The sequence below is a fragment of the Molothrus aeneus genome, chromosome 13, assembly GCF_037042795.1.
Source record: "Molothrus aeneus isolate 106 chromosome 13, BPBGC_Maene_1.0, whole genome shotgun sequence".
Classification (NCBI taxonomy): Eukaryota; Metazoa; Chordata; class Aves; order Passeriformes; family Icteridae; genus Molothrus; species Molothrus aeneus.
The window spans coordinates 19,549,995-19,619,088 of record NC_089658.1 but is presented as its reverse complement, the minus strand read 5'-3'; the positions used below and the strand labels follow the sequence as shown (position 1 = coordinate 19,619,088).

Sequence of the window (69,094 nt, the reverse complement as noted above, 5' to 3'; positions counted from 1 at the left end):
GCGCACTGTGATTTCCAGCAACTCCCAGTACTGGCATCCCAGTAACTCCCAGCAACTCCCAGTACTGGGGCCCCAGTAACTCCCAGCAACTCCCAGTAAGCACTGCTGCCTCTGCAGGGATGGAGGAGGCTGAGCCCTGGGAAGCAACCGGAGATGCCCCGTGCCCTGACCCCATAGTGACACCCCTTTCCCGTCCCTTTCCCGTCCCTTTCCCGTCCCTTTCCCGTCCCTTTCCCAGCCACAGAGCAGGGCAGGAGCATCCATGAGCATCCCTCAGGAACTCAGGGATAGCGTGGCTGAGTCCCAGCTCATGAGCAGAGGCTGTTCCTGGGATTCTCTGAATCAGGGAGTGGCTGAGCAGGTCTGGGTAGAGCCCAGGCCAAAATCCCTCTGGATTTGGGCACGGGCTCAGCACCATCCCAGCTCCCTCCCCCTCCATTCCCACTCCCCCAGCAGTCAGGCCCCAGTGAACCACTGTAATTTCTATATTTTTATCTTTCCTTTCCCAGCAAAGCCCAGAAATTGCCATGGATAGATCGGGGGCCGGCAATTTGGACAGGTCCCATTTGCTGAGCTCCTCCTGCCTGGTGTCCCTGGCTGGAGCTTCCATCATCCCATTACACGGCTGCCAGAGGAAGGGAGGAACAAATTACCCCATAAATCAGCTCCTGCCAGGGCAGGGACAGAGCCATTAGGGAGAGGGATGGCACAGAGGGGGATGGAGGCGGAATGGGAAGGCTGGAGAGGGCTGGGATGCACCCAGAGTGCAGGGATTGGGCTGGGAGGGTGCAGGGATTGGGCCAGGATAGGGCATGGATTGGGCCAGGATAGCCCAGGGATTGGGCTGGTTTAGCCCAGGGATTGGGCTGGTTTAGCCCAGGGATTGGGCTGGGATAGCCTGTAAACTGTGCTTGGACATTCCTTGGGCTGGGCCTGGACACTCCACAGATTGAGCCGGGACAGGGCATGGATTGGCCTGGGATAGTGCATGGATTTGGCCTTGATGTTCCTTGGATTGTGCCTGGACGTTCCATGGGCTGGGCCTGGATCCATGGCTTTGCCTGACACTCTGTGAGCTGTGCTGGGGTTTTCCATGGGCTTTGCCCGGGCACTCCATGGATGGTGCCTGGATGTTCCTTGGATTGGGCCTGGGCACTCCATGGGCTCTCCCTGGACGTTCCATGGGCCAAGTCTGCCTGGACGTTCCATGGATGGTGCCTGGGCATTCCATGGATGGTGCCTGGATGTTCCTTGGATTGTGCCTGGACACTCCATGGGCCATGCCTGGATGTTCCATGGGCCAAGTTTGCCTGGACGTTCCTTGGGTTGTGCCTGGACGCTCCATGGGCTGTACCTGCACATTCCATGTGTTCCGCACCATCTCCATGGCACTGATCCCACCAGAGGCTCCGTGGAGCAATCCCTGGGCACTGGGGCTGGGAGGAGGGTGACGGGGTTGGGGTTCATCCTCCTCTCCCTTTCCCTGAACCCTCCCCTGGAGCTCTCCTGGCTTCCCCGAGGAATTCCGAGGGCTCAGGGCTGATCCTGCTCCAAACCCTCAGCTCCTTGCGGCCGTCCCTGCCCGGCCCTGATCTCATTGTGGGATCCTAATTAGCGACTACAATGCCATAATTACGCACCACTTAACTCCTTGGCTTTAATATCTGCGGGAGGGAGGCAGCAGGAGAGGCAGGAGCAGCTCCCGGTGCTGGGTGAGGGGGATTGGAGAGGGAGGAAGGCTTTCCCAAGGGGCGTCATCCTCACATGTGGCTTCTCCTGCCCTCGCCATTGTTCCAGCCCCGGCCCGGGGCGATGGGCAGGGGAACAAAGGAGGGCTGCAGGAAGGAAACGCTTCCCAGCCTTCCGAAGGCTCCTCTCAGCTGCAGAAAGGCTTTTGATTTTTATCACTTTTGTCCTTTGAAATAACCTCCCCTTCACCTCCTCGCTGTTTCCCTTGCTGGGACGGGGAGATAGGGCTGGGAGTGCTGGGAATCCTGGGCTCCAGGGGGCTGCTGGAAAAGCCTTGGGTCTCTTTTTGGCATCCCCAGCCTTGTGGCCCATCTGTGTCCTCACCTACAGCAGCAGCAGCCAAACATCCTGAGGACCTGCAGGGCTGGGGCCATTCCAAGAGAGCCCCCTGCCCTTCCCAGGCTCTGGAACAACCCAGATTGGGGGGTTCCCAATCTGAGTCCGCCCCAGGCCTCACCCCCTGTGTCACTTCACTCACGGAGAGCCGCCCTGCCACTCGTTATTCTGGATGAATTAAATTGTTTGTAATTGATAAATTATGCACGAGCGCCTGCCAATTCCGAGCTGCAGAGCTGATATCAACCCACCCAGGGGGACTGGCTCTCATTTTATCTGAGCCCTGCATTGTGCTGGGCCTGCCTGATGTGTGTTGTATTGATTTAACAAGGCTCCTGGGAATTGGGCTGATTTGCTAATTTTATCCCTGGGTGAGATGAATCAGATTTCCACACAATGGGGGCATTGTGTGCCGGGGGCAGCGGTGACCCTGGCCTGGGAGGGGGCTGTGGTCACCAAGGGGACCTGAGGGGTCATCCCAGCCCCTTTCCCAAGGCTCAGCCCCTCCCTGGTGTCCCCCGAGCTGCTGTCCCCGCTCTGGACTCGTGGCACTGCCTGGAGATGCTCCCAGGGCTTTTCCTGCCCACGTCCCCCAGCCCACCCCCAGCAGGAAATGGGAGGTTTGGCCTCAAAATAGAATCAGAGAATCCTGGAATGGTTCCTGCCATGGCAGGGACGCCTCCCACTGCCCCAGGGTGCTCCAGCCTGGCCTTGGATGCTCCCAGGGGCAGCCACAGCTGCTCTGGGCAGCCTCAGGGCCTCACCTCCCTCACAGGGAGGAATTTCTTGCCCAAATCCCACCAAAATCCACCTTCCTGTGGTTTGAACAGGCCTGGTTTGTACCAGGGAGCCCTGCTGGAGCTGCCAGGAGCAGCAATGTCAGGATGGGAAGGAAGCTCAGGAGAGCATTTAAAAAGCTGTGTTCTTTCCATGCTTGTTCAATCCCACATGGAAACAGTCCAGAGAGGGGACAATGGAACCACCTGAGCTGTGGGTCTGGTTCATCTTTGCAATCTGTCCCAGAAATTCTCATTTTGGTGAATCCAGGGGTGTTCCCGGGTCTCATCTCCCACTGGGGAGAATTTCCAAAAGCAGCAGCTGGTGCTGGGCACAGCTGTGCCCTGCCAGAAACTCCCTGCCCCGCCCTTTCCCCCCTCACTTATCAGATAACCGGGACAATTAGGAGCTCATGACCGTAAATAATGCAGATTATGCAAGGAAAAGCAGCGGTTGGGATCACACATCCCCATGTGCTGCATCCAAGAGGCTGGGAGAGACCTTTGGCTCCTGGAAGAGGCTCAAACCCATGGCTCTGGGGGCTGGAGCACCAGCTGGGGCTTTGCTTTATCCCTGGTTTCCTGCCGTGGTTGTGGCTGGATCTCTCCAGGGCGGGATTTTTGTGGAGATTTACCAGAACCGGTGGAAAACCCCGGGATTTCTGGGTGTGGGGTTTCCATCTGTGCTGGGCCTGGCATCCCCCTGGGTGTGGGACCATTCCCAACCATCCCCCTGGGTGTGGGGACATTCCCAGCCATCCCTCTGGGTGTGGGATCATCCCCCTGGATGTGGGATCATCCCCCTGGATGTGGGACTATTCCCAAACATCCCCCTGGATGTGGGACCGTTCCCAAACATCCTCCTGAATATGGGACCATTCTCCTGGGTGTGGGATCATCCCCCTGGGTGTGGGATCATCCCCCTGGGTGTGGGACCATTCCCAACCATCCCCCTGGGTGTGGGATCATCCCCCTGGATGTGGGACTATTCCCAAACATCCTCCTGGATATGGGACCATTCCCCTGGGTGTGGGACCATTCCCAGCCATTCCCCTGGATGTGGGATCATTCCCCTGAGAGTGAGACCATTCCCAAACATCCCCCTGGATGTGAGACCATTCCCTTGGATGTGGGACCATTCCCAAACATCCCCCTGGATATGGGACCATTCCCCTGGGTGTGGGATCATCCCCCTGGGTGTGGGACCATTCCCAGACACCCTCTGGATGCAGCCTGGAAGCTCTCAGGAATTCCTGGGTGGGAGCTGCCATCCCAGAGGAGCTCTGGGAATCGCAGAGCCCTGCACTGCTCTGGGTTGGAGGGGACATTTTGGGGGCACAGGCAGGGACACCTTCCACTCGCCCAGGTTGCTCCAGGCTCTGTCCAGCCTGGCCTGGAGCATTTCCAGGCATGTGGCACCTGCCAGTGGAGGAGTGCCCAGAATTCCCAGTCGGGAGCACCAGGAGGGAAGAGCCTGGCGTGGGGAGCAGGAGGCAGCTGACCCAAGGGCCAGCAGGGCTCTGCTCCCTCCCACTGCCACCTCTGGGAGTGGTGGCACTGCAGGACAGCCCTGCAGGGAGGGGAGAGCCCGGCAGATTTTTCTGGATGAGATGCTAAACGCAGAGGAGCCAGCCAGCCCATTGCCATGCAGGAATTCTGCATAACTTGTCTGTGCATATGTTCCAGCGGCCCCCAGGCAGCCAAAAGAAAATTAAAATTAATATATATATATTTTTTTTTCTTCTAGCTCCTGTTTGAAATGAATGCGCCTGCTTTGCTTACAGCCCTTCCCCCTCCTGCCCTGCAGACCTTCAGGGCTTGGAGCTGGCCCGGTGCTCACTGTGGATTTCCAGAATATGGGAATATGCTAAGGCCAAATGCATATTTGGGAGCTGATTTGGCTGCTGGGAAAGGGGTTGGCAGTGGGAGGAAAACGGGTTTGATGCCTGGGTGGGGAAGTCTCTGCTGGAGCTCCGGTTGGAGCCTCGGGAGGGTTCAATTCACACGGAATTCTGGCTCCCCTTCCCCATGGGAATGTCTGCTGAGGGTCTGGTCCCAGGGATCTGGAGAGGGCACAGAGCGCCCTGTGCCCTGGGACCCCCAGAATTGTGCTGGGATCCCTTTCTCCCCCAGTTCTGGGCCCCTCTCACCCAGTTCTGGATCCCTTCTCCCCCAGTTTTGGGTCCCTTCTTCCCCAGTTCTGGGGCCCCTCTCTCCCAGTTCTAGATCTCCTCTCCCCCATTCCTGGGGCCCTTCTGCCCCCAATTTTGGATCCCTTCTCCCTCCAGTTCTGAATCCCTTCTCCCTCCAGTTCCAGATCCCTTCTCCCCCAGTTCTGGATCCCCTCTCCCCAAGTTTTGGGTCCCATCTCCCCCAGTTCTGGATCCCCTCTCCCCCCAGTTTTGGATCCCTTTTCCCCCCTAATTCTGGATCTCTCCCCCAGTTTTGGGTCCCTTCTCCCCCAGTTTTGGGTCCCTTCTCCCCCAGTTTTGGGTCCCTTCTCCCCCAGTTCTGGGCCCCTCTCCCCCAGTTTTGGGTCCCTTCTCCCCATCCCTCCTGGACCAGGGATGCACCAGGGAATCTCTTCCCTCTCCCCAGTCCATCCCTGCAATTCCTGCCACGGAGCTCACTGGGAAAACAAAAGTGCTTTTCCCACTCGCTGGCTGCCCTTTTATTTTTGGAAGCCACACATGCAATCAGAGGCACATGGCCTCAGCAATTAGGGAGAAAAGCACTTTACTTCTGCAGGCCCAATTACCCATCCTCTAATTGACATAATTATTATCTTGCGCTTTTCTAATAATATTTATTGAACGCCACAAATCCTCGTTGGCAGCGGAGCTCGGCAATTTTCCCTGCTCGCAGGGGCCGTGCTGGAAGGAGGGATCAATAGGGTAAGAAACAGGGAAGGAATTCCTCAGGCCCTGGCACGGGTTTTCCATGGAATTGGCCGCCCCTGGATCCCAGGGATGCCCAAGGGGGGTTGGACGGGGCTGAAGGACCCCGGCACGGGGAAGGTGTCCCTGCCACGGCAGGGGTGGGACTGGACGGGCTTTGGGCTCCTTTCCGACCCAGCCATTCCCTGATTCCTTGGATGCTCCCGCTGATTCCCAGCAGGGCCAGCCAGGGTGGCCGCCACTGCCACCGTCACCCGCGGTCCCCTGGCGCTCCCCTGGGGCTTTTGCTTTGGCTCGGCGGTGAATGAAAGAACAGAAGTGGCTGTGATCCCGCCGGGAGGAAGCTCGGGGGGAAGGGAGCGCTGATTTATTCGCTCCTTGCCGGGTGCCGCTGGGGCTGTTTGGGTGCATCTGTCTGCTCCGAGCCCTCCGGAGCCGCCTGACGGGCCCTGGAGCTCAGCACCGGCTCCACGGAGCTCGGGCTGGATCCTGCTGGGAGCCCGGAGCGGGGAACAGTGCCAGGGATGGGTTTGGGGGGGCTCTGCTGACCCCCGGGCCCCGCTCTGGTTTTCCTCACGGGATGGAGGAGCTGGGAGTGCTCAGCCTGCGGCTCGGGCTGTGGGACAATGCCAGGGCTGGGGACCCTGCCCTTGGGCTGCCAGCTCCCCCGGGCAGGGGGCGATGGAGGTGCCATGGATCCGGGGTGTCCCGGATCTCCAGAACATGGATCTGGGATGTCCCAGACCTCCGGGATATGGATCCAGGGTGTCCAGGACCTCCGGGATGTGGATCTGGGGTGTCCCAGACCTCCAGGACGTGGATCTGGGGTGTTCCAGACCTCCAGGACGTGGATCTGGGGTGTCCAAGACCTCCAGGGTGTGGATCCGGGGTGTCCAGGACCTCTGGGATGTGGATCCGGGGTGTCCCAGATCTCCAGGACTTGGATCCAGGGTGTCCCAGACCTCCAGGACACTCCGATATCCTCCCTGGGAGCTCCAGGGCACCCTGATCCCCCTCAGGCTGCCTGGCTGAGCTGCCCCGGGGCTCAGGGTGCCCTGGATCTTGGGGACACCTCCCAAAACCCCTCCAGGAGCTCCCTATCCTGGCTGCCTTCCCGCATCCCAGGGGCACGGCAAGGTTGGCGACCTGAGCTGGGGGCGAGGCCCAGCCCGTCCCGGAGGCTGCAGGGGTGGCACTGAGGGCACGGCGTGCCCGGGGGTGCCCAACCCTGCACCGCCCTCCCTGCCCGCAGCCATCCCTGGGAGCGGCCCCTGGGATGTGCCCGGCCCCTGGGATGTGCTCGGTTCCCGGGATGTGCCCAGATCCTGGAACGTGCCCGGCCCCTGGGACGTGCCCGGATCCTGGGATGTGCCTGGATCATGGGAAGTGCCTGGATCCTGGGATGTGCCTGGATCCTGGGATGTGCCTGGATCCTGGGATGTGCCCGGCTCCCTGGCTGTGCCCGGCTCCCTGGATGTGCCCGGCTGGGATATGCCCGGTTCCCAGGATGTGCCCAGCCCCTGGGATGTGCCCGGCTCCCATCCCCTCCCCGCTCCTCTCCCTGAACCCGTCTGCCGCCGAGCCCATCTGTTTGCCTGGAGAAGGCGAGGTTTATTTTCTTCCCCCTGAACTATAAATAGACATTTCAGCACCGCTCCTGCTGCCAGCTCTCCGTCTGCACATCCCCATTTCCATAATTACCGCCGCGAATCCCTAATCCCGGCAGGAGCTCGCGCAGGTTCGAGCAGCGGAGCCGGCTCCTAAACGGGTGTAATTTGGGTCTTTAGTGAAGTGACAAATCTGCAGGCGAATCGCAGCGGCGAGCCGGGAACCTCCCGGAATTCTCACCGCTGATTGCTCCGGAGCGCGGCGGTGACAAGCGAGGTGGGAACGATGAATTATCCGAGCCACGAATCCCAGGGGAGGGGCTGGATCTGCTGCCGGGAGAGCCGGGCATCAATCTTTCATCTTGCCTGGTTTGTTTGCAAATGGCCCTGAAGGACGGCGCTGGAGCCGCGCCAGGACTGGCACTGGGGTTTTTCCGGCGCCTTTCCCAGCTGCCGGCTCTGACAACTTCCCGGGGAGCTGCTTTGGAGCGTGGCGCATCCTGGAGGTGATGCCCGACCCTCTCGTGTCCCCAGGATGCGCCGCGGCGGGCTTGGCACGGCTCGGCCCTGTCCCCGTGTCACCTTCCCTGGGCTGGAGCCGCCAGCGCAGCAGCGAAGGTACAGAGAGCCACACCTGCCATGGGATCCATGGAATGGCACAGAGAGCCACACCTGCCCCATATGGGATCCATGGAATAGCACAGAGAGCCACACCTGCCATGGGATCCATGGAATGGCACAGAGAGCCACACCTGCCCCATATGGGATCCATGGAATGGCACAGAGAGCCACACCTGCCATGGGATCCATGGAATGGGCACAGAGAGCCACACCTGCCATGGGATCCATGGAATGGGCACAGAGAGCCACACCTGCCCCATATGGGATCCATGGAATGGCACAGAGAGCCACACCTGCCATGGGATCCATGGAATGGCACAGAGAGCCACACCTGCCCCATATGGGATCCATGGGATGGCACAGAGAGCCACACCTGCCATGGGATCCATGGAATGGGCACAGAGAGCCACACCTGCCATGGGATCCATGGAATGGGCACAGAGAGCCACACCTGCCATGGGATCCATGGAATGGCACAGAGAGCCACACCTGCCATGGGATCCATGGAATCAGCCCTGGATCCATGGGATGGCACAGAGAGCCACACCTGCCATGGGATCCATGGAATCAGCCCTGGATCCATGGGATGGCACAGAGAGCCACACCTGCCGTGGGATCCATGGGATGGCACAGAGAGCCACACCTGCCATGGGATCCATGGAATCAGCCCTGGATCCATGGGATGGCACAGAGAGCCACACCTGCCGTGGGATCCATGGGATGGCACAGAGAGCCACACCTGCCATGGGATCCATGGAATCAGCCCTGGATCCATGGGATGGCACAGAGAGCCACACCTGTGCTGTGCCAGCTATGGGATCCATGGAATCAGCCCTGGATCCATGGGATGGCACAGAGAGCCACACCTGCCATGGGATCCATGGAATGGCACAGAGAGCCACACCTGCCATGGGATCCATGGAATCAGCCCTGGATCCATGGAATGGCACAGAGAGCCACACCTGTGCCATGCCAGCCCTGGATCCATGGAATCAGCCCTGGATCCATGGAATCAGCCCTGGATCCATGGAATCAGCTCTGGATCCATGGGATGGCACAGAGAGCCACACCTGTGCCATGCCAGCCATGGGATCCATGGAATTGCCAGGGCTGGAAAAGCCTTCTGAACGTCCCTGAGCTCTGCACCACCGTGGTCACCCTAAACCGTGTCCCTCAGTGCCACATCCCCACGCTCATTCCAAGAGAGCCACATCCCCTTTTCCCAGGGATGGGATGCATTGGTGGCTGGCAGGGTGGAATGGCCCCCGTGATGCCCCCAGGGCAGGAGTCCCTGAGCGCTCCTGTGACACCCTCCATGGGGACAAACAGGGACAGGAGCCCTGAGTGCTCCTGTGACACCCTCCATGGGGACAAACAGGGACAGGAACCCCTGAGTGCTCCTGTGACACCCTCCATGGGGACAAACAGGGACAGGAGCCCTGAGTGTTCCTGTGACACCCTCCATGGGGACAAACAGGGACAGGAGCTCCTGAGTGCTCCTTGGAGCCACACAGGCCCTCAGCTCCAGCATTTCCAGGCCTCACAGCCTCATCCCACTGAACTGCAGCTGCACCCCGGTGGATCCACGCCTGGTGATGGGGATGGGGCAGAGGGAGTGCAGAGCGTGTGAGGGGGCTGGGCTGGGCTTGCTTTGTTTTCCTGGGGAGGAAAGACAGGAGGGAGCCCTCAAAACCCCGCTGGGGATGCTCCCTGGGGATGCTCCCGCTCCCAGCATCCCTCCCATCCCTCCCCTGTGCCAGCTGTGCTGCCTGTGATCCCCCTGCCATGCAGGAGCAGCAGGAGCCTTATCTCCTGTCCCCAGCACCCCAAATCCCGAGGGGATGGAGCTGGAGCCGTGTTTGCCGCACGTTTGGTTGGGATGCCTGGGAGAAACCTGCTCAAATCTTCATCACTTTGATTCCCAACAAAGGGAAGGAGCTGGCTGAGCTAAATGCCTTCCCTCTGATGTGCTGTTTAGTTATTTTGCTTTCAAGAAAAATAAATCCCCCCTCGGCGTGTTTGCAGAGCTGATTTGGTGCCGCAAACGCCGCGATCGATCGGAGGGCAAGGCACGGGCAGGAAAACGGGGATGGCAGCCTTGGAGGGGCTGGAATGGCCCTGCCTGGGGCAGGGGGGGCTGGAATGGCCCTGCCTGGGGCAGGAGGGGCTGGAATGGCCCTGCCTGGGGCAGGGGGGGCAGGAATGGCCCTGCCTGGGGCAGGGGGGGCTGGAATGGCCCTGCCTGGGGCAGGAATGGCCCTGGGGCCGCCCTTGGGGAGGGAAACCCCAGCTGGGCTTGGAGACCCCTCCCAGCCCCTCTCCCTGCCCTGCTGGGGGATTCCTGAACCGTGACCCCGGGCGATTCCCCATTTCCACCCTGCACCAGCTCCTGTCCCACTGCTCGGGGTGTGGGGCTGGGCTGGGGGACCCCTGTGCCCCCCTGTGCCCCCCGGTGTCCCCCAGTGTCCCCTGGTGTCCCCAGTGTCCCCCAGGCCCCCCTGCAGCCCTCTGCCTGCCCGAGGTTCCCCATTTGCATTGGTTTGCATCCGCCCTTGGCTGCATTTGGGTTTTGTTTGCATCCGTCCCCAGCTCCCCCCGGGTGTGGCTGCCCCTGCCCGTGCAGATGTGCCAGATGTGCCAGGTGTGCCAGATGTTGGTCCCCAGCGTGGCACGGGGGCTGTGACAGCCACAGCGAGGGCCAGGGTGTGCAGAGCCAGGGGGAAGGGTCAGGAAGCTCCAGTGGGGAGGAGGAGGAGGAGGGAAACGAGGCTGCTGCTCACTCCTCCCTGGCAGGGATGGACACTCCTGGCCCCAGCCAGGGAATTCCAGGGAATTGCTTCTCCTTGCCCCAAATCCCCAAACTTCTACAGAGCTGGGGGTGTTCACCAGGATCCAGGGAGAGCTCAGAGCCCTCGCAGGGCCTGAGGGGGCTCCAGGAGAGCTGGAGAGGGACTGGGGACAAGGGATGGAGGGACAGGAGCCAGGGAATGGCCTCAGACGGACACAGGGAATGTTGGAAAGGAATTCCTGGCTGGGAGGGTGGGCAGGCCTGGCACAGGTGCCCAGAGCAGCTGGGGCTGCCCCTGGATCCCTGGCAGTGCCCAAGGCCGGGCTGGACACTGGGGCTGGGAGCAGGGATGGAGCTGGGATGGAGCAGGGATGGAGCTGGGATGGAGCTGGGATGGGGCAGGGATGGAGCAGGGATGGAGCTGGGATGGGGCAGGGATGGAGCAGAGATGGAGCAGGGATGGAGCTGGGATGGGGCAGGGATGGAGCAGAGATGGAGCAGGGATGGAGCAGAGATGGAGCAGGGATGGAGCTGGGATGGGGCAGGGATGGGGCAGGGATGGAGTAAGGATGGAGCAGAGATGGAGTAAGGATGGGGCAGGGATGGAGCAGGGATGGAGCAGAGATGGAGTAAGGATGGAGCAGGGATGGGGCAGGGATGGAGTAAGGATGGAGCAGACATGGAGCAGAGATGGGGCAGGGATGGAGAAGGGATGAAGCAGAGACAGAACAGGGATGACAATCACAGAGCTCTCCAGGGTTTGAGGGTTGTTTTTCTTCCCCAGGGCTCCCGTGGCTGCGCCGGCGGCTCTGACAGCGAAATCTCCTGCCTGGTGTCATCATCATGGAAAGAAGCTGTAAATCTTCCCTCGGCGCTCTGCAGCTCCGGGACGCCTCGGGAGCAGCTGGGGTTGGGAAATGGGGTGGGGAGCACCGGGATCGACACCGGGAACACCGCAAGGGTTCATTTAGGGAAGGAGCTGCCTGGGCCGGGGCTGCCGACCCCACAGCGTCACCTTTTGTGTTTTTGTGTTTTTCTCCCTCGGTTCCCGAGGCGGAGCCGCGGGAGGAAGGCGATGCTGTTGCCCAGGAAAAGTCGCTGTTTGGGTATTTTCAGCACGGCTCTGCTGACCCGCAGACACCTTTGTTGGCCGCAGCTCCCAGACCTGTCATCTTCCCACCTGCTCCCGTTTAATCCTGCTCGGGGCGGGCGGGGGGGAGCGTTCCGAGCCACCCCTGGCTCTCCTCCGCCAGCCCTTTAATCTCGGCGGGGAGGGGAATGTTCCTCTGCCTCTGACATCCCTGCCTCTCCTGTGAAATGCAAATTAATTAGATTCTAATTACTGGAGCTGTTTCCCTCTCGTGTTAGGTTTAGTGGAACATCTTTGTTGGCAGCTGCGCCTCGAAGGTGCCGGGCCCGCTAAAGCCGAGCCCCGTTCGGCGGGAGGCAGAGGCGGAGCAGGAGCGCTGCCCCCGCCGGCCTGGTCAGCGCTCCCAGGCAGCACGGCGGGAAAACTGCCCGCGTGTATCGCTCCCTTTCCCTCCTGGGCGTGGGGAAACATTGAGGAAACATTGGGGAAACACTGAGGAAACACTGGGGAAACACTGAGGAAACACTGGGGAAACACTGAGGAAACATTGGGGAAACACTGGGGAAACACTGGGGAAACACTGGGGAAACACTGGGGAAACATTGAGGAAACACTGGGGAAACATTGAGGAAACACTGGGGAAACATTGAGGAAACATTGAGGAAACACTGAGGAAACATTGAGGAAGCACTGAGGAAGCACTGAGGAAGCATTGAGGAAGCATTGAGGAAACACTGGGGAAACACTGAGGAAACACTGGGGAAACATGAGGAAACATTGAGGAAACATTGAGGAAGCACTGAGGAAACATTGAGGAAGCACTGAGGAAACATTGAGGAAACATTGAGGAAACACTGAGGAAACATTGAGGAAACACTGAGGAAGCACTGAGGAAACACTGAGGAAGCACTGAGGAAGCATTGAGGAAGCACTGAGGAAACATTGAGGAAGCATTGAGGAAGCACTGAGGAAACATTGAGGAAACATTGAGGAAACACTGGGGAAACATTGAGGAAACACTGGGGAAACACTGAGGAAGCACTGAGGAAACATTGAGGAAACATTGAGGAAGCACTGAGGAAACATTGAGGAAGCACTGAGGAAACATTGAGGAAACATTGGGGAAACACTGGGGAAACATTGAGGAAGCACTGAGGAAACATTGAGGAAACACTGAGGAAGCACTGAGGAAACATTGAGGAAACACTGAGGAAGCACTGAGGAAGCATTGAGGAAGCACTGAGGAAGCACTGAGAAAGCATTGAGGAGGCCCCGGCGGCGCTGCTGGGCTTTGCTCCACGCAGGGTCTGGGGGCCCGTGGGGTCCTGGGCATGGGGAAAGCCTCTGGGACCCTAAAGTGAGACAGGGGACTCCTGACAGGGACCTGGGACCCCAGTCCAGGACCTGGAATCTCTGACAGGGACCCCTATTCAGGACCTGGGACCCTGCCTTGGATCTGGGATTCCTGTCCAGGACATGGAATCTCCACCTGGGATCCTGTTCAGGACCTGGCACCTCTCCATGTCCCCCCATCCCGTGCCCGGCCCCCTCCCATCTCCCTCACACCTCTGCCCGGGGTGTTTGGGGTGATGCTGACATTTGGGAATGATCTCAGTGTTTGGGGGTCTCGCTGGTATTTAGGGATGGTGCTGATATTTCAGGGTGTTGGTGGTTTTGGAGGATGATGCAGATATTTTGGGAGGATGACAGTGTTTGGGAGGGATGATATTTGGGGATGACACTGATGTTTAGAGATGATGCAGATATTTAGGATTGATGCTGATATTTAGGGATGATGGTGGTGTTTGGGGGTGATGCAGATGTTTGGGGATTATGCAAACGTTTGGGAATGATGCTGATATTTAGGGATGGTGACAGTGTTTGGGGGTGATGCTGATATTTGGGAATGATGCAAATGTTTGGGGGTGATGCAGATATTTGGGAATGATGCAAATGTTTGGGAATGATGCTGATATTTAGGGATGGTGACAGTGTTTGGGGGTGATGCTGATATTTGGGAATGATGCAAATGTTTGGGAATGATGCTGATATTTGGGGGTGATGCTGATGTTGGGGGTGATGCTGATATTTGGGAATGATGCTGATGTTTGGGAATGATGCAGATGTTTGGGAATGATGCAGATGTTTGTTTGGGGATGATGCAGATGTTTGGGAATGATGCTGATGCTTGGGGGTGACACCAGTGTGGCCACAGCTCTCTGGCAGTGTCCATAGCAGCCACCATCCATGGGGAAAGTTGGGAACCATCCCAGCGGATGAAACCTCTGTGGGAAGTTGGGATGAGCACCCAGAACCAGGATTTATCCCCTACCCCGGGATCTCTCCTGCTGTGGGGCTGGGGACAGGCAGAACCCCCTGGTGCCCCGTGCCTGGCACCCCACATCCCTCTGTTCCCAGCACCCCGAGCTCCTTCCCCTGGGATGCAGGCCTGGGCTGGGAAGCTGCCCTGGGCTCGGGAACGCCGCTGTGCATTTGCATGGGGCCGTCATTAGGCTGTAAGTCTCATTAAAGGCAATAAAGGTGCTTAATTTCACAGGGAAAAACTTAATGGAGCCCTCGGCTCCCAGGCGCTGCTTCCCTGACATTTTACAGCCTTTGGAAGTGGCGCTTAATGACGGCCACAATCCCGAATCCCTGCGTTCTCCTGACCCTCAGGAAACAAAATGAAGCTGCTTGGAGGGGAAAAAAAAAAACAACAACCCAACAACAAAAAACAACGGAGCAGGTGTTGTGGAAAAGTCGGGAGATGCAAATTCCTCCTTCTCATTAATGACTGTATTTATTCCACGATTCCACCTGTCCGGGTGACGTCTCTCCCTCCCGGAGCCTTCTCACAGCAGATTAAAGTGCACTTTTATCACCATCCTGAAAGGCATTTCAGGAGGGAACATTAGTTCTCCTACATTATTCCCGCATGTTAGAAAAAGTGTCTTTTTAAAATATTAGACAGCAATCGGGGTTAATTTAAACCACATCAAACACGCACGGCTGCTCTGCCGGAATCCTCCCCCTCCGCCGGCAGCTCCGGGATGCTCCGGCCGCAGGCGGAGCTCGGCGGGGCCCCGGAGCTCTCCCGGCACGGGGGAGAGGCGGGACAGGGATGGGGGAACCCAAAATCCGCACAGGGGAGCAGAGAGAGGTCCCGGAGCATCGGGGCAAAATCCATCGGGTGCCGATGGAAAATCCACAGAGCGCCTTGGCAGCTCATCCAAGTGTCCCCTCATCCAGGTGTCCCTTCATGCAGGTGTCCCCTCATCCAGGCCAAATGTCTGCTCATCCAGGTGTCCCCTCATCCAGGTGTCCCTTCATGCAGGTGTCCCCTCATCCAGGTGTCTTCTTATCCAAATGTCTGCTCATCCAGGTGTCCTCTCATCCAGGTGTCCCCTCATCCGGGTGTCCCCTCATCCAGGTATCCCCTCATCCAAATGTCCCCTCATCCAGATGTCCTCTCATCCAGATGTCCTCTCATCCAGATGTCTCCTCATCCAGGTGTCTTCTTATCCAAATGTCTGCTCATCCAGGTGTCCGCTCATCCAGGTATCCCCTCATCCAGGTATCCCCTCATCCAGGTGTCCCTTCATCCATGTGTCCCCTCATCCAGGTGTCTCCTCATCCAGGTGTCTCCTCATCCAGGTGTCCCCTCATCCAGGTGTCTGCTCATCCAGAGGGCAGGGATGGATGGGATATTGGGCAGGAATTCCTGGCTGTGAGGATGCAGAGGCCCTGGCACAGGTGCCCAGGGCAGCTGTGGCTGCCCCTGGATCCCTGCAGTGCCCCAGGCCAGGCTGGAGCAGGCTGGGACAGTGGGAGCTGTCCTTTACTGTGGAACAGGACAAGATTTAATGTCCCATTCCAGCACAACCCATCTCTGCCATCCCATCCCATCCCATCCCATCCCATCCCATCCCATCCCATCCCATCCGTGGGGATGCGAAGCTGCTCCGCCACCAAAGTTTTCAGGGCAGCACTTTCATCTGGTAAATAATTCCTCGTGGATTTGCATGAGGGTTCAGCTCCTGAGCTGGGCCTGCTTCAAAGGGCTGTGCCCAGCCGACTCCAGAGTGGGAATTCTGCATCCTTGGAGCAGCCCGTAACCAGTCTGCCCTGTTTGGGAATGCCAGGCCTATCCGAGCTGCTTATTCAAGGCTTTAAAAAGCACCCGACTTCCTTGAAGTCATTAAAGCCTAACCTTTAAACTCCAGGAGTCTAATGGTTCAAGCCAAGCATAATGTTGAGGCACATCTGTGATAAATCTGCTTTTAATCTGCGCAGAGTGCTTTCCGTGGGTTCCGAGGTGAACGTATGAGGTGTTGGCTGAGCACACTGAGTGCCAGTAAAACCCCCCCGATCGTAATCTATTACCTTTTACACAAAGCAGCATTTAGTTTTATTAACTACTGAAATATACTGAAAACTGTTAAGAAAGCAGCGTGTAAATCTCGGAGATTCATGCTGCTTGATTTTATGGAGGCCTAATTCCTCGCCAAAGCAGCAGCCAAGCGCTGGGGCCAATGACTTAATCGTTTGTAGCTGATTAACAGCGACCTCCCGCCTCATTCCAGGGATGCTGCCCAGCCAGGGCTGGAGGGGGCTCTGCTGGGACCCCAAAATTCCCCCTGCAGGGCCTCAGGTGTGGCTGTACAGGTGGGGACTGGAAACGGGCTGTGCCCGGCTGCAGGTGAGTGCCGGAATTCTGGGATGGCTGGGGTGGGAAGGGACCTGAACGTCACCCAGTGCCACCCCTGCCGTGGCAGGGACACCTCGCAGGGTGATCCCCACGCTGCTCCCAGTGCTGAACTGGGCTGGCTGCAGTTTGGGCAGGGAGGTTTGGGCTGCGGTGCTGAGCTCCATCCTTGGTCCCTGCTTCTCATCCAGCAGGGCTAATTGTCAGGAAAACAGGGGGAAAACCCTGTAAGCCACAGCAAACCCTAAACACGGGAATAATTAAAAGATAGAGCGGGCCAGAGAGCCAGCACTGGGGTGGGTGATGGAGAAACGTGCCCAGCACTGGGGTGGGTGATGGAGAAACGTGCCCAGCACAGGATGGGTGATGGAGAAATGTGCCCAGCACTGGGGTGGGTGATGGAGAAACGTGCCCAGCACTGGGGTGGGTGATGGAGAGATGTGCCCAGCACTGGGGTGGGTGATGGAGAGACGTGCCCAGCACTGGGGTGGGTGATGGAGAGACGTGCCCAGCACTGGGGTGGGTGATGGAGAAACGTGCCCAGCACTGGGGTGGGTGATGGAGAAACGTGCCCAGCACAGGATGGGTGATGGAGAAACGTGCCCAGCACTGGACGGGTGATGGAGAGACGTGCCCAGCACTGGGGTGGGTGATGGAGAAACGTGCCCAGCACTGGGGTGGGTGATGGAGAGACGTGCCCAGCACTGGACGGGTGATGGAGAGACGTGCCCAGCACAGGATGGGTGATGGAGAAACGTGCCCAGCACTGGGGTGGGTGATGGAGAGACGTGCCCAGCACTGGGGTGGGTGATGGAGAAACGTGCCCAGCACAGGATGGGTGATGGAGAGACGTGCCCAGCACAGGGTGGGTGATGGAGAGACGTGCCCAGCACTGGGGTGGGTGATGGAGAGACGTGCCCAGCACTGGGGTGGGTGATGGAGAGACGTGCCCAGCACAGGATGGGTGATGGAGAGACGTGCCCAGCACTGGGGTGGGTGATGGAGAGACGTGCCCAGGGCTCTCTGGGGGCAGGGGCTGCTGGTCGGGGTGCCAGCAGCAGAGCAGAGCAGGAGCTGCAGAGCCGGGCACGGCCGTGGCAGGAGGCAGCTCCGCACGGATTTGCCAGGGCACGGCTTGATTTTAATAAAAAGCTAAATTGAAAAAGGTTGTTGGGAAAGCTGCTCCAGATCTAGAGGGAAATAACTCCGGCTCAGGGCTGAGGAAGCCAAAATGTGTTTTGGTTCTTTCCACTTTTGGAAGAACTGTCGAGTGTTGTTGGGTTTTTGGGTTGGTTTTTTTTTTTCTCTCTCTCTCTTGCTCTCTCCTCGTTCCTCCCCCTCCTGTGATTATTCAATTTGCCATGAAAGCTGGGACCAAACCAAACCCTCGGTGCCAAAACCTCCGCACTTGGAGAACATTTGGGCCCGGAGCTGGAGCTTAAATTACATCTCTCACATGGCCCCAGCCGCACCGGGTTCCAGTCCAAGACACACACGAGTTCCTGGTTGTTGAAACCCGGCTCTGAAGGAGCCGCTCTCCGCCCGGGGGGGTTCTCTGTCTTCCCAAAGCCAAGGGAAAATTAAAATATCCCGGTGCTCTGGAACGCGCTCCTCACGCAGGGACCGCCATGTGCCGGCGGGGGCTGCGGGGCCACCCTTTTGGGGCGATTTGCGGGTTTCTGTCCCAGGGTGGATTTGGGGTCCCAGGGTGGATTTGGGGTCCCTTCTCGCTGGGTGGGGCCGCCGCCCGCTCCCCTTTTCGGTAGGAAACACCAGGGAGCAGCTCCCGCTGGGACTCAGAGCGCCGGGGCGGCGACAGCGGGGGCTGGACGCGGTGACAGCGAGCTGGGACCAGCCCCGGCCCCGGGCTGGGCAGGCCTGGAGCCTCCTCGGCCTCCGTGCCACCCCCGGGGCCGTTCCCAATGGGATCGGCCCTTCCCTGGAGCCGGCGGGGCCCCATCTCCCGCTCCATCAGGGAATCTCCGTGCCCATGAATCCCCTGCATCTGAGAAGAGATCAGATCCCCCCGGGCCCTCTCCTTTCCCGCTTCTCCAGTTTCCCTTTCCCCCCCGCATTCCCACATCCCTCCCCATCCTTTGCATCCGCCACAGGCACAAACCAGGCAGATCCTCCCCTCCCGGAGCCCATTCCCGGGGAGCTCCGGGCCCGCTCGGGCCGCGCTTGCCCCGAAATGCTGCGGTTTAACCATTAACAGCTCGGCCCAGCCGCACTCGCATCTCCCCGCTGCCGAGCTGGGGCTTTCATCTCCCGCAGCCCGAGCTGCGTGTCCGGGCAGGCTGCGGGCCCCGGGCCCGGCTCCTGGGCCACCGGTGATCCCCCGGGCCGGGCCGGGCCGAGCCGTGTCAGCTCCGCCGGCCTCGCTCTCCTTTGAACGCGCTCGTCCCAATTATCCCCAATTCCCAGAAGCCAGACAGCTTTGAACCTGCGGGAGGATTTGTGCCGGTTCCAGGCGGGAGCAACCCCAGCCACATGAAAAAAAAAAAAAAAAAAAAAAAAAAAAAAAAGAAATAAGGTATTTCTGGAGCTATTAAAGAAGTGCCTTTTCATGGTTTAATAAAATAACAGCGCGGGAACGAGGCCTCTCTGATGTCCAGAGCGGATTCCTCCAGAGCATCGTTCGGGAAGGATTTTCCAAGCCTGGGATGTCCCTAATGAAGGAGCTGAAAGGGACCCGGGAGGCTCCTCACGGTCGCTCCGAGCTCGCCCAGAAGGACGAGGTGAGGGAGCATCCAAAGGTGGAACAGCAGGGCTGTAATCCCATTTATTTTGGGATTTATTTGGGGCTGTCTGGTGCCCCTTTGCAGGCACCCCTGATAAATGCTGGCTCGGGCAGCTTTCATTGCTCTCTTAAAGCAAGAAATAGGAACATTCATCATCTAAGCAGGAATTTCTCGTGAATTTCTCGTGCTTCAGAGGCATCATTTGACGTTTTATCCTTTCCCTCGGGTTTGGGGGCCGTGCAGGTTGGGCTCCAAACCCCCTCAATGAGCTGGGACCGAGGAGACAGAGCTGTTGGAGGGGCTGATGGTGCCACAACACGAGGGTGATGGGGCCAACAGGGATACCCCAAAGAGCCCAGCAGCCCCAGTGAGCCCAGAGCCCTTGGAGCAGCCACCCTGGCCCCAGGGAGGAGCAGGGCTCCCCTTGGAATCCCAGAATCCCAGGATGGGTTGGGTTGGAAGGGACCCTCACAGGCCTTCCAGTGCACCCAGGGACCCCTTCCACCAGCCCAGGCTGTGACTGCCCACCCCTGGAAATGTCCCAGGCCAGGCTGGATGGGGCTTGGAGCACTCTGGGATGGTAGAAGGTGTCCCTGCCACGGCAGGGGTGGAATGGGATCGGCTTTAAGGTTTTCTTGCATTCCAAACCACCCTGGGATTCCATGAACCAGAGCTGGATCCTTGTCCTGCTCCGTGCACCCACAGCACGAGGCCGGGCAGGCACGGGGCTGGGATCGAAGGTGTCCAAAGCAGAGGGAGCCGCACGGATCCATCCCGTGCTCCCTGCGCAGGGCGGCACCTGGAGCGGGGCAGGCCCCAGCCTGTGCCCGCCGTGGGCGAGCTCTGCCCGGGTCAGCAGGGCGGCTGTGGCTCCCGGCCCAGCCCCGGGCTGCTTGCACAAGGGGAGCAGAGCCGGGGCTGTCCCAGCCGGCTGGGCTGGGAGCCGGGATGCAGAGCACCCGGGGGGAGCCGGGAGTGCAGAGCACCCGGGGGGAACCGGGAGTGCAGAGCACCCAGAGGGAGCCGGGATGCAGAGCACCCAGAGAGAGCCGGGAGTGCAGAGCACCCAGAGAGAGCCAGGATGCAGAGCACCCAGAGGGAGCCGGGATGCAGAGCACCCAGAGAGAGCCGGGAGTGCAGAGCACCCAGAGGGAGCCAGGATGCAGAGCACCCAGAGGGAGCTGGGATGCAGAGCACCCAGAGGGAGCTGGGATGCAGAGCACCCAGAGAGAGCCGGGATGCAGAGCACCCAGAGGGAGCCGGGATGCAGAGCACCCAGAGAGAGCCGGGATGCAGAGCACCCAGAGGGAACCAGGAGTGCAGAGCACCCAGAGAGAGCCAGGATGCAGAGCACCCAGAGGGAGCTGGGATGCAGAGCACCCAGAGAGAGCCGGGATGCAGAGCACCCAGAGGGAGCTGGGATGCAGAGCACCCGGGGGGAGCCGGGATGCAGAGCACCCAGAGAGAGCCGGGATGCAGAGCACCCAAAGGAGCCGGGATGCAGAGCACCCGGGGGGAGCCGGGATGCAGAGCACCCAGAGAGAGCTGGGATGCAGAGCACCCAGAGGGAGCTGGGATGCAGAGCACCCAAAGGAGCTGGGATGCAGAGCACCCAAAGGAGCTGGGATGCAGAGCACCCAGAGGGAGCCGGGAGGCAGAGCACCCAGAGAGAGCTGGGAGTGCAGAGCACCCAGGAGGAGCTGGATTTGCTGTGACTGCCCAGGAGTCCCGGGCAGAGCCCAGGAGCTGCCCACACACAGCTCCATCACCCCCAGAGCTGGGCTGCAGCTCCCTTACCCATCCCAGACTGGGCAGACACCGAGCAGAGCAGAGCAAACACCCCCTGGGTGCTGGCTGGTGCCTCCCAAACCCACATTCTAGGCCTGGAGCTGGGCTGAGGGGCAGCAGGAGCTGTGGGAGCCCAGCCCAGGCACGTGAGGTGGGGAATTGGGAAGGAATTGTTCCCTGGCAGGGTGGGCAGGCCCTGGCACAGGGTGCCCAGAGCAGCTGGGGCTGCCCCTGGATCCCTGCAGTGCCCAAGGCCAGGCTGGACACTGGGGCTGGAGCGCCTGGGGCAGTGGGAAGTGTCCCTGCCATGGCAGGGGTGGGATGGGACGAACTTTAATGTCCCTTTCCACCCAAACCATTGGGAATTCCATGATCCTGTGGTTTGACACAGAATGGAAAGCCCTGACTCCTCAAGAGCTGCTCCCAAACACCGCAGGGAAAGGCAGCTGCTGCCCTTCCAGAGGTGGGGATGGCCAGGATGATTCACTGGGAGCTGGGCTGGGCCCTTGGGCCGGGGCTGTTCCGCAGGCCATGGGCCCTGTGGAGCTCCCAGCCCTGCCTCTGCCCGGCTGAATGGGGTGCAGGGCTCTCATTCCCTGGGCTGCTCCCCTGGGAACTCCTGTCCAGGCTGGGCTGGGCTGTGCCAGTGCCCCCATGGGAAGCTCCTGGCGTTGGGCTGGCACAGCAGCTCCCAGGCCAGGCTCCTCGGGGATGCCACAGGGATTCCCGTGCTCCCAAAGCCGTTCCCAGCAGTGCCCTGGCTGTCTCTGGAGTGTGGAGCCCTTCCCAAAGTTCCCAGCTGGCCGACAAAGCTCTCTGGGATGCAGCATTCCCAAGGATTTGCTGGATCTTCCCAGAACAGCCCCACGCGTCACTGCCCTCCAGAGAGAGGGGACAGAGGGGACAGAGGGGAGCACAGAGGGGAGCACAGAGGGGACAGAGGGGAGCACAGAGGGGACAGAGGGGAGCACAGAGGGGAGCACAGAGGGGACAGAGGGGAGCACAGAGGGGAGCACAGAGGGGACAGAGGGGAGCACAGAGGGGACAGAGGGGAGCACAGAGGGGAGCACAGAGGGGACAGAGGGGAGCACAGAGGGGAGCACAGAGGGGACAGAGGGGAGCACAGAGGGGAGCACAGAGGGGACAGAGGGGAGCACAGAGGGCGGAGCAGGCTGCTCCCCCCCTCAGCTGCCAAATCCCCGGGCCTGGCATTCCCTGCAGTGCTGGTCAGACACTGAAATCCATTCATTTGTCCAAAAACAAACCCGCAGGGCTCTCCTCATCCCGGCCACACGGGGACAAAGCCACTCCCTGTCTGCTCCTGCACCATCCTCCCCATGGTGACGGCGGGCACAGCCCCTGCCAGCCCCACAAATGGGTGGCACAGCTCCCCTGGGGTTTGCTCTGGCAAAGCAGAGCCCGGGAAGGATTTGGGGTGGGCAGTGGGGTGGGGCTGTGGCCTGGGCTCTGGTCCCCTCCATCCCCTGGGGCTGCAGGGCCAGGACAGAGCTGAGGGCACTGCCCTGGCCCCAGGGCACCTGGGTTAGGGTCAGGCTGTGAACCAAGGCTAAGAATCAAGGAATGGGACACAAGGAAGGGGATGTTGTGCTGCCCACCAGGATGGATGGATGGAGGAATGGGGGATGGATGGATGGATGGATGGATGGATGGATGGATGGATGGATGGATGGATGGATGGATGATGGATGGATGATGGATGGATGGATGGAGGGATGATGGACGGAAGAAGCCCCAATCCCAGGAGTGCTGGCTTAGGATGAGCCATGGGATCAGTGCTACCAGCTCCACAGTGGCAATGCCCCCAGAGAGAGACCCCAAAGGTCCCAGCAGCTCCTGGGAACACCAAAGAAAGACCCAAAGGAGCCCAGCAGGTGCCGGGAATGGCAAAGGGAGACCCCGAGGAGCCCAGCAGGTGCCGGGAATGGCAAAGGGAGACCCCGAGGAGCCCAGCAGGTGCCGGGAGCGGCGCTGAGCCCGGGCCGCTCCCGCTGCCGGCACTCTCGTGTCTCGGCGGTGAATGTCTTCCTGCTTAAAAGCTCTCCAAATCACAGGGGCAGCTTGTTTTGACATTTGATTAGCCACAGAGAACAACTCGAGAGTGCTTGAGTGACTGAGGGAGGGAGGGAGCTGCGGCCCGGCCCTCGCCGGGAGCGGCACCGGGCAGGGGCGGTGGGCACCGCTCCAGGCGAGGGTGAGTGGGCTGCCGGGAGAGGCCAAGGCGACGAGAGGAAGTGGTGAGTGAAGTCAGCTGAAAACAGTTTCTTCTGCTCGCTCTGACTCATCAGTTTCATTAATACCCAGGCGGCAGCAGCATCCCCCCAGCCTCGAACACAGCCCGAGCGGGATCCGGGACGGAAACCGAGGGGCGACCCCCCTGTCCCGACCCCCCTGTCCCGACCTCCCTGTCCCGACACCCCTGTCCCGACCCCCCTGTCCCGACCGTCTTATCCCGACCCCCCTGTCCCGACCCCCCTGTCCCGACCGGCCTGTCCTGACCCCCCTGTCCCGACCGTCCTGTCCCGACCGCCCTGTCCCGACCGTCTTATCCCGACCCCCCTGTCCCGACCCCCCTGTCCCGACCGGCCTGTCCTGACCCCCCTGTCCCGACCGTCCTGTCCTGACCCCCCTGTCCCGACCGTCTTATCCCGACCCCCCTGTCCCGACCGTCCTGTCCCGACCACCCTGTCCTGACCCCCCTGTCCCGACCGTCCTGTCCCGACCACCCTGTCCTGACCCCCCTGTCCTGACCCCCCTGTCCCGACCCCCCTGTCTCGACCTCCCGGTGGCCTCCACAGGTCCCTGAGCGTGTCCACCTCGTGTCCACCTCGCGTCCCCCCCGTGTCCCCCCCGTGTCCCCCCGTGTCCACCCCGTGTCCGGCCGCCGGGAGCGCCGCGCGGTGCGGGAGCCGCTGCCGGGCCGGGAGGGGTTTGGGCTCATTGCTCGCCCTCCCGCAGCCCTGAACTCCCCGGGGTTTGTTTTCTTTCTCTGCCCAGACCTACAACAAGTTGTGTCAGGCCGGTGGTGACACTGCAGGGCTGTTTTGCTTTCCCTCGCTATCATCGCTATCAAGTAGGAGTTAACAGCTCTTGTTTATACAATGCCTATCTGGCCAGGGGCTGATTTAATACCTCCCACTTCTTTTAAGTGCAAATAGACTCTAATGTGTGTATTAGGCTACTTGAGCGGCTGTTCTGCTGAAATACTCGCTTTCCAAATAACTTATCTGCAGTTAATGCCGGCCAGAGGAGAAGAGCAAACTCCTCAAGAATTTAGCAATAAGAAAAAGAAAACAATCCCTTTCATATTGCCCCCGTCCCCGGGCTAAGCCTTCGGCCGCACGGAGCTCGCTGGGATTTCTCAGGCGGGATCCTGGCGTGGTTCACGGGTCACAGCCCTGATCCGGCTCCTCCAGAGCATCCCGAAGCCGCTCGGGGACGCGGAGCTGGGGACGTGGTCCCGCTGCCGGCCCCGCCGTCCCGCAGCCCCGCCGGCCGCTCCCGTGGCCACCGGCGGGCTGGGAGCAGCGGCCACGCCGCTCAGGCAGCGTCTGCAGCCACGCTTGGCAGGAGAGACAGAGAGAAACCTCATCCCTGAGCGAAACTGCGGAGTTTCTGCTGAGTCACAGCCATCGGGGAACGGGGAGAGCAATTACAGCCGAAAACTGGGAAGGCATCCCAAACAAATTGGTTATAATTAACAAGTAGAAGAATAACACCAGTAATACCATTAGCAGGCCCAAAAGCCATTTGCAATATAATATCTATAATTAGACAGTGCTCAGCAAAAGCCGGGGCTGAGCTGTTTGCCCCGGGAGGGGAGGGAGGGCAGGGGAGCCCGCGGCACCGCGGGCCGGGATCCGGGGGCGGCGGGCACGGGACAGCACCCAGGAGCGGCCAGGAACATCCAGGAGCGGCCAGGAGCACCCAGGAACGTCCAGGAACACCCAGGAACGTCCAGGAGCACCCAGGAACACCCAGGAACGTCCAGGAACACCCAGGAACGTCCAGGAGCACCCAGGAACGTCCAGGAACACCCAGGAACGTCCAGGAGCACCCAGGAACACCCAGGAACGTCCAGGAGCGGCCAGGAACGTCCAGGAGCACCCAGGAACACCCAGGAACGTCCAGGAACACCCAGGAACGTCCAGGAGCACCCAGGAGGATGCAGGAACACCCAGGAACGTCCAGGAGCAGCCAGGAGGATCCAGGAGCACCCAGGAACGTCCAGGAGCACCCAGGAACGTCCAGGAGCACCCAGGAGGATCCAGGAGCACCCTGGTACGTCCAGGAACACCCAGGAACGTCCAGGAGAACCCAGGAGGATCCAGTAGCGCCCAGGAGGATCCAGGAGCACCACAGAACGCCCAGGAGGATCCAGGAGCGGCCAGGAACATCCAGGAGCACCCAGGAATGTCCAGGAGCACCCAGGAATGTCCAGGAGCACCTAGGTGGATCCAGGAGCATCCAGGAACATCCAGGAGCACCCAGGAGCATTATGGAACACCCAGGAGGATCCAGGAGCATCCAGGAACACTCCGGAGGATCCAGGAGCACCCAGGGATGTCCAGGAACACCTAGAAGGATCCAGGAGCAGCCAGGACCATCCAGGAGCACCCAGCAGCACCCAGGAGCATTAAGGACCATCCAGGAGCACCCAGCAGCACCCAGGAGCATTAAGGACCATCCAGGAGCACCCAGGAGGACCCAGGAGCATTAAGGACCATCCAGGAGCATCCAGGAGCATTAAGGACCATCCAGGAGCACCCAGCAGCACCCAGGAGCATTAAGGACCATCCAGGAGCACCCAGCAGCACCCAGGCACATCCATGAAGATCCCAGAGTGGCCTGCCTTCAGCCACGGGGCAGGATGTGCAAGGGACAGCCGAGCTGCCTTCCTCTCCCACATCCTCCCGAGGATTTAAGGTCCTTGGGCATTCCCGTCCCTGGAATGTCCCAGGCCAGGCTGCCCGAGGCTCGCAGCACCCAGGGACAGCGGGAAGTGTCCCTGCCATGGCCGGAGTGGCACTGGATGGGCTTTAAGGCCCCTTCCAACCCAAACTGGAGCTGCTGGGACAGGACCCCGGCTGCAGTGTGAGTCCTGGGCACGATCCCTCTTCCTGCTGTCCCCCATCCTGGGCAGACCTCGGCAATTCCAGCTCTTTGGAGCCGTCTGTGCTGCCGGGAGGGCTCTGGGGCTCTCCCTGCCCCAAACCCAGGCAGAGAAGGGTCGGGGTTGGTGCCGGGGGCTCGGGGGGCTCTGGGGGGGCCGGAGCCGGGGTGCTGCCCCCAGGGAGGCGCCGGGCTGGGCCGGGCGCTGGCGTTGCTCAAGCAGATCCGCGGCTGAGGGCGAGGCCCGGGGAGCCGGGCTTGTGAAAGCCGCGGCAATCGGGGCCTGTTGTGGCAACAGCGGCAACCGCCTGGAGACCTCCCCGGGCCCGGGATGGGCCCGGGGGGAAGGGAGCCCAAAGGGCTCAGCCGGCCCCTGGCACGGGCAGGGACATCGCCCTCCGAGCGAGCTGCTCCTGCCCCGTGCCGGTACATCCCGGTACATCCCGGTGCTTCCCGGTGCCTCCCGGTACATCCCGGTACATCCCGGTACATCCCGGTGCCTCCCGGTACATCCCGGTACATCCCGGTGCTTCCCGGTACATCCTGGTGCCTCCCGGTGCCTCCCGGTACATCCCGGTGCCTCCCGGTACATCCCGGTACATCCCGGTGCTTCCCGGTACATCCCGGTGCTTCCCGGTACATCCCGGTACATCCCGGTACATCCCGGTGCCTCCCGGTACATCCCGATACATCCCGGCGCCTCCCGGTGCTTCCCGGTGCCTCCCGGTGCCACCACCACCGAGCCCCGGGGCCCGAGGGGTGCAGGGTTGAGCCCTCTCTGCCAGGGGCGCTGGAAAACCTCGGTGCCGAGAGCAGAGACAGCCCAGCTCCCCGCAAATCCAAATATCCAAATATCCGAACATCCAAATATCCAAATATCCAAATAACCAAATAACCAAATAAGCAAATATCCAAATATCCAAATAACCAAATATCCAAATATCCAAATAACCAAATAACCAAATAACCAAATATCCAAATATCCAAATAAATATCCAAATAAATATCCAAATATCCAAATAACCAACTATTCAAATATCCAAATAAATATCCAAATATCCAAATAACCAAATATCCAAATATCCAAATAAATATCCAAATCTCCAGGCTCGCAGGCTGCCGAGCGCTGCGCTGCCTCCCCGCTCCGAAATCCCTGTTTAGATAAACTTGAAAGCTGAAGGGAATTTGGCAGGCAGGGTCCTGCCCTGCGCGGAGGGCAGATAATGTCACCTGCAGTGTAAACACACGCCGGTGACCGGGGCTGGCACCGCCTTGTCAGCGATAAAGTCACCTCTGGGGCGGCTCCCGTCACGCCGGGCTGCGCCTCGGGGAGGAGGGGACACCAGGGGACACCAGGGACACACGTGGGTGCGGCTGGGAGCGGTGTCGGTGCGCACACGTGTGCGCGCCCGGGCATCACCTCGGGCCCCGCCGCCTTCTCCCGCGGCCCCGCAGCGAACCCGCATCGCCCCGGGAGCTGCGGCCCCTTCCAGAGCCGCGGGGACATCTCGGGGGTCCCGTGGCACGGGGACATCTCGGGGGTCCCGTGGCACGGGGACATTCTGGGGGTCCCGTGGCACGGGGACATTTTGGGGGTCCTGTGGGACAGGGACATTTCAGGGGTCCCGTAGCACGGGGACATTTTGGGGGTCCTGTGGGACAGGGACATTTCGGGGGTCCCATGGCACAGCGACATTTCAGGGGTCCCATGGCACGGGGACATCTCGGGGCTCCTGTGGCACGGGGACATTTTGGGGTCCCGTGGGACAGGGACATTTCGAGGCTCCTGTCCTGACCCGTGTCCCGGGGGTGGCCGTGGCTGTGCAGATGTTTGGACCCTTCCCGAAGTCCCTGAGGGATTCTCCCTCCCTTGTGTCCCTGCTGGGGTTGGGGGGCCGTGGACACCCCCGGGGTGGCAGTGGCAGGAGGATGGGCACAGAGGCTGATCCCGCAGAGGGGTTTCGGGAAGGGGAAGGGGAAGGAAGGGCAGCTCGGGCGGTTTCCCCGAAAGGCTGCAGGGGACAGGACGGCGTCACCGAGTGTCACAACAGCCCCTGCCCAGCAGCTGAGCCCGAGGCTTCTCCCCGGATGTGCAGAGGGAACATCTCCAGCTTCCTTTCCCGGCTGTGCCACCTCACAGGGCACCAGGAACGGGACAGAGCCACCCTTGCAGCTGTGACATCCCCACGTCGTCCCCAAAACCCCCAATCCTCCCGCTCTCCATGGCGACACCATCCCATGGGGAGCTGCTCTTTGCGATGGTGACACCGAGCGCCACTCGAAGCCTTCATCCTCATCCTCATCCCCACCTGGAGGGGGCTCCATCCTCGGGACAGGAGGGACACCATGTCCCCACTGATGTCCCCACTCGAGGCCAGCTGGGAGAGGACACAGCAGCCTCTCCCTCTGAGGCTGCTCCCAGGATCCTTCAGAAGAAGAGAACCCAACTCGGAAAAAGAAAAATAAATTCTGGGAAAAGATCACGGGTTTCTAATTGGGATGTGCAAATATCAATTTAGGCAGACCTTAAATCAATATGAACCAGAACGTTTCCTTTCACCCCTAATCGTTCTTTTGGTTTTTTTCTTTCCCCCAACCAGGTGAGTTTTAATAAGCTAAAATAAAACATCTCCTCTTTCAGTGCAGCCCCAGCATGAGGAATATCAATTAACAGAGCCATCCTCGGCCCTTGGAGTTCACCACAACAGCGCTGGAGCTGCGGCTCGATGGGAATGGGAAGAAAATTACAACCTTTTCAGGGAAACCATTAAGTAAAAATCAGAATTTGTCCATAAGTACCACAGGGGGAGGGGCGCAGCCCAGCTAATGGCTTCTATTTTGAGCAATAAAGTGAATTTTCAGCGCAAAATCGCTGCTTTCTGTTCCTCTCCCAGTGGCCTCACGTCCCCTGAGTCTGGCCCCGGAAAGTCCCTGGGACAGAGAGTCTGGCTCAGCCCCACCACGGGAATCACCCCCTTTTCCACATTTGCCAGCTCAGTGGGCACAGAGTGAGGACTGGGCAGAATCCTCGAACCCTGCAGTTGTTTGGAAGGGACCTCAAAGCCCATCCAGTGCCACACCTGCCATGGCAGGGACACCTCCCACTGTCCCAGGTTCCAGCCTGGCCTTGGGCACTGCCAGGGATGCAGGGGCAGCCGCAGCTGCGCTGGGAATCCCAGCCCAGCCAGGAATTCCCAATTCCCAATGTCCCACCCATCCCTGCCCTCTGGCAGTGGGAGCCATTCCCTGTGTCCTGTCCCTGCCTCCCTTGTCCCCAGTCCCTCTCCAGCTCTCCTGGAGCCCCTTCAGGCCCTGAGCTCTCCCTGGATCCTTCCCTTCTCCAGGGGAACATTCCCAGCTCTCCCAGCCTGGCTCCAGAGGGGCTCCAGCCCTGGAGCAGCTCTGGGGCCTCCTCAGGAATTGCTCCCTCGGATGTTGGGATCCAGTGGGGTCTCACCTGGGGGCAGAGGGGACAATCCCCCCTTTCCTGCTGGGAATGAGCTGGGAGAAGGGCAGAGTGCTGAGGAAGGGCAGCGTGTCCCAGTCCCGGGCCTGTCCAAGGGGAGGATTCCAGGTGCTGATCCCTTTCTTTTGGGATCTCCTGGGAGTGATGGCTCTGTGTGACACCAGGAGCTCGGCCACGTCCCTCCACTAAACCCCTGTCACCCTGGGTTCCCTCGGAGAGGGCACTTTGCAGGGGGAATAAGGACCACAAAGGTTTCCAGGCTTGCTCCTTGCCATTAAGTTTTGTTTTTTCTCCAGCACCAGCGTTTCCAGGAGCTGCTCCTGCTCCGAGTGCTTCGGGGAGCTGTGCTCCCACATTATCCCAGCCCTCAGCATCTGCCTGACAGGGGGGCCTTGCTCCACAATTGGGGTCCCAATGGGTCACTCGAGGGACACCAGTGGACATCCCAATGGACACTCAATGTCCATCCTGAGGGGTGCTCTAATGGACACCCCAAGGTCCATTCTGATGGGTATTCCAATGGACACCCCAAGGGATGGACACCCCAATGGACACCCCAATGTCCATCCTAATGGGTGCTCTACTGGATGCCCCAAGAGACGGACACCCCAAAGTCCATCCCAATGAATGCCCCATTGGATACCCCAAGGGATGGACACCCCAACGGACACCCAATGTCCACCCCGATGGGCGTTCCTGTGGATACCCCAATGGATCCCCCAACATCACCCCAATATACCCCGTGCAGTGCAGGGGATTCACAAAGAGCCCCTGCCTGGACAGAGGAAAAGCCCCCCAAAAAAGCCGAAAAGCGGCAAAATGAGGGAATTGGGAAGAGCTGGGAATGGCGGAGGAGGCGGGAAGGTTGCGGGGGCAGCGGCCCCGCGGTGACTCCGCTCCGCGCTCGATCCTCTCCGCGTTTTGCGGCGCTCCGGCCGAGCTCCACGTGGGGCAGGGGCGTGGCCCGGCGGCAGCAGCCAATGGGCAGCGCCGGGCGCTGACAGCGCTCGTCACGTCAACAACCGGAACGCGCCCAATTAGCGGCGGGCGGGGGGGGGGGGGGGGGGGGTCGGGGCACCCCCGTCCCGCGCCCAGGGGTCAGCGGGGCGCCCGCACCCCCGCGCCGGGGAGCGAGGAGCGGGGCGGCGTTTCGGGGCTCTTTGCCCGTTCCTGTTTGTTATTTGAGCGGCGGCGTTTCATTCTTGTCGAGAGAGCGGCGAGGCGCGGCGTTGCCGCAGAGATCGCGGCGGTGCCGCGGCCCGCCCGGCTCGGCGGTGACAGATTGTTTGAGCTGGAGGAAGCGCCGGCCCGGGCTAATTACGCCGCCATGGCGGGCGGGCGGCGGGCGGGGGCTGCGCGCCGGCGGCCCCGCGTGGCTTTGATTGACAGCGCCGCTCCCCCGGGCCAATAGCGTTGGAGCAGCGGCCCGCTCCGCGCCGTGATTGGCGGAGCGGCGCTGAGCGGCGCGCGGCCCCACGTGGGGCGGAGGCTCCGTCTGACGCGCGGGCGAGCGGCCATTTTGTGCGCTGGGCCGGGCCCGGCCCGCCCGTGGGACCGCCGGTGCTGCGGCCCCGCTCCCCCCGGCCCGCCGGGACAGGGGCTGCTCCCGCTCCGCTGCGGCGGGCGTGGATTCCCCCCCGGGGGCGCAGCCGGGTGTCCCGCGGGCGCGGCGAGAGGGTCTGACGTTAACGCCATTACCCGTGTTCCTCGTTAAAGCCCCTCAGGCGTGAGGGGAGGCGCGGAGGGGGAGCAGCGCGGCCCTCACGACACATCAAAGGGGCCGCGCGGCCGCCGGGGGAGGCTGGGCGGCCTTGCCGCCGCCCGCCGGTGCGGGAGGCTCGTACCGAGCGCTTTCCCGGTGCGGAGCGGAGGCGCTCCGCTGCCAAAGCGCCCGTGTTTGTTTTACCGCCCGAACCGGGCCGCCGGAGCGGGGTTACGGCAGCGCCGGGCCCGAGTCACGGCCGGGCCGGGGGGCGCGGGGCGGGGCGGGGCCTGCGCGGGGCGGGGCCCGCGGTGGGCGTGGCTGGCGGCCGCCCCTCCGTCAGACACAAGCTGCCATTGTGACGTTACGCCAGCGCCGCCCAATCAGCACCCGCCGGCGGCGGCCCCACGTGGGCGCGGCGCTCTCCGATTGGCTGTCGGCGGCGAGGCCGCCCGGGTTTTGTCCCCCGCCCGCCGCCCCGCTCCGCCCGGGCGCTGTGGCGGCACCGCGTGCTCGGGCGCCGCTGCCCCGCTCCGCGCCCGCTCCGCGATGGCTCCCGGAGTTACGGCGATCCCGGCTGGACGCAGCTGAACGGCCGCCCCCGGGCGGGGGACCCGCTCGCACCTCGCATGTCCGCGGCGCCCGGGAAGTCGGATGTGTACGGCCTTCCTCCCCCTCCTCCTCTCCTCCATGGCCGTCGTGCTCCGGCGTTAGTTCCTGGCTTTGCTTCCCCTTCTCCCGGCCGCAGGAATACCGCGGGACCCTCCTCCCGCCGCCGCGTTGTTGTTGTTGTCGCTGTGGCTTTTTGATCTATTTTTTTTTCCTTTTTTTTTTTTTTTCCGGGGAGGGGGGGGATTGATTTTTCTTCTTTTTTTTTTTTTTTATTTTTTTATTTTCCGCCAGCGAGTGCCGGAAGGAGGGGGGGGGGGTGAGGAAGCGGAGGCCCGCGGAGCGCGGCGGCCGGGGGGGTCGGCACCTGGCCCCGGCGCTGCTGCGGGGCTGGGCTCGGCTCCGCGGGCGCCTCCCCGGCGGTGCGGGGCCGGGCTGGGCTGGGGGGGGGAACGTGCGGGGGGGAACCGGCCGGGCCCGCTCCCCCCCCCCCCCCCCACCACCACCCCCTCCGCCCTCCCTCCTCCGCCCCCCGCACGGACTTTCCTCTCGTCCCTTTGTTCAGTTCTCGGCCTCTCCGGGAGCGCTCCGAGGCCGGCGGGCAGCAGCGGCAGCTCCGCACGTCGCGATCGCCGTAGCGAGGCTCGGCGCGGCTGCTCCCAGTGACCGCGCCCCAGCCCGGCCATGTACCCCCAGGGCCGGCACCCGGTGAGTCCCGGTACCCCCCGCCGCCCCCCCGCTCCCCTCCCTCCGGCTGCCCTCCCCCCTCCCCGGTAACCCCCCCCCCCCTCTCCCCGGTAACCCCCGCGGCCGCTTCCCGCAGGCTCCGCACCAGCCGGGCCAACCGGGCTTCAAATTCACCGTGGCCGAGTCCTGCGACCGGATCAAGGACGAGTTCCAGTTCCTGCAGGCCCAGTACCACAGGTGAGCCTGGGGGGACCCCCGGCCGCCCCCCCCCTTGCCCCGAGCCTCCCCGGTTCCGCGGGGTCTCACCGTGCGCTCTCACCTCCCCCCCCCCCCCCAGCCTCAAAGTGGAGTATGACAAGCTGGCGAACGAGAAGACCGAAATGCAGCGCCATTACGTTATGGTGAGAGACTTTAATCAGATTTCGGATCAGCCTGCAAATGTCATTAGCTGCGAGCCTGCGAACGGGGGGGACCGGGGGACCCTCCCCCGGTACGGGCACTGCCTGCCCGGGGACCCCCGGGCCGGGGGGGCGGCGGTGCGGGGCGCTCCGAGCCCCGGCCGGCTGGGAGCGCCATCCCAAGTTTCCTGTTAACCCCTTTGGAGCGGGCCTGCGGCCGCGGGGGGGTCGGGGGGGGCTGGAGCGGCGACCCCGAGCGCTGGGGGGGGATCCCCGGTGCTGGTGCGGGTCCCCCCCGTGCTTGCCCCGAGGCCACCCGGGAGCCATCGCAGCTCCTCCTCCCCCCCCCCCGTTCATCCTTCCCGAGGGAAATGGGCACTTTTGTTGCCACAAAACGCTCTTTTTAAAGCTAAATTAGCATGGCGGGGCCCCGGGTGGGCTCGTTGGGGGTTCTGGTGGGTTTGGCCGGGCCCTGCGCCCCCTTTCCCGGCCGCTGCCCTGGTCCCTGGGGGGAACAATCACCCCCCCCCGGTGAGAAGCTGGGTTTTTGGCCAGACTCCGGGCTGTACCTGTTCTGCCAGGGCTGAGCAGACGCCTGTCACCCAGCTCTGCGCCTCTTTGTTTTTCTAAGTAGCTTAGGAGGAGAAAACAGGAGTCAAAGGAGTGTCCCCTCGTTAAGTGCCTGCCAGTTAAACCCATAAACATCTGCTTATTATAAGGTGTAATTTCCTTGGCTACCCGTGCTTTAAGCCCAGTTTTGCCCAGGATGCTTTTTGGTAATGACCTTATGCAAATGCCTTCTGTGAATTGAATTCAAATTCTCCTTGGCTCTCGTGTTTAATTGAATTTATTTCTATTTTTTTTTCCTCTCCTTCCCCAGTACTACGAAATGTCGTACGGTTTGAATATTGAAATGCACAAACAGGTGAGTAATTTCGAGGGGGGAAGTTGTGATTGATTGATCTCCTGTTGCCCTTTTCCTCCACCTGAGGTAAAATCGGCCCTGATTGCACTAAATAGGGAATAAGTGCTGGAGGCAGGGATGTGACTCCAGGTGGGATCCCGTGGCCCGGCTGTTAAATTGGCAGCCGCAGGTTGATGGCACTCGGTGGGGTTATTTGTCGATATTCACGGGGAATTTCGGTTTTAGGCAGAGTGTTTATGCAAAGAGGTGAGAACAGCCTCGCCTCCCGTGCTGGGAGGTCAATACCTGGAATAGCGCGTTCCCAAGGCTTGGAAAACACTGATAGGGGCTGCGCTGGCCTCTGCTCGTGTTGTGGGTACGGCAGGGCTGTTTGTAAGGTCATCCCCTGCTCCCGGCCCTGCCGGAGCGTGAGACCGAGCCGGGAATTATCTCCAGAGCTCACCGTGTGTTGCTCAATGGCACGGAGTTGTCTTTGCATCTGGGAAGTGAAGCAATGTTTGGGGCTGGTTGGGGTTTTGGTTTTGTTGGTTTTTTTGTTGTTTTTTTTTTTCCCTCCCTCCCCTCCCTTCCAGTCTTCTCTAATGTGTAACTTGCCTGAAGGAAAAAATAGAGAAGGCCCCAGCAGAATGTGGTGTGCTACCTTGATAAGATTATCGGTAAAGAGCCTAAAGGCTGCGCACATGATGGCAAAACTTAAAGGAATAAAGTTATTATTGAGATTAGACCTGATTATTCGTGCTGCTGCTGCTTACTGGTTTTAGAAGGAGTTCTAATTAAGAACTTAGGGCAGATAGAAGTTGACATCAACTTTGCCGCTCGCGAATCAGCCCCATTCAACTCCAAAGTGGTTTGGCTTAATAGCGGCATCTCCCTCCTCCTCCTCCTCCTCGGAGGCTCGCAGGGCGCTGATGAGATGCAAAGCAGCGTCTCTGAATGCGCCTCTCTCTTCCTCCCCTCGCCTTGCTGCGCCGTAGTCACGGGGCAGCGAAAATAATTCCTGCTTAGTCTTCAGTTTTTTATAAATATCTCCTTCCACGCAGATAATCCCCACTCCCCGCTCGGGGGCCGCTGCCCGGCCCCGGGGTCCTTGTGTGGGGGCTGTGGGGACCCCCGAGCTCGGGGGAGCTCGGCCAGCTTTGAGCTGGGGTGCTCGGGAACGCCCCAGAATTCGGGATTGGGGGGTAGGCCCAGCCTCCTGCGAGGAGGGGATGGCTTTGGTGCGGCCAGAGGGGCCTCAGCAACGCCCAGGGGACTTTGGGGTCACCTGGAGGGACCCCAGCCCAGGCTCTTGGGGCAGAGGGTCTCCTCTGCCCACCCTCCTCCTACCTGGGTGCTGGATGGCTCTAGAGGCTCAGTGCTGGGAGATGCTGGAATGATGGTCTGGGAGATGCTGGGTTGGTTCTCTCACCAGGAGATACTGGGTTGGTTCCCTCGGTGGGAGATCCTGGAATGATGGCCTGGGATGCTAGGGGACATGCTGGAATGGCACCCCAGGATGCTGGCTTGGTTCTCTCGCTGGGAGATGCCGGAATGATGGCCTGGGAGATGCTGGGTTGGTTCCCTTGCTGGGAGATGCTGGAATGATGGCCTGGGAGATGCTGGGTTGGTTCCCTTGCTGGGAGATGCTGGAAGGACACTCTGGGATGCTGTGTTGGTTCCCTTGCTTGGGAGATGCTGGAATGATGGCCTGGGAGATGCTGGAATGATGGCCTAGGAGATGCTGGGTTGGTTCCCTCATGAGGAGATGCTGGAAGGACACTCTGGGATGCTGTGTTGGTTCCCTCGCTGGGAGATGCTGGAAGGACACTCTGGGATGCTGGCTTGGTTCCCTCGCTGGGAGATGCTGGAATGATGGCCTGGGAGATGCCGGAATGGCACTCTAGGAGATGCTGTGTTGGTTCCCTCGCTGGGAGATGCCATTCCCAAGACGTTCCCCAGTGTTTTCCCCCGGTCCGTGGGTGCGTCCCGAGGTTTGGCAGCGCTGGGAGGTGTGGATGGAGCATCCCCTCTGCCGTGTGCCGCGGGGGTCTCGGGGCTGGCCCCGGAGCCGCAGCGTTCCCGGTTCGGCTCGGTCCCCGCCTGTCCTGGCGGTTCCCGGTGCCGGCAGCCCAGGAGGCCCGGCACGGTCGCCTCTTTGCTGGGAGCCGTGCGAGCGATTCCCGCAGCACCCCGTGCCCGCCCGGGCGCTTCCCGCTGCCGGGAACCGGGGGAAGCCGGAGCCGTCTCCTCCTCTAATTGACAGGCAGCGCGGAGCAAACAAACAAAGCAGCCCGGGCTGCTGCTTCCAGGCGAAAATGGGGCGAGCGGGGAGCGCCGGACCGCAGCGGGAGCCCGGGGAGGGCTTTTCCCCCCTCTCCGGGGCCGCAGCATCCCCTGAAAGGCATCCCTGGCGCAGCATCCCCCCGGCAGGCAGGCAGGCATCCCGCAAGGCATCCCGCTAATTGCGGCGTGGTCCTGCCGGCATCTGGCTGAGGGTGGCTGGTCCTGAACAAACAAGTTTATCAGCTGACCTGTTTAGCGGTTGACTTGTGTTTATCTGCACACAATCAAGTAGACTGAAGTGCTTGAATTATTCATGCAGTGTCCTGCCCTCCAGACTTGACTGCTTGTGATTACATCTGCTCCAGACAAACATTGATGGATACTTCATCTTTAAGCAAAAGGGGATTGTCTGTCTGTGGGCTTATATAACAGATTATCTCTTCCACGCTGAATATTAAGTGTGTGCATATGTGGCTGCGTGTGGGGTTGGGTTTTTTTGGTTTTTTTTGCCTTCCCCCCCCCCCCCCCCCTTTCTTCTCATTTTGTTTCTCGTTAGGAAAAAAATGGAGTTTCATAAACAACTCCATATGCAAGGAAATATTTAGGAAGTGATTCCCCAGTCGGTTGCAGTGAATTGCTCCTTACATCAGTCTTCCTGCTGAACTCCACTCCTTCCCCGGGCTCAGCTCTCCTAAACCCGGCTCCAATCAGGAGTTTTCTTTTGAAACCCCGACAAAACTTTTTTTCCTTTTTTTCTTTTTTTCCTTTTTTTTTTTTTCGGTCGGGTTAATTGATTTTTCCAAAAGAAACTTCCCTTCCCCTGTCGGCCGGGCATTGTTTCTGTGCAGATCTCCGTGGATAATCGCCGAGGGCAATAACCATTCCAAAAGGAAAACTCATTTTGCGTGGGGAAACGGGACACCTCGGAGGACAGAACCTTTGTGCTGCCTTTGATTCGTTGTTATGGCTGAGAACGCTCCACAGAAGCACTTCTTGTTTCCCTGCCTAATGCTTGGAACAAGCCTAAACCCCCCAACACTTCCAGGGGAGAGAGGCAGCTTTTTGTATGTGTGTTTCTAGAAAATTCTAGGAACACAATATCCTTTCTGTCGTGCTCGTTAGCAAGGAGTGCCAGGTAATAATTTGCTAAATACTTCAGAAGCCGAGTAATTTGTGAGCTGTGCTCTCAGCACTCCCAAGGCAGAAGGGAATTCTGTCTTCCCTGGCTGAGTTTTGGGGGCTCCTGGCTGAATTTTGGGGGCTCCTGGCTGAGTTTTGGGGGTCCCTGCGAGCTTTACCCCATTGCTGGTGGTAATTCCCTAATGAGGGGCTGTGTCCTGCCCCTCCACACCCCCGCCCTGAATTTAATTCTCATCAGCCAGGCTCTCCACTTTGCTAATAACGATAGCAGCCACAAATAGCTTTCAACATGCCATTGACAGCCCGCTTGGAGAGAGCACTTGAAATAGTGGTAGACAGCTGAAAGTACCCATAATTGTGCGCCCGAGTGAGAACCACACTGCTCAAGGGCCTGATTTTCATGTGCTTAAAGAGACAATATCCTGGTTTCAACAAATGCTGCTGGTGCTTCACGCCTCGTGTGATTTACTCCTCCTCCTGCCGGGGGAGGAGGGTTTGGGGGGGTCTGCAGGGGGCTGTGGGGCGCAGAGCCTTCGCAGAATCACCACGGGGTGTTTGCGGTGTGGTGGAGATGAGGAGAAGGTTGGGGCTCTGCCGGGGGGGCTGTGGGGTGGTGCTGGTGCTGTGCTCCCGCAGCCCCTGCAGGGGTTTGGGGTGCCCTGTGGGTGTAGGGATGGGTTTGTTATTCCCCAGGGGATGGTTGCATTCTCCAGGCTGCCAGAGCTCCAGCAGCGTTTGGACAAATCTCTGGGACACGGGGTGGGATTGGTGGGGTGTCTGTGCAGGGCCTTGGGTAATGCTGGTGCTCCCTCCCACCTCTGGAGATTCCTGGATTTGAGGATATAAGTATGTTATATATGTTTTGGGGTGTTTTGCAGTGTTCTGTGTTCAGCACCTCCTCGTCCTTCATCCCACAGCATAAACCCAGCAAGGGCAGGCTGGACTTGGGGCTGATGTGGCCCAAAATCTGTCCTGGGGCTCCACCTGCCCTGGCCTGCTGGGATTCCCTTCCCCATGGAGAACATTTTCCATTTGGTGTAGAGGTTGAGGTCTGTGTGATGTGTGCAGGGGGTTTTGGGGTTGTCTTGTGCAGGGTGTTTTGGGATGCTGAGCAATGCCCGTGGGGCTGGTTCCTGCAGGCAGCTCCATCCTCCCAGGATCTGGGAGCCCAGGAGGGATCTGTGTCCTGTCCTGTGCCATGGGGGGGATGCGGGGATGTGTCTGGGGGGGTCACCCTGGCTCTGGCACATCCCTGCAGCTCCCATTTGCCTCCTGGACATCCCAGGCTGAGACAATTTGGCACCAGGAGCGTCCCCAGTGCCCAGAGCCCTGTCTGAGGTGTCCCCCCTGAGCCTGGATCCAGCCTGGAGCTCTGCACTTCCACCTTTTGGGTCAGTTTTAAGGCTGCTCTACCTCTCCCATGACTGACATCCCGGGGGGGTTATTTTTAAATTCCCTCTGCCCCATCCAGGTGTAGGGATGGGAGTGCAGGAGCTGCAGGGCAGAGCCAGCCCCAGCTATTTAACACCGAGCTGCCACCTCTCCGAGGCAGTGCCAGCAGCAGCTCCCCGTGTCCCCAAGTGCTTGGGATGCTGCTGGTGGCTCTGGCCATTTTGAGAGCAGGTGACAGGAGCCTCAGCCGGGGCCAAGTGGGCCCGGGGGTGATTTATCACCGGTGCAGATGTTTTCTCTGGTTTCGCTGAAACCCCACGCCGGGAGGCTCCGGGCAGGGAGCGGGGCAGATTCCTGGCAGGGGCACACAGCGAGGGGGGATTAGTTGGGATTTCAGCTTCTCCCGACTCCTTGCCCTTTCTAACAGCCGGGAGGTGTTTGGGAGCCTCTCCCCGCACCCCTGCCGGGCGTTTGATCCGCCCCGGTCCAGGGAGGATGCAGGGCAGCGGAAGGGGATGCGGAGCTGGGATTGCCATGGCAACCCGCGGTGGGAATGGAGGCTTTCCTTGGCAGGAGCAGCTCGAGGTGGGGCTCAGGGGCTCTGGGCAAGGTGAGGGATGAGCCCTGTGAAGGGGAAGGTGTCGGGCAGGGAGCCCTCCCCCTGTTCCCAGCGTTCCAGAGAATCCCCTTCACTCCCAGTTAAAGTTTTAATGGGGACAACTGGAGTTTAATGTGCCGGGGAATGGGAAAAGGGAAAGTGAGCAAATATTTAAAGACCATTGAATCTCGTGTTCACAGGAAACCTCACGGTTGTAAACACAATATTTTGGACATCCAATATCTCTGTGCTGGGTCCCACGTGGGAAGCCTCTTTCTGTGTGGAATGGGGAGTTTGGCTTCCCATCTCGCTTGGAAATTTTGCATTTCAAGGTGGAAGCATCACGTGTGCTGCTGGTCAGGGCTGTCCGGGGAAAACCCAGCTCCTTCCCTTCCTGCTCCATGGAATCAACCTGGCTGGATGCTGTGTTTTTCCAGGGTGCAGCCGAGGGAGGCTGGCTGGTGTTCTCCCCTCAAATGTGGATCAGATTTGTTCTAGAACCCGGGAGCTGCCAGGGCAGAGCTGCCAGGGCAGAGCTCCTGGAGCAGCGGCTGTGCTCGCTGCATCCCAATCCAAGGGCTGGAGCTGGAGGAATAAATCTTTAATGCAGCTGCAGCTAAATATAATCTGATCAAAGTGCCAGTGCCAAAGAGCCTGGAAGGAGCTTTTCCCATGGCAGGGCACGGCGGTGGCACCGCGGGGGCTGGTGGCACTCGCGGTGCCAGCCTGGCTGCTCCAGCCACGGCGCCAGGGCTGGGTTGGGTTTGGCACCTGGAGCTTCCAGCCCGGCTGTTGTGGGAGTGTTGGGTGCTGAAAACCCTGTGCTGGCCAGAGCCTGGTGCTGGGGACAGGGGTCGCCATGGCAAAGTGTCCCTGCAGTGATGGGACGCAGGGAGTGGCTTCCCCGTGCCGAGGGCAGGGACAGGTGGGATACTGGGAAGGGATCCTTCCCTAAAAGGGGGCTGGGACACTGGTGCCTGTGACTGCCCCATTCCTGGAAGAGTCCAAAGCCAGGTTGGAGCAACCTGGGCTCCTAGAAGGTGCAGGGAGTGGAACTGGATGAGCTTTGAAGGCCCTTCTGACCAAACTGTTCCAGGAGTCCATGATCCCCGGCTGCCTGCTGGATCCATGCATCCTCACACTCGGGGCCATGATGATCCCAGTGACTTGGTGGCTGTGGCCAGGGTACCTGAGTCCAAGCTGTGGTCGCTTCCAGCCGTCCCTGCCTTGGCACGGTGTGCCAGCACGTTCCCTGCCTCTGGAATTGCTAAGAAAAGCATCAGGTGTAACCCAATCACTGGGAGTGCTTCTGGAGAACAGCATGGCCAGGAGTGTTCCTGTGGCTTTGCAGCCCATGGGGAGCTCTGTGGGGACCCCTGGGAGCAGGACCCGGAGCTCTGGGTTCTGTGGGGCTGTTCCCTCCATGGGGGTAACTCCAGGCAGGGGCAGGTGAGGATTTTCCCGGTGTCTCCTTGCTCATGGTGGTGCTGGGAATGTTGATGGTGCTTGTTGGGTTGTTTGTGTGGCAGGAGCAGCATGTCCCAGCCATCCCCAGCAAGGGCTGGGTGTCCCCTTTGGGGTTTCTCCCCCAAATTAGGATATTTGGGGATCCTCCTTGGGGTGCTTGAGAGCAGGTGGAGCTGAGGGCTCCTTTGGTTTGGCTGGGCTTAAAACCCAGCGGTGCTGTAGGAGCTGTTGCAGGGAGCTGAGCTGTGGGGTCAGCAGGGTGAGGCTTTGGGGTGATGTGGGGAGCAGGAGGTGCCTGTGGCTGTCCTGGGAAGGAGGCTCCCTGCCAGCAGGAGGCCGGAGCTCTCCCGGGTAATCACTTGTGCTGTTGATAAGGAGCTGCCGGGGCTGGCGGAAGGAATTTCGGGGCGTTTGATTCCCTGCCAGCGCTCGGCCCCGGCCATTGTTGTGGCGCTGCATCCTCGCGGCCGCTCCGCCGTGTTTGACTTGGAGCTGGAGCTGTTTTCACAGCTGCCTCGGCCAGGAGCAGCCTGGGTTAACCCCTGGGAGCCAGGACACGGCTGTCCTGCTGGGAGCATCCCTGGAGAGGGACACGGGCATCCTGCTGGGAGCATCCCTGGAGAAGGACACGGGCATCCTGCTGGGAGCATCCCTGGAGAGGGACACGGCCATCCCTGGAGAGGGACACGGCCATCCCTGGAGAGGGACACGGCCATCCCTGGAGAGGGACATGGGCATCCCACCAGGAGCATTCCTGGAGAGGGACACGGCCATCCCTGGAGAGGGACACGGGCATCCCACCAGGAGCACACCTGGAGAGGGACATGGGCATCCCACCAGGAGCATTCCTGGAGAGGGACATGGCCATCCCACCAGGAGCACCCCTGGATGCTATTCCCTTCCACAGAGCTAATTCCTAAGGAAAGCATCAGGTGTGCCCCAATCTCCAGGAGTGTTTCTGGAGAACAGCATGGCCAGGACTGTTCCTGTGGCTTTGCAGCCCATGGGGAGCTCTGTGGGGACCCCTGGGAGCAGGACCCGGAGCTCTGGGCTCTGTGGGGCTGTTGCCTCCATGCTGGGGCAGCTCAGGGTTTTCCCAGTGTCTCCTTGCTCATGGTGGTGCTGGGAATGTTGACGGTGCTTGTTGGGTTGTTTGTGTAGCAGGAACAGCGTGTCCCAGCCATCCCCAGCAAGGGCTGGGTGTCCCCTTTGGGGTTTCTGCCCCAGGAAAGCTCCCCCAGGGTGCAGCTGGCAGGTGTTGGTGCATCCAGGCTGTTCCAGAGCGGGATGTGAGGCTGGCAAAGGGAATCCCACCTATAGACAGGGAGGAGAGCAGAACCCCCAGCCCTGGTGGGGACTCAGCTCCCTGCACAGGGCAGGTGGCCTTGCCAAGGAGTGTTTTGGGGAAATCAAACCCCCACTGCAGCCTTGGCAGCGGGAGGAGACGGAGGGGCCACCAAACCCTGGATTTCCTGGGATGCAGCAGCTGCTCCCAGGATGGGCCTGGCTGTTTGCTTGGAGCCAGGGCAGTCCAGGCTGGTGTGACTCTGCCAGGACACTCATCCTGTGGTGGGAAGGGCATGGAAGAGTCCCAGGGAAGCAGGGAAGTGTCTCTGGGCTGGGGAGCTTGAGAGGGCTCCCAGTGCCTCTGCTGGGAGGGGACAGAGAGGGGACTTTGGAAAGGGACAGGGAGAGGGGACAGAGAGGGGATTTTGGGAGGGGATTTTGGGAAGGGACAGGGAGGGCATCTGTGGCAGGGGACAGAGAGGGGATTTTGGGAGGGGACAGGCAGGGGACACAGCTCTGCTGCCAGGAAGCCTCGTGCCACCCGTGGGAGGCTGCTGCCGGGTGCTGACTGCTGCTGCTTTTCCTTCTTCCCTTTTTTCAGACAGAAATTGCTAAAAGACTGAACACGATTTTAGCCCAGATCATGCCTTTTCTGTCACAAGAGGTAAGGACTTTTTCCACACCCTCTTTGAGGGGGTGCAGCCTCTCCCCAGGGGTTTCCCCTCCCTCGCAGGCAGTGCTGGGCCCCTGGGTGGGGGTTGGATGTGAGAAATGGGATTTAAATCCTGCCTGAATGCTGGAGGACCCTTGGGATGGGCAGAGCTGGGCCCTGCAGGGGCTCTGCTCAGCTTGGGGGGCTGCACTGAGCCCAAAAGGCTGCGAGGGGGCTTCCCCTTTTCCCTGAGGAGCTGGGAGGTGCCCCCGGGCTGCTGCACACAAAATAGGGCAAAAAATAGGGAAAAACTGGCAAAACAGGGCCCAAAAAGCAGGGGGAGCCATGGCTGGTGGGGTCCTGCACCTGGGCTGTGGCTGACCCTGGCCCTGTGTCCCCGCAGCACCAACAGCAGGTGGCCCAGGCTGTTGAACGTGCCAAGCAAGTGACAATGACGGAGTTGAATGCTATCATCGGGGTACGTGGACTTCCCAATCTGCCTCTCACCGTGTGTATTCCCCTTTTATTCCTATCATTTACCATATCCAGAGGCAACCCTGCGCTCAGGAGGGCACTCAGGGCGGCTCCCAGACCCCAGACATCCCAAAACCCCAAAAGTGCCCCAATCCCACAGCTCCTGGCTCTCCCAAAACCCCAAAACTGCTCCAGTCCCACAGCTCCTGGCTGTCCCACAACGCCAAAACTGCCCCAATCCGGCCCCCATCAGGACAGGGCTGGGAGCTGCTGCCTCCCTGGCAGCTCCTGGATTCCAGTGGTGTGTTCCTGGGGGGATTTGGGACGGGAGCCTCCCCAGCCCCTGAGGCCAGGCTTGTCTCTGCCGGGCTGTTGGTGTGGAATGTGCTGTGCCATTGACCCTTTCCCCACACAGATTGAGGGGTTCTGATTGAAAATTAACAATTCTAATCATTTCTGTGGTTGCTGTCACTGCCTCGGTCCTGCAGCAAACCCCGGGACATCGGAATTCCCAATCCACGTCCTGGGCAGCTGGCTCCAGTGCTCCTCTGGCTTTGTTTCCCAGAAAATACTCATTTATAACTGTTTCTATTTTTTAATAGCTATTTACACTTTGTAGGCTTCAAGGATCTTTTATGATTCTGTGTCTAACTTGCTCTTCCATCCATTTTCCTGTATTTTATGGGTGTCACCCACTGTGGAATCGTGCTCTGGGCTCCTGCAGTTTTTGGGGATGAGGAAGCAGCTGGATCCCTCGTGGTGTGGGAAGTGCCCCAGGAATGGGAGCTGAGTTTTGGGGTGACACTGCACCCTCCTGCTGCTCCTCAGCCGTTCGGGGTGGGCTGGGGATGGAGCAGGAGCTGCTGGAAGTGGCAGATATTGGAATTCAATTAAGGTGGATGAGAAGGCCCGTGACCCCCATTCCCTGGATAATTGCTTCCCTGGGTCACAGCAAGGCCCTGCTGTCATTAGCAGCCAGCCCAGCCCTTGAATCACCTCCCTGATGAGGAATCACAGGCATCTCCCCTGGGCTGGCCCAGCAGGGAGGGACACGCTGCTGCCCAGTGATCCCACAGCCTCCCATGGCTTGTCCAGAGATGGGGAGTGGGTTTAGGTGCTGGGTCTGTGCTCCTGCACCTGCTCCAGAGCTTCCCAGAGCAGAAAACCCAGAGGATTTTGCCTTTTTTCCTCCCCTCTGTGCAGGGAATGGTTGGTTACTGTAGGCTTGCTGCTGGCAGGAGGGGATGGTGGCTCCATGGCTTTCAGAGATGGTTCCGGGCTCATCCCAGAGCATGGCACAGGTTTGGGTGGAGGATTTGTGCCCACAAAGACACAAAATCCACAGGATTTGGGGTTTTTTCCCCTCCCCTCTGTGCGTGGAGTGGTTTGTTATTATAGGGTTGCTGCTGGCAGGAGGGGATGGTGACTCCATGGCCTTCCATGGCTTGAGGGGATGGTGATTCCTTGGCCTCCCATGGTTTTTGGAGATGGTTCCGGGCTCCTCCTGGAGCATGGGGCTGGTTTGGGTGGCACCTCCAGCCCGGGTCCCCCAAATGCAGAGGGTTTGGTGTTTTGCCCTGCCCTCAGCAGGTTGTTTCTGTCTTTCCCCCCTTGGTTTGCTCAGCACTGGGCTGTCCTGGTGTCCCTGGGCTCCAGCCCTGGGTGGCCCCACTGTCCCCAGCCTGCCCCAACACCCCGGTGCAGATGCTGCAACACCCAGACTCCCCCCAAAATGGTGCAAAGCTCCTTTTTTGCCCCTTTTGAGGTCAAGATCCTTTAATTTTATGCATCTGGGCCATTGTCTCGCAGCTCCTGCGCTCGAGGCTGGGCTGAAATGGAGCCTTGATTTGGTTGTAGCCCTGGAAATTATTAAACCCCGTCACTAAATTTAACGCCGGCGCTGAACTGAAGTGCTGAACCATTAAATCGGGAACAAAGGCATGGAGCGTGATGGACATAATCCAATTAAAGCCACTCCACCAGCAGACACTCCCTGCCAGCCTTCCTCCCAAATTTGGAACCTCTTCCCGTGCCCCCATGTCCGTGTGACACGGCTGGGGAGCTCCGTGGGCGCTGCCCCGGGCTGGGTGTGCAGGGATTGTTATCTGGGATTGTCATCCCTCCCCAGCCCCTGTTTCCTGGGACACTGGGGACACCACTCCCTGACAGGCTCCTGCTGCACGGGAGGAGCCCAAACTGGTGCTGGAATCCAGCTGGAGCCCCAGGGCAGCATCCTGAGGGATCTGATTGTGGATGGGCTCAGTCACTCCACCATCCTGGAATGCTGCTCCAAAGCCTTGTGCTCTGTGTGTGTCACTTGTCCAGCAGGACCTCAGTGCCTGGGCAGGGGGATCTGGGCTTCCCAAAGAGCCTCCCCATCCCTGGAATGCTGCAGGAAGCCCTCACCCTGTGGTGCTGTTGGAACTCAGCATTTCCAGGGTTGGGATAAGGGATGGGAAGGGAGGGATGGGCCCTTTCCAGCAGGGGACACTGGGGGCAAGCAGGACCTCGGTGCCACCCAGTGCCAGGTGGGCTGTGTGCCCCTCCTGGGAGCCTCCAGGGCGTTGTTCCTGAGGGATGTGCAGGAAGGATTGTGCACTGGGAACTCTGCAGCACCACCCTGGGCTGAGCCCCAGGCTCCCTGACTCCTCATCCTGCTCTCCTTGCCACGGGAATGACCTGCCTGGGACACGGATGGAGCTCTGCAGCCCCACTTTGGGACCTCGGCCACCCCAGGACACAGGGACAAGGCTTCAGGACATCCCACACGGATTCTGCTCTCCACTGCCAGAGGGGAGGAAGCCAAACCCACCTGGAGATGTTGCTGTGGGCCACCAGGGATGCTGTGTCCTGGCCTTGGTCCCACATCCTGTGAGGGGCTGTTCCTCACCGAGCCCATGGATGGATTTACCTGTTGGCAGCCTAAAAACCAGGAAGAAATCCCGGTTTGTTCTTTGCTGGAGCAGCTCCAGGTGCTGATTCTACTCCCCATGGTGCTGCTGCCTCGCTGGTGGTGGGGCTGTGCTGTCCCCTGGGCTGTTCCAGGCTGGGAATTGCCATCCACACCCTGGGAATTGGAGTGCTGCTGTTCTCCCTTTTTTGGGTGGAAAGCTGCTGGGATGAGTTACAGCCTGCAGATGTTTCTGGAAGCTGGAGATTGCCGAGGATAAACCACTGGATCTTGGTGTGTTCCAGGGATGGGATATGGAAATACCAATGGAGAGCTCCCAGGAGAGGAATGTGGGAATGGTTGGAGGCGCTGGAAAAACACCGGGGGCCGTTCTCTGGGATGGTGCTCTGCTACAATGGCCCTGCTTCTCCCTCCAGTGGGTGGAAATCCTGTGAAATGGGGATTGGGAAGAGCCCCAGGGATCTGTTCCATTTGCTTTGGTGCCAGAGGATTGATCCTGGCACTGAGGAGCTGCCAAGGGACCGACCTTGTGCCCCTCACCCCCAGCTCTGCTCCGTGCCCTGGTTTGGGGACACTCTGGAATGTCCATCCTGAGGATGCTTCCCATCCTGCTGCCAGAACCAGCTCCTGCTTCTGGGCTCAGGGATTTATGGATTTCCTGCAGCAGAGGCCTGATGGCCTTCTCTGTGTGGCTCCTGCTGCAGCTGGGATATCAGAGCTGCTTCCATGGATCTCCTGTGCCTGGGGCTGCCCTCAGCTCCCACCTGGAATCTTCTTGTGCATGGGGAATTCCCCCTCCATCCCACAGGGATGAGAAGGCAGCTCTGGAAGGGGTGGGTGGCCCAGCCAGGGCCTGCTCCATCTGCTGTGTCCATGGAGTGGGACAGGACGTCACCTTCTGCTGCCCAGAATGGGTCCTTCCATCAGGAGTGGGCTGGGGCTGTTCCCCCAAAACCTGGCCTTGATGTGGGGATACTTCTCATGGAATGGTTTGGGGTTAAAGCCCACCCAGTGCCACCCCTGCCATGGCAGGGACACCTTCTGCTGTCCCAGGCTGCTCCAACCCTGTCCAACCTGGCCTTGGGCACTGCCAGGGATCCAGGGGCACCTGGGTGCTCCTCCTGCAGCTCTGGGCAAGATGTGCTGGAAATTTCCGTGATGGAACTGTTGGGAGCATGGGCAGAGCCCTCCATCCCCGGGGCTGTTGTTTTGGGGAGCCCTCCATCCCCGGGGCTGTTGTTTTGGGGAGCCCTCCATCCCCGGGGCTGTTGTTTTGGGGAGCCCTCCATCCCTGAAGGTGTTGTTTTGGGGAGCCCTCTATCCTTGGGGGTGTTTTTGGTGTTCCTGGGGGTGTCCATTGGGCTGGCCCCTGTGCCAGCAGGTCCTGCTGTCCATCCCTGCCCCTCAGAGTTCCCCGTGACAAATCCAGATCCAGGCTGGCTGTGGGGACCTGGGGGAGCTCTGCTGCAGCCCGGGTGTCCCCTCATTCATTCCAGGTGTCCCCTCATTCCAGGTGTCCCCTCATTCATTCCAGGTGTCCCCAGCCCGTGATTCCCGTTGTGCTCAGATGCCCAAATGCGATTTCCCTGGGATGCTGCTGCAGGGGCTGTGGGTGCAGGCAGGAGGGTCCCAGGCAGCAGCTCCAGCTCCAAGACCCTCCTGGCTGCACCAGGGCAGGCCTGGGGGCTCTCGGAAGTGGCTCCTGGGATTTCAGCTGGTTTTCTTCCAAGGTTGTGTTTGAAGCAGGGAATGTGTCTGGTTTTCCCCGTGTCTGGTTTTCCCTTCTCTCCCCAGAGTCGCAGTTCAGCTTTTTCCAGCTCAGCTGGAGCGGGCAGTGAATGAATCTCCATGGCTGGGGGAGTGCTGGCATGGCTGGGATTCACTCCCAAAAAGCCCTGGGAGCAGCTGGGGGCCCTGTGCCATTCTGGCTGGGCTGGAGCTCCAGGGAATGTGGGGGGTTATGTCCAACCCCACGGTGGGAATGGAGGATCCCTGCAGGGTGTGTCTGGTTTCAGAAGGGGCTGAGAGCAGCAGGATCCTGGGATGGGACCAGGAAAATGATGTGGAGTTTTCCTCCCGCCATGAAGCACCTGGAAGCTGCTCCTGACCCAATGAGCAGAACTTCCCTGTGCTGAGCTGGCTGGGAGGCTCCTGGGTGCTGGAATTTTCTCCCTTTGACTGGTTCAGCTGCTGCCCTCCAGCCATGGTGTGTCTCTGCCTCCTGGGTGGGATTCCTGGGTTTTTTTTTTTTATCCTTTTTACTGCTGGAAAAGCCAAACTAACCATGTTCTTGGGGATGCAGGATTGTCCCGGGGAGAGGGCTGTGTGTGCTCTGCCACAGCTGTGCTGTGTCCTGAGGACATCCCTGGGCACCTCTGCCCTCCTCTTAACCCCTGGGGCCATCCCTGGGCACCTCTGCCCTCCTCTTAACCCCTGGGGCCATCCCTGGGTGGCTCTGTCCCCCTTTTAACCCCTGGGTACACCCCTGGGCACCTCTGTCCTCCTGCTAACCCCTGGGCACCTCTGTCCCCCTGTTAGCCCCTGTGGCCATCCCTGGGCACCTCTGTCCCCCTGTTAACCCCTGGGGCCATCCCTGGGTGGCTCTGTCCCCCTGCCAACCCCTGAGGCCATCCCTGGGCACCTCTGTCCCCCTGCCAACCCCTGGGTACATCCCTGGGCACCTCTGCCCTTCTGTTAACCCCTGGGTACATCCCTTGATGGCTCTGCCCTCCTGTTAACCCCTGGAACCATCCCTGGGCACCTCTGCCCTCCTGTTAACCCCTGGAACCATCCCTGGGCACCTCTGCCCTTCTGTTAACCCCTGGGTACATCCCTTGGTGGCTCTGCCCTCCTGTTAACCCCTGGAACCATCCCTGGGCACCTCTGCCCTCCTGCTAACCCCTGGGGCCATCCCTGGGTGGCTCTGTCCCCCTGCTAACCCCTGTGGCCATCCCTGGGCACCTCTGCCCTCCTGCTAACGGGGCTTCTCCTTCCAGGCATCCAGCGGGGCGGCTCCCGGCGCGACCGGGCCCGTCCCATCGCGGAGCGTCCCTCGCAGCCCCTGTGCCCCGTTCCCCCCTTGGCTCACTGGTGCTCTCGTTGCAGCAGCAGCAGCTCCAGGCCCAGCACCTGTCGCACGCCGCGCATGGCCCCCCGGTGCAGCTGCCTCCGCACCCCTCGGGGCTCCAGCCGCCCGGCATCCCGCCCGTCACCGGCACCAGCTCGGGGCTGCTGGCCCTGGGCGCCCTGGGCAGCCAGGCACACCTGGCCGTCAAGGACGAGAAGAACCACCACGACCTGGACCACAGAGGTGAGGGGATGCTGCTGTTGCTGCAGCCACGGCCCTGCCACGGGTTGGTTGGAAGGGAGAGGAGGGTTAAAGTGACGCTTCCCACTCTATCGGGGTGCTCCCAGCTGGATCTGGACGCTGCCAGGGATCCGGGTGTCTGGGCACCCTGTGCCCACCTGTGCCAGGGTCTCACTGCCCTCACAGGGAACAGTTCATTCCCAGTATCCCACCCAAATCTCCACTTTTCCACTATGAAGCCATTCCCAGTCTCCTGTCCCTTGTCCCCAGTCCCTCTCCAGCTCTTCTGGAGTCACTTTAGGCCCTGCAAGGGGCTCTGAGCTCGCCATGGAGCCTTCCCTTCCCCAGGTGAACCTTCCCAGCTCTCCCAGCCCAGCTCCAGCCCTTGCAGTAGCTCTGTGGCCTCCTCAGGAGTTGCTCCAGGTCCCTCAGATGTTGGTGGAACTCCCTGGTCCTGTCATGACTCATTTCCCACCACCCTATCCCTTGGGTCAGCCTCATTCAGATCATGGAGTTGCCCTTTTAGGGATGCAGAATTCCCTAAAATGGTGCTCAGCCTTTGGTGGAGCCTGGCTGCAATTCCTGTGCTGTTCCTTAATGGGAAAGCAGCCTTCACCCTCCTCCTCTTCCTCCTCCTCTCCATCACCATCATGGTCAGGGATCCAGCTCTGTGCAGCAGGAACTTGGTGTTTTCCCCATTATTTGGGATCTGAGACCATCTGTTAGCAGATGGAAGGATCTGTGGGTCCAGCTGCAAACCAGCAGTGTTCAGGGTTGTCCTGGCAGATCCCCCTGCCCACCAGCACAGGAGGATTTGGGATATTTCCACTCTCCCATTGGCAGGGCAGGTTCCCACAGCCCCTCTGAGTTGCCGGGCTCTGCTGGGGGATTTTGGGGTGGGAAAAAAGCAGTGAGACAAAAGTATTGGTAGCAATGCTCCTGCTCCATTCCTTCTCCTGGGTGGATTCAGATTGCCAGAGATCCCAGGGGAAATGTATAATTTGGGCACAAAGGAAGGGCTGAACCACCTCCTGGGTGTGGAGCTGTGCCCCTTGGGACAGACACCTGGGGCTGCTGCAGTTCCCTTTGGATCCGGGGCATTGCCAGCTGTGTTTGGCCAGATAAATCACATGGACAAAAAGGGGCAGGAATTGGATGGGAGGGATGGATGGGGGGAGATTCTAAAGCTGGAGAGAGCCCAGACAGGGCTTGAGTTTAAGGGTTTGAGTTAGGAGCACGAGGAGGTTCTGGGTTTATTTTTCTGGTTTAAGACTTATCCTAACTTGCTTTTTTTCCCTGTCTCTGTTTTGGCTGTGCCCTCCCCTCTGCCCTGGCATCTCCTGAAGAGCGAGACTCAAGTGCAGTAAGTCCCATTCCTTCCTTTTGCTCCCACTTTCTGGTGGCTGCACGGCTGAGTTTTATTTATCCCTTAAAAACCCACCTGGTGCCTTGGAGCTGCAGGGCTGCCTTTGGCACAGGTCTTATTAAATAATAAACCAGGCAATAAAATCCCTCATCCTGCCTGGAAGACCTGTGCTGGGATGAGAGGAGTCACCTTCTCCATAGTGCTGGTGGTTTGGAAACGTGATTTAAATCCCTTTGCTTGTGGCAGAAGGTCAGGAAATTCCATCATTTTGGTTGAGTGAGCGTGGTCAGACCCAGATCCCCTGGGTGGTCAGGGAAGTGGTTCATTCCTCATCGCTCCCCCATCATCTGGGCTCACCTAATCTGGGGTTGGTTAATTCTCCAAATTATGCAGGACTTGGAAGCTCAAGCAGCTCCTAACCAGGGAAATCCCTGGATTTTGGAGCTGCCTTGGAGGCTGCCCATGGGATGGGTTCCCTGGGAGCAGGGATGGAGGGGGTCTGGAGGGTGGCAGGAGCCAGGCGGGGGCTGCCCCGCTCATGGAACGGGGCTGAGCCAGCAGCTCCCAGCCCGGTGTCCAGGGAAAATGGGACCTCAGCATGGAACCATCGGAAGGGGCAGCGCAGGGAGGCACTGCAGGTGTCCAGGCAGGGCCTGGCCGTGTCCCTGAGCGGTGGGGCCGGGTCCAGGTGGGGCTAGGTGATCCCAGAGCTCGTTCCCCAGCGCAGCATTCCGTGTGAAAAGCTGCCAGGACACAAAGGGCGGCTGAGCTGCGGCTTGGCAGCGATTTCCTGCCAGCCCCGAGCCCACAAACGGCCCTTTGGAGAGCGGGGAAGGGAAGTGCTCTGCGAGGGGGGAGAGGCAGAGGGGAATTGGGCGTCATTAACCCGCTCCTGGGGCGGGCAGGGGGCCGTCGGAGCCGGGCAGCTTCCCAATCCATAAACTGCGAGCCGGGGTATTCCCCGTGGAGGTTTAATGTGTGCGATAATCAGCGTTAGTCATTCATATTTTCCCCAGCCTTTGCCTGTGCAATAAAAAATATTTAGTTCCTTGGCGGCGGGCCAGGAGCGGGGCTGAATGGATCGATGCCTCTAAATGCCTGACATGATTCTCTGGGAGCTGCGAGGGTTTTCAGCATGACTGCCTGGGAAGAAAGAGCTCCGTGTTATCCAAAGCTGCTTAGTGGGGACCGAGGAGAAACATGAACTGCTTTGGTTCTCCCTTTCAGCCGGGGAAGAAAGGCGGGCACGGCTCAGGAGCGGCGGGGCTGGCAGGCTGGGGGAGCGGGGATGGATCAGGGAATGTGCAGGGAGAGAGCAGGGATGGATCCTGCTGATCCCAGAGACTGAGTGGGGAATGTGCAGGGAGAGAGCAGGGATGGATCCTGCTGATCCCAGAGACTGAGTGGGGAATGTGCAGGGAGAGAATGGGGATGGATCCTGCTGATCCCAGAGACTGAGTGGGGAATGTGCAGGGAGAGAATGGGGATGGATCCTGCTGATCCCAGGAACTGAGTGGGGAATGTGCAGGGAGAGAGCAAGGATGGATCCTGCTGATCCCAGAGACTGAGTGGGGAATGTGCAGGGAGAGAGCAGGGATGGATCCTGCTGATCCCAGGGATTGAGGAGAGGGAATGCAGGATCAGGGCCAGGCATCCTCCTTGTTGTGCTGCTGTTTTCCTCCAGCATTCCCTGGGAATGCCAACACCCCTTTGCTGCTTGGAGCAAGGGCAGAATTCCCCTGTGCCATGGCACTCCTGGTCACGTGGGTTTTCCAGGACATTTTGTGGATGTCCTTTGGCTCCAGGGCTGGGATGCAGCCATTCTGTTGCTCCTCCTGGCTGAGGCTCCCAGCTCTGCCAGAGGGAGAACTCCTGGGCTCTGGAGCTTTCCTGGGAATGCCAGGATGTCCTGGGCTTTGCTGCTCGAGGCAAGGACAGAATTCCCAATGAGCAGAGCTGTGACTTGGGCACTGGGGTTTGCCATTCCTGGCCACGTGCTTTTCCCAGATGTTTTTATAAACAACTTCCTGCGTTTTCCTGCTATTGCAGCAGAGGAGCTCGGGTGTCCATGGGCATCCCCACAGCATTCCCAGTGCTCCCAGTGAGGCTGTTGCTGGATCTGTCCCCTGGATCCTGTGGCATGGCGGGGACCAGGTGGTCTCATCCCTGCTGGGACAGGGCTGTGCTGCTCGTGGAGCCTCGTTTCCTTCTGCTCCCCCTTCAAAGCTTCTCCCATCCCCACAGAATAATTCCGTGTCCCCCTCGGAGAGCCTGCGGGCCAGCGAGAAGCACCGGAGCTCCACGGACTACAGCATCGACTCCAAGAAGAGGAAAGCGGAGGAGAAGGACAGCATGAGCCGATATGTGAGTGACAGTGACGGCTCTGAGGCCACGGGGACACCTGGGGCAGCACCTGGGGGCAGGAAGCGGGATTGGGGTGGTGCTTTCCAGGTGTCACGTGTGTCAGCTGGGACAGAGAGCCGTGGGATCATTCAGGCTGGAAAAGACCTTGGAGACTGTGGGGTCCAACCATCCCTCAGCACCATCCCAAGGCCACCATAATCCATGTCCCCAAGTGCCACATCCGCTCCCCTCGCTGACTGCACCTCTGCCCTGGGCAGCCCCTTCCAACACCCGACCACCTTTTCCATGGACAAATTTCCCCTGATCTCCAGCCTGAATGTCCTGCTGCTGTTGGGGGTGGTTTGGCTCCTCGGGGGGCTGATCCCCCCCCAGTTTTTGGGGTGTGACACATTTTGTCTTCCAGGACAGCGATGGTGACAAGAGCGATGACCTGGTGGTCGATGTCTCCAATGAGGTGAGCTCTGGGTTTGGGATGTGGCAGGTGATTCCTTAGGGACCTCCCCACACTGGCCTGAAGGGGAAGCCGGAGGGAGCCCTTCCTTCCCGCTGTGGGAATTCCAAGGCTTTTCCCACCTCTCAGGACCCTGCCACCCCCCGGGTGAGCCCGGCCCATTCCCCCCCGGAGAACGGCCTGGACAAAGCTCGCGGGCTGAAGAAGGGCGACGCTCCCAACAGCCCGGCCTCGGTGGCCTCCTCCAGCAGCACTCCCTCCTCCAAGACCAAGGACCTGGGCCACGTACGTCCCCTCTGGGGGTGCCTGGGGCAGGGTGTGGGTCCCAGCAGCTGGAGCTCACCCCTCCTTCTCCATCCCTTCTCCCCCCAGAACGACAAATCCTCCACGCCCGGCCTCAAGTCCAACACTCCCACGCCCAGGAACGACGCTCCCACCCCGGGCACCAGCAGCACCCCGGGGCTGCGGCCCATGCCCGGCAAGCCCAGCGGCATGGACCCCCTGGGTGGGTACCAGTGTCACCACGGTGTCACCAGTGTCCCCAGCACAGCTTCGGCTCCTCCCTGTCCACGGGGAACAGCAGCTCTGGGGGGATTGCGTTTATGGGGGATTGCGTTTATGGGGGATGAGGTTTATGGGGGACCCACCCTGGGTGGGTACCAGTGTCACCACGGTGTCACCAGTGTCCCCAGCACAGCTTCGGCTCCTCCCTGTCCACGGGGAACAGCAGCTCTGGGGGGATTGCGTTTATGGGGGATTGCGTTTATGGGGGATTGCATTTATGGGGGATGAGGTTTATGGGGGACCTCATCCAATGGTGTGAGGAGGGAGATCTGGTCATGAAGTGAGCAGTGTTGGGATGAGGGGACACAGCCTCAAGCTGTGCTAGAGGAAGTTCAGGTTGGACATCAGGAGGAATTTCTTCGAGAAAAGGGTGCCTAGGGAGAGGTAGTGGAGACATCATCCCTGGAGGCGTCCAGGGAAGCGGCACTCAGTGCTTTGGGATGGGAGGAAGCTGGTGTTGGGCTAGGGGTTGGACTCCTCCATGGTGTTGGGTTTTTCTGTGGCTCTGCTCTGCTCTGCTCCCTGCCCGTGTCCCAGCCCTGACTCTGTCCCCGCTCTCACAGCCTCGGCCCTGCGGACGCCCATCTCCATCGCGGGCTCATACGCGGCGCCCTTTGCCATGATGGGGCACCACGAGATGAACGGGTCCCTGACGAGCCCCGGCGCCTACGCGGGGCTGCACAACCTCCCCCCGCAGATGAGCGCGGCCGCCGCCGCCGCTGCCGCCTACGGCCGGTCACCAATGGTGAGCTTTGGAGCTGTACGTAGCACTTTTAGCTCCTTTCTCGCTGGGGGGAGGCCTGGGGGGGCTCCTGGGGGCTGGGAGGTTGGGGCTGCTCCTCAGAGCCAGCTGGGCTTTGGATTGAAGGGGTGGGGATGGAGATGCTTCTTCATGGGGTGACGTGCATGTGCCACTGGGTTGGGGTTTCTCCTTCCCGTTCCTTGGCCCCTTATCCCATTCCTCAATCCCCTTCCCATTCCTCTCACTGAACTCCTGTTTTAAGGCAGAACAAGGAGTCAAACATTGCCACTGAGGGAGGGATTGGGGTCTCTGCCACTGAGGGAGGGATTGGGGTCTCTGCCCTCGGGGTGCCAGGCACAACATGGCTGATCCCGTCCCTAGGGGCTTGGGAACAACACAGGGGGAGGGAGCGTGTCCGACCTGGTTCTTGCAGACCCAAAACCTTTGGCTGGTTCCCCTTCCTGCCAGGGGGAAATGCCAGTTAGCTTTGAGCAGCAGGGGAAAAGCAGGAGCTGCCCAGTGTCCCCAAGGGGTCATGGATGGGAAGCCGTGTGGCATTCCTGGCCTCACCCGTGTCCGTGCATCTCTTGGCAGGTTGGGTTTGACCCTCACCCACCCATGCGAGCCCCAGGCCTGCCCTCCAGCCTGGCATCCATCCCCGGAGGGAAACCGTAAGTCCCGCTTGGATTTTTGTGGGATCGCAGGGGACGACGAGTGGCCGGGAGGGAGACGAGGGAAGCCTTCACCCAGGGCTGGCGCTGTGAACGCGGCGTGACGGCCCCCAGGAGCTCCATCCCTGGAGCTGAGCCCTTTCCCGCCCCGGCAGGGCGTACTCGTTCCACGTGAGCGCGGACGGGCAGATGCAGCCGGTGCCGTTCCCGCACGACGCGCTGGCGGGGCCGGGCATCCCGCGGCACGCGCGGCAGATCAACACGCTGAGCCACGGCGAGGTGGTGTGTGCTGTCACCATCAGCAACCCCACCCGCCACGTCTACACCGGCGGCAAGGGCTGCGTCAAGATCTGGGACATCAGCCAGCCCGGCAGCAAGAGCCCCATCTCACAGCTGGACTGCCTGGTGAGGGCTGGAGCGCCTGTGGCGGGGCTGCTGCTGTCCCCAGGGCTGTGTCCCCTGCCCTCACCCACCTCTGATGCTGTTCATCATCTTCGCCCCGTTAACATCAACATCTCTTCCCCACATTGTCATCTATGTTCCTCTTTCCCCCGCTGCCCTCCCTTTCTTCTTCCCCCCTTAACACCCTGTTGCTATTCCCCGTTACCAACTCTTTGTCTTCTGTTACTGTCTTATTCCTCTTCCCGTTATCTCTCTTTCCCCCTTTAAATTTCTCTTTTCCTCTTCTCCCACCAATGTCCCTTTTCCTCTTCTCACCATCAAATGTAACTTTTCCTCAAACATCCCTGTTCCTCTTCTCCCCGTCAGCGTCCCTGTTCCTCTTCTCCCCGTCAGCGTCCCTCTTTCTCTTTCCCCACCAACATCCCTTTTCCTCTTCTCCCTATCAACGTCCCTGTTCCTCTTTCCACACCAATGTCCCTGTTCCTCTTTCCACACCAACGTCCCTGTTCCTCTTCTCCCCATCAACCTCCCTTTTCCTCTTTCCCCCACCAACATCCTTTTGCCTCTTTCCCCATCAATGTCCCTTTTTCTCCCCATCAACGTCCCTTTTACCCTTCTCCCCCATCAACGTCCCTGTTCCTTTTTTCCCACCCCCTTGCATTCCCTTTCTCCTCCCTCTCCACACCCCTTTCCCTCTCCCACCCCCATAACCCCCTTCCCCTTCCACCACCACTGCCCGGTCCCCAGGCGGTCCCTGACGGTCCCTTGTGTCCCCAGAACAGGGATAACTACATCCGCTCCTGCAAGCTGCTGCCGGACGGCCGCACGCTGATCGTGGGGGGCGAGGCCAGCACGCTGACCATCTGGGACCTGGCGTCGCCCACGCCGCGCATCAAGGCCGAGCTGACGTCCTCGGCGCCCGCCTGCTACGCGCTGGCCATCAGCCCCGACGCCAAGGTGTGCTTCTCGTGCTGCAGCGACGGCAACATCGCCGTCTGGGACCTGCACAACCAGACCCTCGTCAGGTGAGCCCCACGGGGTCCTGCTGCTCGGGGCTCCTGGGCTGGGGAGGACCTTAAAGGTCATTTTTATCCCGTCACGGTCCTTTTTTATCTTCTGCTGGTGTTTCTTTTCCTCTTCCCCCACAACGTCCCTTTTCCCCCACAATGTCCTTTTTTCTTCTCTTTTTGTCAGTGTTCCTTTACCCCTTCCCCCACGTCCCTTTTCCTCTTCCTTTTGTCAACATCCCTTTTCCTCTTCCTTCCATCAATGTCCCTTTTCCTCTTCCTTTTGTCAACATCCCTTTTCCTCTTCCTTCCATCAATGTCTCTTTTCCTCTTCTTTTTGTCAGCATCCCTTTTCCTCTTCTTTTGTCAGCATCCCTTTTCCTCTTTCCCTTCCCCATTGCCATCTCTTTCCTCTTTCCCCCCATCATGGTCCCTTTCCTCTTCCCCCCCCCTCGATGTCCCTTTCCTCTTTTCCTTGGGCAAAACACCTTCCACTATCCCAGGTTGCTCCAAGCCCCGTTCAACCTGGCCTTAAACGTTCCAGGGATGGGGAGTCCCCCATCCTGTCTGGGCTGGAGCCAGGAACACGCTCTGGTGATGCTGCACCATTTCCTGGTGCTCATCCCTAAACCAGCCCAGTCCTTGGCCAGGCTGGAGCTCCTCATCTCAGGATGCTCCTGGATGGATTTCCAGGAATATTTGGCATGGACGAGCCACCTGAACATCATCTGAGCACCTCGAACGCAGCTCCGTGCCTTTTCTAGCACTCCCCTTGCAGAATTCCATGATTTTTTCCCTGCTCCCAAGGCAATTCCAAGGGCACACAGACGGGGCCAGCTGCATAGACATTTCCCATGATGGTACGAAGCTGTGGACGGGGGGCCTGGACAACACGGTGCGCTCCTGGGACCTGCGGGAAGGGCGGCAGCTGCAGCAGCACGACTTCACCTCCCAGGTGGGCAGGGGAAGGGGACACAGGGGTACAGGGGGCAGGGATCCATCCCCCACGGGAAACACGGGGCCCTGCTCAGCCCCTGGCTCCTGGGAGGGGCTTTTCCTGCTGGGAAAACAGCCCTGGGAGCTCTGAGCGTGGCTGTTCCCGCTGGTTTCGGGGTGGCCCAGGAATGCTGGAGCTCCCTGGGTCTTGTGGCAGCTCCTCTTTTCCATCCTTGCAGGATGAGGCTGCTGTTGAGGAAGCAGCTCTTCCCATGGGATGCCTGTGGATGTCACAGGGTTCTCTGGGTGCCCTGGGGGTGGGATAGGACAGAGCTGGGACCTTGTGTCCCATTGGCAAGGGCAGCAGTATCCATGGGGATGGAGCCATCCCAACCCAGGGATCTGCCTCTCCCCACCTGCTCCATCCATCTGGGGCTGGCCAGCAGCTCCAGCAGTGCCACAGCAGTGCCACAGATCCCACAACAGTTGGGTTGGGAGAGGCACCTTGAGGATCTCTCTTCCCACCCTTCCGTAGGGGGCCAGGAATTCCCGCTGATCTCCCCATATCCCACTTCTATCCACAGATCTTCTCCCTGGGATACTGCCCGACGGGCGAGTGGCTGGCGGTGGGCATGGAGAGCAGCAACGTGGAGGTGCTGCACCACACCAAGCCTGACAAGTACCAGCTGCACCTGCACGAGAGCTGCGTGCTCTCCCTCAAATTCGCCTACTGCGGTGAGCAGCAGGGCAGGGATGGGCACCCTGCAGTCCTGGAGTGGGCTGGGTTGGGAGAGATGGGCACCCTGCAGTCCTGGAGTGGGCTGGGCTGGGAGAGATGGGCACCCTGGAATCCTGGAGTGGGCTGGGTTGGGTTGGGAGAGACCTTAAAGCTCATCCCTGGGGCACCTTCCACCTGACCCCACCCCAGGACATCCTCATGGATGGGGATCGTGGGATCATGGAATGTTTGGGGTTGGAAGGAACCTTAAATTGGGACTCTGCCCACTGTCCCAGGGTGCTCCAAGCCCCGTTCAGCCTGGCCATGGACACTTCCAGGGGTGGGAGACAGGGATGGCCATGAACTGCAGGAAGGGACAGTGCTCAGTGCAGCTAGGGGGGCTGAGCACGGATGTTTCCTGCAGGATCCAATCCCATGGATGCTGCATTTGGGGTTTATTCCCATAAACCCATCCCAGTTGTGGTGGGGGTTATTCCCATAAACCCATCCTGGTTTTGGCAGTGTTTATTCCCTGGGTTATTCCCATAAACCCATCCTGGCTGTGGTGGGGGTTATTCCCATAAACCCATCCTGGTTTTGGCAGGGTCTATTCCCATAAACCCATCCTGGCTGTGGTGGGGGTTATTCCCATAAACCCATCCTGGTTTTGGCAGGGTTATTCCCATAAACCCATCCAGGTTTTGGCTGCAAACGGCCACAGAGCACCACTGGAGGTGGGAAGCAGCACTTGGAATCTCCCAGCAGAGTAGGGCTGGACAGGACTCCCCAGGGAACCTCCAGGTTTTCCTATTTCTCCCAAATCTCTGGGCTCAGACAGGAAAGGGTTGGGGAGGTGACACCGGCAGGGTTCAGCTGCTGATCCCAAATTCCCAATGCAGGGAAGTGGTTTGTGAGCACTGGGAAGGACAACCTGCTCAACGCCTGGAGGACGCCCTACGGAGCCAGCATCTTCCAGGTGGGAGAGCTTGGGAAGGGCACGGGGTGGGGGCTGCTCCAACATTCCCATTCCCAGTTATCCTGGAGAGAGGGGAGACCCTTCAGGATGGCTGGGTTGGTGTCAGAGGTGGGATGTGGTGCTGACCCCACCATGGATGCTGCGGGGAGCATGGAGCGTCCATCCCAGCCCGCTGGGTTCTGTCTGTCCCAGCCCGCTGGGTTCTGTCTGTCCCGGCCCGCTGGGTTCTGTCTGTCCCGGCCCGCTGGGTTCTGTCTGTCCCGGCCCGCTGGGTTCTGTCTGTCCCGGCCCGCTGGGTTCTGTCTGTCCCGGCCCGCTGGGTTCTGTCTGTCCCGGCCCGCTGGGTTCTCTCTGTCCCACCCTGATGGGTTCTCTCTCTCACCCTGCTGGGTTCTGTCCCCCACCCTGCTGAGTTTTCTCTCCCACCCTGCTGGGTTCTCTCTGTCCCAACCTGCTGGGTTTTCTCTCCCACCCTGCTGGGTTCTCTCTGTCCCACCCTGATGAGTTCTGTCTTTCACCCTGCTGGGTTCTCTCTGTCCCATCCTGCTGGGTTTTCTCTCCCACCCTGATGAGTTTTCTCTCCCATCCTGCTGGGTTCTCTCTGTCCCACCCTGCTGGGTTCTCTCTGTCCCACCCTGCTGGGTTCTGTCCCCCACCCTGCTGAGTTTTCTCTCCCACCCTGCTGGGTTCTCTCTGTCCCATCCTGCTGGGTTTTCTCTCCCACCCTGATGAGTTTTCTCTCCCACCCTGATGAGTTCTCTCCCCTCCTGCTTTTCCCAGTCCAAGGAGTCCTCGTCCGTGCTGAGCTGTGACATCTCAGCGGATGACAAGTACATCGTCACGGGCTCTGGGGACAAGAAGGCCACGGTCTACGAGGTCATCTACTGATCCTGGGATGTGCAGCCCTCGGGAATGCTCCGGGAATGCCCAGGGGAGGCCCCGGGCCCGGCCCAGCTCCGCCCGGCACCCACCACACTCGGATTTATTTGGAGATCTGCAACTCTGGCACACATGGAAGCCCTAAACGGATTTTTATTTGATTTTAAGGTTTTGGGGTTCCTTTTGATTTTTTTTTGGTTTTTTTTTTTTTTTTTTTTGGTTTTCCGGTTCTTTCCGTCTGGCTTTGGTGGCACTATAAAGGACTCCTTTTTTTATTGGGACTTTTTTTTTTGTGCATCCTGCATAAGACTTGTGAAAAATGTAAATACTGGACTAGGAAATAGCGTGGGAAGGGGGGGACCCCTCCCAGTACACTTAGCTGTGTATTTTTGTCTGCTGTAATTGTATTCCACTGATGGTTTTGGTGGTGGCAATTTTATTCTGGGGGTTTTTTTGGTTGGTTTTTTTTTTTTTGTTTCCTTTTTTGTTTTTTGGGGTTTTTCCCCCCCTTTTCCTTCCCCCCCCCCCTCCGGAAGTGTCCGTGGGGACTTTGCCATCCAGGCTGAGCAGAGATGTCCACTGGTGAAAAGTTGTTCCTCCTGTCGTGCGTCGTGTGTTAGTGATGGTGGGGAATCGCTCGGATCCTCAGCTACTGACGGGACATCAACACAATCACCTTGGGGTTTGTTTTTTATAGATGGATTTATGGATTTATCCTTATTTTTCCTTTTCCGTGCTTGGATGTTTGAAGAAAAGGGGAAGCCCACGCAAGCCCTTCTTGGTCTTCGGACAGAAGCAAATGAGGAGTGATTTCAAAGAAAGCTTAGAAAATTCAGCTCAGGGAGCCACGAAAGATAATAGCAAACTTATGTGTTTTGTATTCAAATGAAAGTAAAGAATTAGAATTGATAACCTTGGAAAAAAAAAAAAGACAAAAAAAAAAAATACAGTTTTTTTTAAAAGCGAAAAGTTTACTAACAAGTAGGGTTTGTGTGTGGTGGGGGGCTGTTTGTGGTCCTTGTGGGCTTTATGGTCTTGTGTCTTCTGGTTTTATGGAGCAACTCCCTCCCCCCACAGGCCTTTTGTACTAAAGGGTTCCAAAAAGGACAAAAAAAAAAAAAAAAGAGACAAAAAAAAGAAAAACGAAGACCTAACAGGAAAATAAAAGTATTTGTGTAGCAGAAGTGCTCACCTGTATCGTAGCACACGGCAGAGGATTTTTATACCACATTTTTATGGATTATTTTTGGCGAGTTGGATCTGGTCCAAAAGGTAAAAAAACAAATGTTTTTTTTTTTTTGTTGTGGTTGAGGGGAGATCGGTTTGGAGAGGAGGATGGAGAGGTGGGGCCTGGAACTCCATCCCATCCCTCTGAGGGCTCCATTCCATCCCTCCCGCTGCTCCCAGGGCGGGCAGAGGAGCTGGGGAGGAGGGGAGAGCTCTCCTGGTGTTCCCAGGGACATGAGAGGGTTCTGAGCTGGACTGGGGGGGAATGTTCCAGGCCAGGGGTGGCTCTGTGGGAGGGTGGGATCGGTTTGGGGCGCTGATGATCCAAGGAGGGAAAAGTTCTCTAAAGCTGCTTTTAGGGAAAGGCATTTTAGGGTGGTTTGGCTCAGATTAACCGCTGCCCCTGGGGCCGGCAGAGCCTTGGAGGGGGCCAGGGCTGTCCCAGGGGTGTTTTGGGCTCTGTTTTTGGGATCTGAGGGGGCAGCTCTGCTCCTGTCTGCACCCTGACCCTGGGCACGGCATTCCCGGCTCCGTGGCCTTCGGAGCGCCGGCTCTGCACGGATGGGGCTGTGCTGGGAAGGGCTGGGGGGCTCGTCCCTGTCCCCAGGGCCCCCCCGGCAGTGGGGCCACCCCCAGCTCGTGTCCCTCAGGCTCCCAGGGCCCTACGAGCTTTTCCCCCGGGAATGGCAGGAGTGAAATGCAGGAATTGCGCGTTCCGGAGCCGCCCGGAGCCAGGCTCTCAACTTCACACCAAAGTATGTAGCAGAATCTGTACAGCTGTTAATAACTACCACTGGTTTTTTGTAAAAAAGGGCCAAAAAGAAAAAAAAAAAAAAAAAGAATAAAAAGTCAATGTACTGAAGCTCAACTGCAAGCAAAGTGTCTCTAAACCCTCTGATCCATGGAATTTCACTGAGGGGTGGGAAAGGCAGGAGAAGGGAGGGTTGGGGGACACAGGACAGCCCTGACAGGGAGCCCCGAGTTTGGGGGTGATGCTGGAGGTGGGATGGAGCCCAGGATCGATGGGAGGAATTCCCAGCCCTCCCCTGAGCTGTGCTGCCGAGGGCTGGGCTCCTCCGGGGCATCCCAAACCCCATCCCTCCCTTTCAGCACCCTGGCGCTTCACTCCTGCCGGCATTCGGGGATGCAGGAGAGGGCTGGGACCAGGGCATCCTGCCCCGGGCAGCGCCCATCGGCTGCTCCCAGTGCCCGGGATTGCAGCAGCGCCATTCCCAGCGCCATTCCCGAGCTCCCGGCCCCGCACCCTGCTGCACACAAAGCCCTTCCCTGAGCGGGGCCAGCTGCAGCGTCCTGCGGGGCTCCCGTGATGGATCCGAGGTGACAGGACCTGCTGCGAGGGATGGAGGGATGGAGGCAGGAGCAGCGCTCTGCCCGCCCCGGTAATGGGCAGGCAAGTGCTCGGGAGTGCATTTCCATCCCCTCGGAGGCTGGGGCTGGCACGGGGGACCATTAAAAGGTCGGAATGGCAAGGAATCCTTTGTTGGGAGATGGGGAGAGCCCGGGCAGGGGAGGGGAAGGGGCCCCGAGTGGCTCTGGCTGCGCTTCCAGCCCTGCCCAGCAAAGGGAAGGGTTCCCTTCCCTCCCCGGCTGCCCTCGGCGCTCCATGGGGGTGGATTCTGCTTTTCCCAGTGCTGGGGAGGAGCTGCTGGGCTCTCCCATTCCCATTTGTGCTGTCAGATTTTATAATTCAGTTATTCCCACCCCCCCCCCCCCCCGCTGCCATGCTGGAATTTTAAATTATAAATCCACGAGGGCTTTTTAAAGGTGCTCTCAGGTCAGGCTTGGCCCACGCTGCCAGAAAGGCAGAGCTGGAAATGGCCAGAAAAGCGAGTGGGAATGGATTCCCCAGGATCCTGAGGATGTGCGGGTGGCAGCCTGGCACACGGCAGTTTTGGGGTGGCATTGCCCTCTTCTTGTTTGTGGTTTCCTTGTGTGAGCGTGGGATTCCTGCATGGAAGGGCTCCCGTGGAGGCAGGCAGGGATTTGGTCCTGGAGTATCAAAGCTGCTTTTCCCAGGCTGGGGCTGTGTCCCTGAAGGGGAACATTGGGAAAGGGGTCGGGGGCAGCAGAGCCGTGCTGGGCCATGCCACGGTCTGTGTCCCACGCCATGCTCTGTGTCCCATGCCATGCTCTGTGTCCCACGCCATGCTCTGTGTCCCATGCCATGCTCTGTGGCCCATGCCATGCTCTGTGGCCCATGCCACATTCTGTGTCCCACGCCATGCTCTGTGTCCCATGCCATGCCACGTTCTGTGGCCCATGCCATGTTCTATGTCCCATGCCGTGTTCTGTGTCCATGCTATGTCACGTTCTGTGTCCCATGCCATGCTCTGTGTCGCATGCCATGCCACGTTCTGTGTCCTGTGCCACGTTCTATGTCCGTGCCATGTTCCATGTCCTGTGTCACATTCTTTGTCCCGTGCCATGTTCTGCATCCCATGCCATGTTCTGTGTCCTGTGCCACGTTCTGTGTCCGTGCTATGTCACATTCTGTGTCCCATGCCATGTTCTGTGTCCTATTCCATGTTCTTTGTCCCATGCCATGTTCTTTGTCCCATGCCATGTTCTGTGTCCCATGCCATCCTGTGTTCCCCCATGCCACGCTCTGTGTTCCATTCCATGCTCCGTATCCTGTGCCATGTTCTGTGTGCCATGCCATGTTCCATGTTTCATGCCACATTCTGTGTCCCATTCCATGCCCTTGTGTCCCGTGCCACGTTCCGTGTCCCATGCCATGTTCTGTGTCCCATGCCATGCTGTGTTCCCCCATGCCACGCTCTGTGTTCCATTCCATGCCCTTGTGTCCCGTGCCACGTTCTGTGTCCCGTTCCATGCCCTTGTGTCCCGTGCCACGTTCCGTGTCCCATGCCATGTTGTGTGTCCTATGCCATGTCTTGTGTCCTGTGCCATCCCCAGCCCAGCAGCAAAGCAGAGCACACACCCAGCTGTGCCCAGGCACATCCACACAATCTGCCCACCAGGGAATCCGGGATAACGGGATCCCCTCCCCTCCCTCCCCAGCCCCGTTTCCCGGGTGCCACCCCCGGCTTGGGGACAGATGGTGGCGGCTCTCGGGGACACCCTCAGCTGCCGCCGCCGCCTCCGAGCGCGGATTCTGCTGGCACCGCTCCCTTGGGCGGCTCTGCCTCTGCAGCGCAGCAGTTTTAATTACAGTAATTGAGCCATAATGAACGATTGTGCGGGGCCGCGGCGCTTTGTTCGGGCTCCGGGGGTGGCATCGCCCCGGCCGCGCCTGCCCTCCCATCCTCATCGTGCTCCTCTTCCTGGAGCTGGGGCTTCCCGGGATCCCGCTGGAAAACGGCAGGGACGGCTCAAAACCCCTTTGGCTTAATCCGAAATAAAAATAGAAAAATATCAACAAGCAGAGCCGAGGCGGAAAGCAAAACAGCCCGGCAGGAAAAATCCCAACCCTGCTGGAAAAATCCGCCCTGGGGCTGGCACGGGGGGCTGGTGGCACTGGGGACAAGGGACGGGACACGGGGAACAGCTTCCCACTCCAGAGGGCAGGGATGGATGGGATTTTGGGAAAGAATTGTTCCCTGGGAGGGTGACGGGCTGGGATGGAATTCCCAGAGCAGCTGTGGCTGCCCCTGGATCCCTGGCAGTGCCCAAGGAACACCCTGGGACGGTGGGAGGTGTCCCTGCCATGGGCCTGGATGTCCCTCCATGTCCCTTCCAACCCAAACCGTTCCAGGATTCCATGATCCACCCACCAAAACCCCGCCCTTTTCCCTGGATTCCTGTCCCTGGCATTGCCACTCCTGTCCCCAGGGCTGTCCCCTGACATTCCAGGCTCCTGTCCCGTGGACCACCCTGCTCAGGGTGTTTGGATTTGCCCTAAATCCCCCCTCTCCTCTGTCCCCACCGATGTGGGATGGGCCTCCCTCATCCTGCTGAGCCTGGAGCATCCCAGGTTTCTGCCTGGCATTGCCCATCCAGGGTTTGGGAATGCTGGGAGGATCAGGATGGGTTTGGGGGCACCTCTTGGAGAGCCCTGAGAGAGCCCCAGGTGCAGCCCCGCTCTCACCCCTGGGGGATTTTGGGGTTTTTTTGGCTTTTCTGGGCAACAATAAAAACTTTCATTGGAGCAGAACCTCGGCTGGCCAAGAGGAGCCTCGTTAATTCCAGGGAATTGTTTCATCTCGGCTCAACAGGAATAATGAATCTTTTTTTTTTTTACTATTATTATTATTATTTTTTCTTACAAGATGAGTTGGTGAGCAGCCAACTTCCTCCGGGGGAATTCCTGGGGAGTGTTGATCCCAGCTGGAATTTACCTCGGGGCCGGGGGGGGGGGGGGGGAAATATTAAAAAAAGGAGAAAAAGAGAGGGGAAAAAAAATAAAAAGAGAAGGTTTTAAAGGCTCAAATGCTGCTATTCATAACAACGTGTGATTGAGCTCAGCCTTTTCCTGACAGCTCCCAGATGGAGCCAAGGCTTTTCCACAACACCCTCACACAACACTTCCCTCCAGAGCCAGCTCCAGCCCCAAACAAAAACTGGGAGCGCACAGAGGCCTCGTTGTCCTCGGGAAAGCCACGGAGCCCCAGAGGCTGCAGGGACCCCCCTGAGCTGGGAAGCCCAGCCCAGGGCTGGGGGTGCCTCTGTCACCCCTGGGCTCAGCACCAGGGTGTCCCCAGGGCTTTGGGGTGTCCCCAGGGCTTTGGGGTGTCCCCAGGGTTTTGGGGTGTCCCCAGGGCTGAGCAGTTCAGTGTTAATCAAAAAGATAAAAAACGGCGTTAAAGCGCTGCTGGGGCAGCTGGGCCTTAATGAGATCTGGGAGATTTTTATGATTTAATAAAACTCTGTGCGTTTCCAGGCCGGGAGAGCACCCAGAGGGCTCCTGGCTGCAGGGGCTGGTGGCGCTTGGCTGGCACCGCGTCCCCTCTGCTTCCCCTGGCATGTGCAGGGACGGACATGGAATATTCCAGCAAACGGCCAGGACCCAAGGGAGCAGCAGATCCATGGGTTTGAGGAGGCTGGGAATGCAGGCTGGAAGGGCAGAGCTTCCCGGCACGGCATTCCCGGCATGGCATTCCCGGCACGGCATTCCTGGCATGGCATTCCCGGCATGGCATTCCCAGTACGGCATTCCCAGTACGTCATTCCCAGTATGGCATTCCCGGCATGGCATTCCCGGCATGGCATTCCCATCACAGAATTCCCGGTATGGCATTCCCAGTGCGGCATTCTCGGTATGGCATTCCCAGGATGGCATTCCCGGTCCGGCATTCCCGGTATGGCATTCCCAGCACGGCATTCCCCGTATGGCATTCCCGGCACAGAATTCCCAGCATGGCATTCCCGGCATGGCATTCCCGGCATGGCATTCCCGTCATGGCATTCCTGGCACAGAATTCCCAGCATGGCATTCCTGGTATGGCATTCCCGGCACAGCATTCGCGGCACAGCATTCCCGGTAAGGAATTCCCGGTCCGGCATTCCCGGTGCGGAATTCCCGGCGGAATTGGGAGCACAGGGCTGGGTTTGGGGACAATCCCGGGAGCGGATCCCCGGCGGCCCAGGGACCTCCCCTGTTTACATCACTTGTGGAAAGATTACACTGTGAGCATCTGATGTGAAAAGCTGCGATAAATTATGTATTTTTGAATAAAGGAATAAAATGAGAAATAAATAAGAAATAAAATGCTGTGAGATTCAGAGTAAAAATCTGTAGGTTTGGCCATTAAAAAAAAACAAAACAAAACAAAAAAAACCAAAAAAAACCCAAAAAAACCCACAAAAACCCCAACTAAATAACTATTTAGTGCAATAGAACGCCCTCCCTGCGCTCTCCGGCCCTCCCTGAATCCGCTGCTCTCCCCTCCCCTTTCCCAAGGCTTCACCCCGGGATCCTCCCTCTGGAAGGCGGCGGCTCTGGCACGCACTCCCCGGACCACCCTGGGAAGCAAATCCCGGTAATTTATGGGGAGGCTCAGCTGGAGCCTGGGTTGGTTTGGTTTTTTTGTTGGTTTCTTTTTTTTACCTTCCCCCTTTTTTCCTTTCTGTCCCGACCATAAATTTTTCATGGAATTTACGGAGCACCAGCAAATCGCCAGGGAAGCTGGTGGCACCAGGGCCACTCCTGGAACCTCGCTGGGACTCGGAATCCAAGGATGTCCCCGGAGGTGCAGCAGGGGACAGCAGCATTCCCCTGGGAATTCTCCGGGAGCTGGGAATGCAGCATCCCCCTGCCTCACCAGGGGCACATCCAGGAGTGTCCGGGAGGACACAGGATCCCACAGACAGCCCAGGTTTGGGGACACACGGAGACAGAGCAGCTCCAGGCTGGGACGAGCCAGGCCCTGCCTGTCCCCATCCCAAACATCCCCAAATCCCCGTTTCCCAGATCCTCCTGGCCCGGGAAAAAGAACGGAGCGGAGAGAAAAAAAAAAAACAAAACAAAACAAAAACAACAAAACAACCAAAAACCCACCCCAAATCTTATTTTTGATTCGGGGAAATGAGGGGGAGAGCTCGGGGCTTTGCCCTGCCTGCCTGGCTGGCTCAGCCCGTGCTCCAGGAACCAGGGATGCTCCATTTCCAGCTGGGTGTGGCAGCCAGGATTGCCCAGGTGGATCGGGCTGGAGAGCAGGGACAGCGCCCGGGGTGCACCCCCTGAGGCCGAGGGGATGCCAGGATTGCCAGGGAGGCGGCCAGGGCTGCTGGGGAAGGTGCCAGGGGTGCTGGGAGGAGGCTGGAGCAGGTGGGGAAGATGCTGGGATACCTGGAGGAGGCGCCAGGGCACCCAGGGAGCGTCGGGGGACAAGGTCGGGGTACCTGGAGGGGATGCCAGGGTACCAGGGGCAGGCGCTGGGGCTGCAGGGGAGGATGCCAGGGCTCGAGAGGATGCCAGGGGAGGATGCCAGGGCTGCCAGAAGGGTGCTGGGCTGCCTGGAGGAGATGCTGGGGCTGCTGAAGAGGATTTGGAGTACCCGGGGAAGGCGCTGGCAGCGCTGGGGCGGATGCTGGGGTACCCAGGGAGGGTCTGGGGAGGATGCTGAGGTACCCGGGGCAGATCCGGGGCCGGTGCCAGGATTTTTTGGGGCTGCTGGGCCGGCTGCCGGGGCTCCAGGAACGCTGCCAGCTCCGGCGGGGAGGATGCCGGGGCTGCGGCTCGGAGCCATCCATTGTGGCTGCCGAAATGTTTCGGAATCAGCCGTTTAATGAGAACAAAAGAAATTAATTGGTGGTTTAGGCCTAATGAGACCGCTGTGCAAATTAACAGCCCTCATCAGCAGAAA

At 59.6% G+C, this 69,094-nt stretch overlaps 1 protein-coding gene across 11 annotated transcripts; it reads left to right on the top strand.

The window, feature by feature from the left end:
* Positions 1-31,894: 31,894 nt before the first annotated feature.
* On the top strand, positions 31,895-60,776 carry TLE3 (TLE family member 3, transcriptional corepressor). Of its 11 annotated transcripts, none has more exons than XM_066558459.1 (21): positions 31,895-32,105; positions 32,571-32,713; positions 32,829-32,929; positions 33,030-33,093; positions 33,971-34,015; positions 42,763-42,825; positions 43,217-43,291; positions 49,307-49,508; positions 50,852-50,868; positions 53,116-53,235; positions 53,639-53,689; positions 53,816-53,971; positions 54,059-54,191; positions 54,814-54,995; positions 55,587-55,663; positions 55,819-56,068; positions 56,843-57,090; positions 57,880-58,027; positions 58,593-58,743; positions 59,626-59,702; positions 60,483-60,776. In XM_066558459.1, the coding sequence occupies exons 2-21, from the start codon at positions 32,690-32,692 to the stop codon at positions 60,588-60,590; spliced, it is 2,292 nt and encodes a 763-aa protein (XP_066414556.1). In that variant the 5' UTR covers positions 31,895-32,105; positions 32,571-32,689; the 3' UTR covers positions 60,591-60,776. The 11 variants fall into 11 exon arrangements, with proteins under 11 accessions (XP_066414556.1, XP_066414554.1, XP_066414555.1 ...); XM_066558457.1 differs by having other exon boundaries at positions 54,814-55,010; XM_066558458.1 differs by having other exon boundaries at positions 49,304-49,508.
* Positions 60,777-69,094: the final 8,318 nt, after the last annotated feature.

Excerpts from the sequence above, each read along its gene's own strand:
- TLE3 (XM_066558448.1), top strand. The coding sequence starts at position 32,690 with ATGTACCCCCAGGGCCGGCACCCG. Across the intron at positions 53,690-53,815 it reads TGGTCGATGTCTCCAATGAG|GACCCTGCCACCCCCCGGGT; the intron begins GTGAGCTCTGGG and ends CCCACCTCTCAG. Across the intron at positions 57,091-57,879 it reads CACAACCAGACCCTCGTCAG|GCAATTCCAAGGGCACACAG; the intron begins GTGAGCCCCACG and ends CCTGCTCCCAAG.